Source organism: Nicotiana tabacum, chromosome 8 (genome assembly GCF_000715075.1).
Source record: "Nicotiana tabacum cultivar K326 chromosome 8, ASM71507v2, whole genome shotgun sequence".
In the NCBI taxonomy this organism is placed as follows: Eukaryota; Viridiplantae; Streptophyta; class Magnoliopsida; order Solanales; family Solanaceae; genus Nicotiana; species Nicotiana tabacum.
The window spans coordinates 77,566,680-77,638,768 of NC_134087.1; the positions used below are offsets into that span (position 1 = coordinate 77,566,680).

A 72,089-nucleotide genomic window follows, 5' to 3' on the forward strand; every position below is an offset into this window, starting at 1 on the left:
ATATTTACTCATTTGCTATCCTTGCAGATTCTTTCTTAAAGAACACACTGGAGCTATCAGGGTTGAAACCAGGAAATCAGACCTTTTCAAGGTAAGGCAGAAGGAAGTTGCTCCGAGAATTTGTGTCTCGATTTCAAATGGAACAGATTGATCTATCACCGTCCGTTGATGATTAGGCTATTCAAGCTTTCACCTGAGGACTCAATGTTCGAAGCTCAGTAGCTTCGCAGTAGTTGAAGAGAATTTGCTAGAGTACCCGGCTGTTACTTGGGCCGATATGCATAATCGATATCAATGAAAAATCAGGGTCAAGGATGATCAACTTGGGGCTCCTTTCGGGTCCGTTTATCTTATCAGACCCGATGACAGAATCAAGAGGGATATTGACCGAGAATCGAGATTGAACAAGGTTCGATATCATCCATATTGTGGAGACCATAGGAACATCGGATCTGGGCAGAATCATGTACAAAATGAAAGGAGAAGTGATCGAGGGCAAAGCTCTCGAGGGCACATGAACAAGGACGGTTTCGACAAGCCTATAGGACCCAAAGAAGAACCTCGATTATCATAATACAACTTTAATGTTGATGCAACCACCATCGTGTCAGCTATCGGGCGTATCAAAGATACCAGATGACCTCGACCTCTACAAACCGATCCAGCTTGAAGAGATCCCAACCAAATGTCTGAATATCATGGCACCCATGGCCACAGAACAAAAGATTGTCGACAATTGAGAGAAGAGGTAGCCCGGTTATTCAACAACGGGCATCTTTGGGAGTTTTTGAGCAACCGAGCAAAGAATTATTTCAGAAAAAGGGATTATAGTAAACAAAACGAGCAAGAAGAACCTCAACACATCATTCATATGATCATCGGAGGGGTCGATGTTCCTCAACGGTCCAATGTTAAAGCACATCAAAGTATCAATTATGAGGTAAAAATGGACTCGAGATTACGTACCAGAAGGAACTGCAAAAGGAATCATACAGTCCCACAATGATGCACTGGTAATTTCTGTACTCATGAATAAAACTCGAGTTAAACGTGTGTTAATTGTTCTAGGTAGCTCGGCCAAATATCATTCAATCGAGGGTCGTAGAACAACTCGGCCTACAGGACTAGATCGTACCTACAGCCTGAGTGCTAAGTGGATTCAACATGGCTTGTGAAACTACTGGGGAGAAATAACATTTATAGTAAACGTAGCCGGAACCATCCAGGAGACCAAGTTTTGTATGATTGAAGGGGACATGAGGTATAATGCTCTATTCGGGAGACCATGAATCTACAACATGAGAGCTGTGCCCTCGACCCTTCACCAGGTGTTAAAATTTCCAATGCTAGAGGGAATTAAAACGATCTACGGGGAGCAGCCCGCCACAAAGGAAATGTTTGCCATCGACGAAGTAACTCCAATATCAACACCCTCATTGATAAAGGAGCCAGATTCGAAAACAAAACAGGAAGCCAAATAGCAATCACCGATACCGGCCTCGACAAACTGGACAAATAGGGGACTGACGAAGACGATGCTTACGGGATTCCTCGATCCTTCATAGTCCCCGATGACTCCGATGCTACCAAAACGGTCGAAGAGCTGGAGCAAGTCATACTAATCGAGCATCTACCCTATCGAAAGGTATACTTGGGCACGGGGTTAACTCCCGAGCTCAGAAAAAAACTCATTCAATTTCTTATTGCTAACATGGATTGTTTTGCTTGGTCCCATATCGACATGACAAGGATCCCACCGGAGATCACCACTCACAAACTAAGCCTGGACCCGAAATTCCATCCGATCAAGCAGAAAAGGAGACCACAGTCTGAGATCAAGCATGCTTTCATCACGGACGAGGTAACTAAACTCCTTAAAATAGGGTCCATCTAGAAAGTCAAATACCCGAAATGGCTAGCAAACGTAGTAGTAGTCCCTAAGAAGGGAAACAAATTGAGAATGTGTGTGGATTGCAAGGATTTAAATAATGCATGGCCCAAAGACTCTTTCCATTTTCCTAACATCGATCGCATGATCGATGCCACGACTGGCCACAAGATTCTCAATTTCCTCGATGCCTACTCCGAGTACAACCAAATACGAATGAACCTGGATGATCAAGAAAACACCTCCTTCATCACTAAGTATGGCATATACTGTTATAACTTAGTGTCATTTGGGTTAAAAAATGTTGGTGCCACATACCAACGCCTAGTAAATCGGATGTTCAAAGAACAAATAGGGAAATCTATGGAAGTTTACATTAGCGATGTGTTAGTTAAGTCTCTGCGAGCAGAGGACCATTTAAAACATTTGTAGGAAACCTTCAGTATATCGAGGAAGTATAACATAAAGCTAAATCCGGAAAAATACGCGTTCGGAGTCGGATCGGGTAAATTTCTTGGGTTTCATGGTATCCAACCGAGGAATCAAGATCAACCCCGACAAGATGAAAGCTATTGAGTATATCACAGTAGTGGACAACGTGAAGGCCGTGCAAAGACTAACCGGGCGCACAGCTGCCCAGGGGCTATTCATCTCGAGGTCTTCCGACAAGAGTCATTGATTTTTCTCGTTGCTGAAGAAGAAAAACAACTTCATATGGACCCTAGAATGCCAATGGTCTTGGAAGAACTCAAGCGATACCTATCTAGCCCGCCACTACTTCACACACCGAAGACGAAAAAATAATTATACTTGTATTTGGCAGTGTCAGAGATAGCGATAAGTGGAGTCCTAGTTCGGGAAGAACAAGGTACGTAATTTCCAATTTATTATGTTAGTCGGACCTTAGGTGAGGCCAAAACTAGATATCCTCACTTGGAAAAACTGGCGCTCGCTTTGCTAAGCGCCTCTATGAAACTAAAACCGTACTTTCAGTGCAACCCTATATGTGTTGTGACAACTTACCCACTGCGATTCATAATGCATAGCCTAAACTCTCGGGGCTACTGGCCAAATGGGCCGCAGAAATCAGCGGGTACGATATTGAATATCAACCTCGGACAACCATTAAGTCTCAAATCTTGGCAAATTTTATTGCTGACTTTACACAGGCCCTAATACCCGAGGTTCAAAAGAGAGTTATTGGTAAACTCGGGAACATCTTCGGGAATTTGGACCCTCCTTACAGACGGTGCATCGAACGCAAAGGGGTTCTGAATTGGCACCGTACTGAAACCACCCATATGCAATATAGTTAGGCAATCCATTAGAACTATGAAATTGACTAACAACGAGGCCAAATATGAGGCCATGATTATAGGTCTCGAACTAGCCAAAAGCTTAGGGGAGGAGGTGATCGAAGCTAAATGCGACTCCCTCCTTGTGGTAAATCAAGTTAACGGAACGTTCGAAGTCAGAGGAGAACAAATGAAAAGGTACCCGGATAAGCTATAGGTAACATTACATAGATTCAAGGAGTGGACTTTGTAGCATGTACCTCGAGATCAAAATAGTGAGGCTGATGCACTGCAAACTTAGGCTCTTCGGTCGAGGACAATGAGCTTAAATCGGGGGCAGTCGTACAACTCATGAGATCGGTAGTAGAATAAGGTCATACTGAAATAAACTCCACAACCCTAACTTGGGATTGGAGAAATAAATACGTAGAATATTTGAAGACCGACAAAGTACCCTCAGATCCAAAAGAGTCGAGGCCCTGCGCACAAAGGCAACTCGATTTAGCTTGTCCGAGGATGGAACCTTGTTCAGAAGAATGTTTGATGGCCCGCTAGCAATATGTCTGGGACCGGGAGATACCGAGTACGTACTTAGGGCAGTCCACGAAGGCACCTGCGGGAACCACTCAAGTGCTGAATCATTGGTTCGAAAGGCAATCAGAGTCGGCTATTACTGGATCAATATGGAAAAAGATGCAAAGGAATTCATACAAAATGTGATAAATTCCAAAGACATGCTCCGATGATTCATCAACCCGGGGAACTGCTGTATTCGGTCTTGTTGCCATGGCCATTGATGAAGTGGAGAATGGACATTGTGAGCCCTCTTCCATGGACACCAGGTAAGTCTCAATTTGTCTTATTTATGACTGACTATTTTTCTAAGTGGGTTGAAGCCCATGCATACGAGAAGGTCAGGGAGAAGGAAGTTATCGACTTTATTTGGGACCACATCATATGTCAGTACGGAATGCCATCATAAATTGTATGTGACAACGGGAATATGTTTATCGGCAGCAAAGTGACCAAGTTTCTCGAGGATCATAAGATCAAAAGAATCTTGTCCACACCTTATCACCCTAGTGGGAACGGACAAGCCAAAAAGGCCAACAAAATCATAATCCAGAACCTGAAGAAAAGGTTGACCTATGCCAAGGGAAAATGGAAGGAAATTCTGCCCGAAGTTCTTTGGGCATACCACACGACCTTGAAATCCAGTACCGGGACTACCCCGTTCTCATTGGTTTATGGCGTCGAAGCTCTAATACCGGTCAAAGTCGGGGAACCAAGTATCAGATTCTGATATGCAACAAAGAAATCAAATGACGAGGCCATGAATACGAGCCTGGAACTATTGGATAAAAGGCGTAAAGCCGCCCTTGTCCGATTGGACGCCCAAAAGCAATGGATTGAGAGGTATTATAATTGAAAGGCCAACCTTCGATACTTCAACGTCGGGGACTTAGTAATAAGAAAGTCACACTGAACACCTGGAATCTGAATGATAGGAGGTTAGGTCCAAACTGGAAAGGACCGTACCAGATTCTCGAGGTCACCGTAAAAGGATCTTATAAACTCAGAATGATGAACGAAGAACAACTATCGAGAAATTGGAATGTAACTCACCTAAAATGATATTACTGCTAAGGTACGACCCCATTCATTTCCGTCTATTTTTCACTAACACTTGCAGGTGATCGACAAGAAGTAGCATGAAGTTTTAGGTCTGAAAGCACGCGTTGCCCTCTTTTTTCCTTAGACCGATTTTGTCCCAAATGGGTTTTCCAGCAAGGTTTTTAACGAGGCAACAATGGATTGTGCTAACTTAGAATCAAAGTCTAATCATGAAACGGTGTCGAAGGTCATGATTATAATATCTGAGGTTCCTCTAAAATCAACCTCGAATATTGGGGGCATTACCATCTTATGTTGACTTTAGCAAGGAAATTACTTCGTAATGGAAGGGGTCTCGATAGGTAGGATTTGTTGTAAGGGTCAAACGATCAAATGAACCGTGCCCACGTAGATTGCTTAAGTCCTGGCATAAAACATGTACACAGTCATCTTATGTTTTAAAATTTTCCTCTTTACATCCCTTAAAGAATTTCATACTTTCAATCTCTTTAAGGAAACGAGCTCAAGGTCCAATTATAACTAGAGTTCGGATGATCATTCCCTCACTCGGGGACAGTCGTCCGAAAACAAACTCGAATAGATCGATCTATTAAACATCAGGGACATAAGACCTATTAGGCTACCCTCAAATTTTAAAGGCCACGACCATACCCACTCGGGGACTGTTATCTTAGGCAAGCCTGGATAACTCAGTAAAGCAAGCTCACTAGGCGACACCCGAACTAAAAGGCTACGGCCATATTAACACAGCTAGGAGACGTCCGAGAACCGTAATAAAAAATAGGCCTTCAAAACTTTCATAACTGGTTCTAAAGGCTACCCTCGGCAAACTATAATATGAGTTACTTACTTTGGGGGGAAAGTTCTCGATAACACCGAACCCCCAAGATGCCTCAAAAACAGAATAATGTAAAGGCAGGGTTTATTCGGACTTTCACAACCTAAGTTATTTTATGCTAAGACATTCCGACCTTTGTGAATAAAAGTAATGAAGCAAAGGAAAAATTTGAAAGCCGAGAGGGAAAGAAAGCCTTATATATATTTACCCAATAATCTTTTTACAAAGGCTAGAATGATCTAATACAAAAATTTACAATGGCTGAAACGGCCTCAAAAACATGCAAAAGAAAGCAAAAAGATAAAAACATATAAAGGCCTAAGTGTCCTGGTCTTCATCGGAGGCATCATCTTCATCATCGGGGTCTTCCCCGCCTTCAGACTCACATAAGCTCTCGGAATCCTCCTCGGGAAAGGCCAGTCTTTGAGCCTTGGTTTCTTCTGCTTTGGTATTCTCGATTTTAGCCAGTATATCGAAGCTCTGGTCATGAACTCCCTCGAGGGCTTCCCTTCGAGCTTGTCGAATTGCCTCGGCGTCAACCTTGTACTGGCCCACTTTAGCGTTAACCTCGATCTTGGACACAACTGCCTCTGATTGGGCGCCTCGAGTTCCTTGGCCAAATTCTCTTTATCAGAAATAGCCTAGACCAATTGGGATTGAATCTCCTCAATTTTCTTGACCTGTACCGAGGTCTTCTCTTTTGCAGCTTGGAGCTGGGTCTCAGTTGATTCCAGTTCTGCTTGGACGGCTTCCTTTTTTTAGGCTAAGATGTCCATATTTCTCTTGAACTCCTCAGCCTCGGCTTGTATTGTATCTACTTGTGCCTTGAGCTGCCCGATTTTTTCAAGTCTCTCTAGGACCTACAGGATCAGATCGTTAGCCACTATGTCCATTTTGTCTTCACTATCGTGAAGAACTCGAATTACCTACCCGGCCATCACGGTATGCTCCCTCTGTGCTTTTTCTAACTCGGCCTTAAGTTTCTTATTGAGAAGCTTGTAGGTGTCCCTCTTCTCAGTAAGGTCCCGAACCGCGGACTCGTAATGAGTTAGTTCCACCCGATATCGTAGGAAAGTCTCATGGTGCAGCACCGAAGCTTGCAAGCATAAAGGAAGATGTAACGGTTATTTACAACTTTAAATTTAAAATGCATAAGAAGAGAGACACACAAAGTTACCCAATGTAATGCTTGTTGAGCTTCATTGAATAGGAGGGGGTTTCCACCTTGTCCATCACTACCTGATCTTCTTCGGTCACCAAACACCGAAGGTAGCTAGCGATCTCCACGGGGGCAAAGAAAACCCAGACCTCCTCCGGGATAGAAAAAACTATTGACCGCCTTCGGTCAGGGTCGACACTCAAGGCCGGAACCAGTCCACTAACTTTGGGCTCGAGGAAGATTCATTGGCTCCCGACGAGGGTACTTTTTTAGCACCACTAAGTCCCAAAGCCCAGTAGCATCCTCTGAGGCAGTAGACTCTAACCCGTCTAAAAAGGTGTGGATATCTATCGCCCCCTGAGGCCCCTCGTAAGAACGACCTTCTAGCATGCTGGCCTCTTGGATCATGGCATCTGAGAACTGCAGGGACCCAGTAATGCTAATCACCCCGAGTGCATCATTCAGGGCACTTTCCTCTTCTCGAGGAGTATTGATAACTAGGGATTCTAGTCTAGTTTATGCTTATTTTTGCTTGAGTTTTGGACTAAAATGTGTACAAGTATTCCCCAAAAGCTAACTTGCTGTGCTTGTTTGCAGTGTTTGGTCAAAAAGGGACAAGGTTGTCATAACAAGCTCAAAAAAGGAGTGAAACCTATACAAGTGCAAAACCAAGTCAAAGCAGCGCACCAACAGAAAATCCACCGCAGACGCAGAAGACCCACGTCGATCGCGGTCCTTTTATCGTGGTCCACGGTGGCAAGGATTCAGAGAGTTGTCATTTTTGGAATTCAAGCTACCGCGGTCCACGGTGATTTTATGCGGTTGTGGTGCCTCCACCATGACAGCGGTCAGTTTACTGCGGCCCGTGGAGGAGGAGTTCAGAGAACCTGCAGTTGAGCCAAATATTGAAGATCACAGTCTGCGATGGATTTTATGCGGCCGCGGTAGCCTCACCGCTACAACGGTCCATTTTCCGCTGTCAGCGGTACCTTCGTCAGGGGCATTTTTGTCTGGAAAATTTAGCTGTGTATAAATACTTTCTTTTTAGACTTTTAGGTCATCTTATGTTAGTTGAGCACGTGACCGTTGACTTTTGTCCATTTTGAGTAATTTTGTAGCTTACTTAGCATTTAATCTTAGTCTCTTATCTTGTAATTACAATTTATGGATCATTCTTCATCTCAATCTATGATTTCTTCTTCAATTATGAGTAGCTAAACCCATTAGCTAGGGTTGTGGCTCAACCTTAGTGTGGGTATTTAATGGGTCTCTTATTTTAGGGCTTAGATGTTTATGGGTGATGTATATTTGGCTTGATCTATGCTTTCTATGTTGAATTAGTGGTTGCAAACACTAATTTGTGCCTTTTTGACTTAGTCTCTTTTTGAGAAAGAGAGACTAAGTCTAGGAATTTCAGGCCAAGAAGGAATTGGGGTGTATTCAAGAGATTGATCGCCCCAATTAAAGGGTTAAGCCTAGAGATAGTAATACCCGACTTGAGCCAACACTTCGTGCACAAATTGAACACCCAATTGGGCTTGAGAAAGCCAATTAGGGAAAAGTCACTCTTACTACCGAGAGGTGTAGAGTGAGTAGCTTCGTGCATTGGCTATATCACGATCCCAGCTATAACATTATTGCCCTAAGTTTGAGATCCCGTTAGATACTCACCTAGGAGAAAGTCACTTCCCTAGTGCCTCTTTAACCATTTAGAAAATCTTACAAAAACATCTTCTTAGTTTAAATCTTGTGCACCATTAGTATAAAATTAGAATTAACAAACAAACAAGAATGATTGGAAGTGCAATTAAAAGCACTACACATTGCTAGATTAGATAGGAATCCAACTCTAAATATATTTAGCTCCCTGTGGATTTGATCCCAACTTTCTCGGGTAAAAGCGGCATCGACCGCTCTTGCCACTCTGTAGTGGTGCAGGGTTGGACCCGATCACTTTTTGGCACCGTTGTCGGGGAGCTAAATGGTTTTGGCTATCTATCTAACTAGTTTTGTATTTTCTTTTTCTTTCCTTCTTTGTTACTAATTTGTGTGTGTCATAAATTCAGGTACAAAATGGCGAACAACGATAATCTTGTAAATGCTATTCCGGGGGAGGAGGTTGATGACAATATTGATGATGAGGTACCTATAGTGCCTCAAGTTCAAAGGAGAGGCCGCCAGGCCAATGATAATGTTCCAAACCCTCACCTGCCTCCTCCAAGAGTCGCTCCTCGGGTGCTTCCAAACGAAGGATATGCTAGTGCAATTGTCCCACCCCGGATCCGGGCGGGCAATTTCCAAATTACAAATGTGATGTTGACTTTGTTAGAGCAGCGAGGGTATTTCACAGGTGCTCCCCATCAGAATACATATAAACATCTCAAGGGCTTTGTGGATACGTGTTGGGGAAGCAAGCAAATAAATGTGTCAGAGGATGCACTACGGTTGAGATTATTCCCTTTCTCACTTAGAGGGAAAGCTTTGGACTGGCTCAAGAGGCTTCCCAAACATTCTATCACTACATGGGATGAGTTAGTCGATAAGTTCATAGCCAAGTTTTTCTCACCGGGACATATGGCGGCATTGAGGGATGAAATCTTAGCATTCAAATAGGAACCAAATGAGCCCCTTCATGAAATCTGGGATCGATATAGAACTATGGTCAAGGAATGCCCCAACAATGATATGACTGAGGTAATGATTCAACAGGCATTTTATCGGGGTATAAACATGACCAATCAGTATGTGGTGAACCAGTTAGCAGGGGGTAATTTCATGAAGCTACCTTATGCTGAGGCTTGTGATATTCTTGATGAGATGGCTGATACTTCTTCAGCTTGGCAAAGTCGATCTAATGTGCCATAGGGTAACCCCACTGTCATTCACTTTCACAAAGAGCTTCATGACCATGGCCAACCAATAGCAGAGTTGACTAAAACAATGAACCAGTTGGCAAAAGCTCAGTTACAACAAGTTCAAGCCCCTAGACAAGTTAATGTTATGGAGGTGTCAACATGTTGGTCAACAAGAGGCAATAAAGAAGTCAACAAGGTCAAAGTAGTCCGGATCAATATGACCAAGGTAATGGTGGTTTCAATCAAGATGAGGGTTATGATGAGCAGAATGAAGAAGTGCGGTATGTGAACAATTACCAAGGACAAAGGGGCAAAGGAAATTAGGGGAATCAAAACCAACAAGTCAATAGCAATTAGAGGAACAACAATCAAAATTGGGGCAACTAGAACAATCAGGGCTATTGGAGTGGCAACAACAACAATTGGGGAGGAAACAACAACCAAGAAGGTTGGAACAATGGCAATCAAGGGAATCGGGGGAAAGTCTTTCAAAGGCCTCCGATGTATCAACAACCAAACAACCCACCTCCATTTCCGTCCCAAGGTCCTAGCTCATCAAACAATGAGATGGGAAGGATCGAGATGATGTTTGAACAAATGATGAAGAAGAAGGCCGGGTCTGATGCCCAGTTGGCATCCCACAATACTTCAATCCGGAATTTGGAGGTTCAACTTGGCCAAATTCACAGTCTTTGAATACTCGCCCTAAGGGAGCTCTACCTAGAGATACGGTAGTAAACCCGAAGGGTGGGAACAACACCGGGCATGCAATGGTGGTGATTACTAGAAGTGGTTGAGGTGGTGATATGAATACCTCCAAGAAAAAGAAAATTGTGAGTGATAAGATTCAAGTGCAAGATGATGATGTTCCTTTAGTTGATGAGCAAGTGAGAGAAGAGAATGGAATGCGGTAGTGAGGATTGATGTTCATGATGATGAGGTGGAGACCCAAAATGATATGAACCCGTCTAGGGAACATGTAATAGACATACCAGAAATGGTAGTGCCCAAGGCTAAGGCTCCCTTGCCAAGGCCGCCTCCAACTTACCCTCAAAGTCTTGCGAAGCAAAAGAATGAGAACCAATTTAAGAAGTTCATAGAGATGATGAAAAGCTTGTCAATCAATGTTTCATTAGTGGAAGCTCTTGAACAAATGACGAGTTACGCCAAGTTCATGAAAGACTTGGTGACTAAAAAGAGATCCATGGATTGTGAGACCATCAAAATGACTCACCAAGTAAGTGCAATTGTGCACTTGATGGCTCCAAAACTTGAAGATCTTGACGCTTTCACTATTCCATGTGCCACTGGGAGTGCAGATTTTGCAAAGGCATTGTGTGACTTGGGAGCGAGCATCAATTTGATGCCTTACTCCGTCTTCAAAACTTTGGGTATTGGTCAACCACAACCTACTTCAATGAGGTTACAAATGGCAGATAGAACAATGAAGAGGTTGCTTGGTATTATTAATGATGTTCTTATTCGGGTGGACAAGTTCATTTTGCATGCTAACTTTGTGATTTTGGACTGCGAGGTTGATTATGAGGTTCCGATCATATTGGGAAGACCTTTCCTTGCAACTGGGAAGGCCTTAGTTGATGTGGTTAGCAGGGGAGCTCACCTTCCAGGTGGGTGATGAAAAAGTGGTCTTTCATGTGTGCAAGTCAATGAAGCAACCTAATAGTACGGAAGTGTGCTCTTTTGTGGATCTTGTCATGGAAGTGATAGTTGATGATACTAGTGCAATGATCAATGTGGAGGACCCTCTAGAAGCGGTATTGTTGAACCTTGATGTCAATGAGGATGAAGGCCGAGTGGAGTGTATCAATGCTTTGCATGGAATGGGCTCTTACTCTTATGAGCCTCGAAAGCTCTCTTTGGATCTTGAGAATAGAAAGACTCCACCAACAAAGCTCTCAATCAAGGAACCTCCCATGTTGGAGTTGAAGTCGTTGCCTCCACACCTCAGGTATGAATTCTTAGGCCCTAGTTCAACTTTGCCAGTTATTCTTTCCTCTTGTCTTACTAACATGTAGGTAGATGTCACATTGGCGGTGCTCTAAAAACGGAAGAAGGCAATTGGATGGACTCTAGCTGGGGGATAAGCCCCGCCTTTTGTATGCACAAGATTATTCCTGAAGATGATGCCAAGCCCTCCATGGAACATCAAAGGAGGTTGAATGAAGCTATGCAAGAGGTTGTCAAAAAGAAGGTGATCAAGTGGTTGGATGCAGGGGTTGTGTACCCCATCTCAGATAGTTCTTGGACTTCGCCGGTGCAATGTGTACCGAAGAATGGTGGTATGACTATGGTTACCAATGCAAAAAATGAGTTGATTCCCTCCAGGACTGTCACCGGATAGCAGGTGTGCAGGGACTACCGAAAGCTGAATAAAGTGACCTGCAAGGATCACTTTCCATTGCCTTTTCTTGACCAGATGCTAGACAAACTTGTTGGGTGGGACTTCTACTATTTCTTGGATGGGTACTTCGGGTACAACCAGATTTTGATTGCTCCGGAAGATCAGGAGAAAACAACCTTCACTTGGCTGTATGGCACCTTTGCCTTTTCTAGGATGCCATTTGTTTTGTATAATGCACTGGCTACATTCCAACGGTGTATGATGGTCATATTTACTGATATGGTGGAGGACATATTGGAGGTGTTCATGGACGACTTTAGTGTTGTGGGTGACTCATTTGATGAATGTTTGAAAAATCTTGACAAAGTGTTGGCCCGGTGTGAAGAGACCAATCTTGTGCTTAACTGGGAAAATGCCACTTTCTAGTCGAGGAGGTCATTGTCCTCGGCCATAAGATTTCAAAGCATGGTATAGAGGTGGACAAGGCTAAAATTGAAGTGATATCAAAGCTCCCTCCTCCTACTTCAATCAAGGGGGTTAGAAGTTTTCTTGGGCATGCGGGGTTCTACCGAAGATTCATCAAAGACTTTTCTAAGGTAGTGAACCCTTTGTGCAAGTTATTGGAAAAGCATGCCAAGTTCGTGTTTAATGATGAATGCATGAAGGCTTTTGAACTTCTCAAGTACAAATTGACAACCACTCCCATTTTTACCGCACCCAGTTGATGCTTACCTTTTGAGTTCATGTGTGATGCAAGTGACGTTGTGCTTGGAGCGGTCTTGGGTCAAAGAGTTAACAAGATGTTTCACCCGGTGTATTATGCAAACAAGACAATAAATGATGCTCAAGTGAACTACATGGTGATGGAAAAAAGAGTTGATAGCAATTGTATTTGCAATGGAGAAATTTAGGCCTTATCTCATGGGGTCAAGGTGATAGTTCATACTGACCATGCAACACTTCGCTACTTGATGACAAAGAAGGATTCCAAGGCGAGATTGATAAGATGGGTTCTATTGCTTTAATAGTTTGACCTTGAGATTGTTGATCGGAAAGGGACTGAAAACCAAGTGGTGGACCACTTGTCCCTCTTGGAGGAGGAGGGGAGGCCTTGTGATGGCCTTGAAATTAATGATTCATTCCCTGATGAGCAACTTCTCTCTGTATCTGTGAATAGCATGCCTTGGTTTGCGGATGTTGCCAACTTTTTTATGACCGGTATTGTTTCGTGTGAGATCTCTTCTAACCAAAGGAAGAAGCTCAAAGGGGATAGCTTGGATTACTATTGGGATAAGCCTTATTTGTTTAAAATTTGCAATGATGGTGTGATCCGAAGATGTGTTCCGGAAGAGGAGCAACTGAGTATTCTTGATGCTTGTCATTCCTCTCCTTACGGTGGTCACCATGGTAGGGCAAGGACAGCTTCAAAGGTGCTTAGTTGTGGATTCTATTGGCCTACATTATACAAGGATGCGGGTGATCTTGTGAAGAGATGTGATGAGTGCCAGAGAGCTGGCGGAATTTCAAAGAAGGATGAGATGCCTCTCACCACCATTCTTGAGGTTGACATATTTGATGCGTGTGACATTGATTTCATGGGCCCATTTGTAAGCTCTTGTGGTAACAAGTACATTCTTGTGGCCGTTGATTATGTTTCAAAGTGGGTTGAGGCCGTGGCTTTACCCAACAACGAGGCCTGGAGTGTTGTGGCTTTTCTCATGAAGAGTATCTTTACTCAGTTTGGCACTCCTAGAGCAATCATTAGTGATGGACGGTCTCATTTTTGCAATAAGGCATTTGACACTTTGCTTGCAAAGTATGGTGTCAATCACAAAGTTTCTACCACTTACCATCCTCAAGCTAATGGGCAAGTTGAGGTCTCCAACAGGGAGATTAAGAGCATATTGTCAAAGACCGTTAATGCAAATAGGACCGACTGGTCCAAGAAATTGGATGATGCTTTATGGGCTTACAAGACTGCTTACAAGACTCCGATTGGTATGTCTTTGTACCTGTTGGTGTTTGGAAAAGCTTTCCATCTACCAGTTGATTTAGAGCACAAGGCAATGTGGGCTTTGAGAAAGTTAAATCTTGAATGGGATGTTGCAGCAAATCTTCGGGTGGAGCAACTTAATGAGCTTGATGAGTTCTGGTTCTATGCCTATTCCAGCTTGTCCTTGTATAAGGACAAGATGAAGTACTTACATGACAAATATGCTCGTGGCAAGGAGTTCAAAGTAGGTGATTTTATTCTCTTGTTCAATTCCCGGTTACGACTGTTTCCGGGAAAGCTTAAATCAAAATGGAGTGGACCTTTTGAGGTGGTGCTTGTGATTCCATTTGGTGCTCTTGATTTGAAAAACAAAAATGGTGAGATCTTCAGAGTTAATGGGCACAGAGTCAAGCACTATCTTGGAAAATTTGATGACAGCCACGTGGTGGCGATGATCCATCTCAAGTGATTGATGGTAACCTACGTCGTGCCGTGACGTTAAATCAGGTGCTTCTTGGGAGGCAACCCATGTGTTTTTATTCTTGTTTTTCTTTGATTTTTCTCTTAATATAGGATTTTTTTTGGACTAACTGGTTGTGAGATGTGTATAAGGATGTTTGATGCAGGGTGGGACTAAGCTGGCAAAAATGTGTCACTCTTTGAAGTTTGGACCGCGGCTGCGCTCCACTTATCGCAGTCCGCTGTGGCCTTATCGCGGGGGCGAAATTTGATTGCGTTTAGTGGTGCTAAAAGGTCAAAAATGGAGGCTCTCTGAAGTTTCAACCGCTGTCGCGGTGTATTTCTCGCGGTTAGTGGTGGCTTACCGCTATCGCAAAGCATTTTTCGCGGTCTGCGGTGGTCTCAAAGCAGCAGCCCTTCTAAGTTTCACAATCGCAGTCTGCAGTGCATTTACCGCGGCCGTGGTAGGTAAGAATGAGTGGGTCCCAGGGCTTGTCTATAAATAGACCCTCAAGGGCCCCTTTTACACTTTTCGCCCTTCGCACTCTCAATCGACATAAACTATTGTTCACTCACGCCCTAGCTTGCACAAACACAAGAACTAAGTTGAATTTGTTTCACATCTCACTTCTGGTAATTCAAATCTATCCTTATTTTTAATTTTGGTTTTTATTTTATTTTAATTTGATAGTTATTACTTCTTCTTCCTTTTTCTTTCAATTTTAACTTAGGGTTCCATAGTGTTAATTAGATTAAGTTTTAATTAGTTAGAAATGGTGATTAACTACTTAGTGGATTGATATTGTGTTGATTAATGCTAAAATGCACAAAAAATTTGAAACCCTAGGTGTTGCGCCTAAATTTGACCTTCGCGGCGGTCATCTATCTTTTGAGAGATTTTTAAGTCTTGATAACCGCGGTTAGCGGTGGCATTTTTGCGGTCCGCGGTTCACTTACCGCGGCAGCGCTCCATTTTTCACAGTCTGCGGTGCCATTTAATCAGAGAATGGGTAGTCTGAACCCCACCTCTCCGCGGCTGCGGTTGATTTTTTGCGATCTGTGGTGCATCCTTTGTGGCCGCAGTATATTTTTTGTGGTCCGCGATCTGCTGTTTATCTTGCACTATTAACTATTTTTCTACACTGCTTATTTTAGTCTTTGCACTAACAAGTTTCTACTGATTGTACTTGCAGACAATGGTTAAATCTAGAGGAGCTGGTGACAAACAAAAGGGTAGAGCAGATTCCTCGTGGGGTAGGGAACGAGGCATGATTAAATTGACCCCAGCGGTTCGGAAAGCAATTGGGGAAACCAGAAAAATCATCAGAGCTGTAGACAGAGTTGTTTCCCATTTTGAGGGAAGTGAGTACTTGCCCTCCCGGGAGGCATCAGAGTCTGATTCAGTTCCCGAATATGTACCTGACTTCCCAGAGAGACACATATTGAGAGATGTACCTACACCTCCAGATTCCCCTACTGCTCATGCTCCAGTTCGTGTATCTTCTGAGTCGTCTGAGGGCTCAGCAGAGAGCAGTGATAGTTCAGCTTCAACCTCACCTACACCTTCATCACCTGGACAGGATGTAGATGGTGGGGTACCAGATGAAGAGGGAGGGGGTGTGCCTCAAAGTGGGGGTGTGGAAAGAACTAGAAACCCTGAGGTGTGACAAAAGCGGTTCGTCAGTGAGCTGGCTTATCACAAGTTCCGGGAGTGGTGGCCTCTAAGGTCGCTTATCATGAGCTCCAGCTCATAGAGAAGGATCTCCTGGTGCACAACCCCAACATGAAATAACAATTCAATGAACGTGTGGGGTAGGATTACTTCACCAGTAGGGTGTCAGAGGCAAACGAGCACTTAGTCAAAGAGTTTTACGTCAATACTTCCCACATCAAGAAAGATACCAAAGTGACTAAAGTGCAGAACTTGAAAGTGAAGTTTGATGGGAAGACGATAAATGAATACCTGGGCTTTAATGAGGAAGATGAAACATTGTACTTAGAGAAGGTGACACTTGATGAGGCATCATGTCCGTGGTTAGCATCATATCTGGCTCTCCCGGGCACCACCCCAGCATAGTTGACAACAGGGGTTCCTATCTTGAGGAAAACCCTAAATTTTGAGGCGAAGAGGTGGGAGACGTTCGTATGCAGCAGGCTTGATCCCACTTCCCATGAAAATACCTTGTCGGTCTCCAAGACAATATTAGTGGCAGCTATTATGGCGGGGTTTCCGATCAATATCGGGAATATCATGTCTAGGGTGATCACCAGGGTGATCAATGAGGGTGACAGATTGTATCCGTTCCCGAACTTCCTCACAATGTACTTTGAAGATCAAGAAGTGGAGAAAAGAAACTTCGATGTGAAGGTGAAACCCAAAATGGCCTTTTCATGGCACAGCCTCAAGTGTCCGGACAACCCCAAAGCCAAAGAATCCAAGGGCAAGGCTATTACTTCTACTGGCCAGTCTGAAGAGCCAGTAGTGGTAGTCACTCCTTCACTGTCTCCCACTTCCATACCAGAGCCTGCCCACGGACCATCTACTTCTACTCCTCCAGATATTCCATCCTCCTCAGCATACCCATTGACTGCCCATAGATTGAGCCAAACACTCTCCAGTATCAACAACTGGATGCAGGCAGCAACTTCTAAGTTGTCTGTACTCTCCAGTTCAGTAGCAGCTCAGTCAGTGCCCTCACAGCCACAGGTGTCAGCTTCGGTAAAGGAGACTCTCAAGGAGCTTCTGAACAACTAGAAGAAGCTCTTTGATAACCAAAAGCTAATAATGGATGCTCTTGTTAATCAAGGGGAGACACTTAAGGAGCTAAGCAAATGCACAAAGAAGTTGAAGAAGACACGAGTATAGAAAGAGTCAGTTAAAGAATTGAGGGGAGAAGTGGAGAAGATGAAGGCAGCTGACCATTTGCCTTTGGAGCTACTATTGCATGATCAGCCTCTAGTAGCTCAGACAGAGCAGGTTCCGGAGCAGGAGCTTGAGAGAGCTCCAAAGAGGAGAAGGATGATCCCCCAGGTGGATGATGTTGATATTGAGTTGGTAGAGATGGAAGGTGCTGCTTCTAGCCAGCCACAGGCCTCCGGGACAGCTGATCCAGGTGCCCATCCATAGGAGCCCATGCTACCACAGGACCTCATGCAGACGGAGGATCTATAGGGAGTTTTCTTCACTCTCTATCTTTCTTTTTTAGCTTATTTTTGGTTAGTTAGCATTGAGGACAATGCTAGTTTTCATTTGAGGGGGTGGCCCTACTTTGATTTTTGATTTGGTAGTTTGATTTGATAGTTGGACTGTAATTATGATAATATTTTCTTTCTTTATGCTTATTTTTCACTTTTGGTATGTATATAACTTTACCTTTTATTTTACTTTCTGTTATTGTTCTAGTTTGGTCTGTATATAAAGTTACTCTCATGTATATATCCATTCCTTCTTATGTATACTCATCTAAACCCCCCTTTGTACATATTCAGTTTACTTTTCGTATTTTACTTCATAGCTTCTTTTGCAATTTCCTTAATAGTATAGCTTCTTATTTTATTTAATAGCTTTTTTGTCGGTTCATAGCTTCTTATTTTTCAAGTTTCAATGATCAATAAGCCTTTGATTTTCTTAATGCCACGGTTCTTTCCAAAGGTGGAGTTTGTGTGAACCGGGTGGTTCTTCCCGATGATGGATGGCATGACAACCTTCTTAAGAGTTTGAGTTTGTTTTCTCTTTTTATTTTTATGTAAATAGTAGTTAGTAAGCAATGGTGTCTCAGGCAAAGCTTTACTTGGGCCTAACACATTTACCTTTGACCTTATGGTTAAAATAAATTGTTATGTATTGGTGATAGTTGTGACCTTGAGACTCTTGTGTTGGCTAAACAATCATCGAGTGGTTTCTCAGAACTATTTGTGTTGCTAAAATCTTAGTTAAGGTTTTTGTGGGCCCCCCGACTCTGTTTCTTTAGCAATCCTATAGCTTGTGTGGTGAGGTATTGATTTGCAAGTCCAAGTCTCGTGCCAATGAGTCTAGAACTCGCCCTGAACGTTTGTCTAGGCGAAATCCTAAGTGTAGCTCGGCTTGAGAAGTGATTATAAGCCCTCCTTGATCCCAATTGAAACTTGAAAACATCCATGGCCTACCAATAATGATATCCCTAGTCAACCATGTTGAGCTTTAGCCCTTTTTCTTTCAATAACCATGATACAAACCTTTATCCGTTCTAAAATGACCCTCTCTTGGAACCCTATTTCTCCTTAGCACAAGGCAAAAGCATAAGTTTGGGAGGAGAGACAAGGAATGCAAAAGTGATAAAAGGTACAAAATGAAGAAAAGAAAAGGCAAAAGAAAAAGAAAGAAAAGCCAAAGATTCAAAAAGAAAATGAACAAAGTAGAAGAAATGAAGGGATTCAACGAAAGCAAAAGATGAAAGGCATGGAAAGATTAGAAAGGAGAAAAAGAATTGAAATAAACAAGAAAGAGTGACAGTGTGTCTCTCTAGCCCCTAAAGAAGAAGTAAATGACTCAAAGAGTTAAGAAAACGTGTGCAAAAATGAAGCAAATTAAGTGCTTAAGGGAAGATGAAACCTTCTTAGACCAATATATCATACCCTAAACCAAAAGCCTTCATTACATTCCCACAAAAACCCTGTATGATCTTAAGTTGAGTGAACTTACATTAGTGGTGACTCTCATAAAGGGCAAGCTTATGGTACTTAGAGTCGGACTTGTGACATTCCTTTGAGAGAGATGAGTAAGTTTTCTATAATCCTCATTCTGAGTGCTACAATCTAGAAGTGAGGTTTGCTTATGGAGAGTTGAGGAGTATGAGTTTGGATTCCACAGCGACCAATGTAACAAAAAGAGTTCCTTGATGAGTTGAGTCAACTCTTGATGCTTTTGTGTCGCACTATAGCCATGGTACTAAAAGGTTGTGTATTGTTGATAATGCATTTGAGTTGAGGGTAATTGCTAGTCCCAATTGATTCTTGATGAGGTTATTTTAGGACAGCTGAATTATCCTTTCTTTTATCTTAAGGAGGTGGGAATTACTTTGTTTGCTTGAGGACACGCAAAAGCTTAAGTTTAGGGGAATTGATAACTAGGGATTCTAGTCTAGTTTATGCTTCTTTTTGCTTGAGTTTTGGACTAAAATGTGTACAAGTATTTCCCAAAAACTAACTTGTTGTGCTTGTTTGCAGTGTTTGGTCACAAAGGGACAAGGATGTCATAACTAGCTCAAAAAAAGGAGTGAAACCTGCACATGTGCAAAACCAAGTCAAAACAGTGCTACAGCGGAAAATCCACCACAGACGTAGAAGACCCACTGCGACCGCGGTCCTTTTATCGTGGTCCGCGGTGGCAAGGATTCAGAGAGTTGTCATTTTTGGAATTCAAGCTACTACGGTCTACAGTGATATTATGTGGTTGCGGTGCCTCCACCATGATAGCAGTCAGTTTACCGTGGTCCACGGAGAAGGAGTTCAGAGAACTGGCAGTTGAGCCAAATATTGAAGATCGCGGTCCGTGACGGATTTTATGCGGCCGTGGTAGCCTCACAGCTGCAGCGGTCCATTTTTCGCTGTCAGCGGTCCATTTTGACTAATTTTGTAGCTTACTTACCAATTAATCTTAGTCTCTTATCTTGTAATTACAATTTATGGATCATTCTTCGTCTCAATCTATGATTTCTTCTTCAATTATGAGTAGCTAAACCCATTAGTTAGGGTTGTGGCTCAACCCTAGTGTGGGTATTTAATGGGTCTCTTATTTTAGGGCTTAGATGTTTATGGGTGGTGTATATTTGGCCTGATCTATGCTTTTTATGTTGAATTAGTGGTTGCAAATACTAATTTGTGCCTTTTTGACTTAAGCTCTTCTTGAGAAAGAGAGACTAAGTCTAGGAATTTTAGGCCAACAAGGAATTGGGGTGTATTCAAGAGATTGATAGCCCCAATTAAAGGGCTAAGCCTAGAGATAGTAATATCCGACTTGAGCCAACATTGCTTGCACAAATTGAACACTCAATTGGGCTTGAGAAAGCCAATTAGGGAAAAGTCACTCTTACTACCGAGAGGTGTAGAGTGAGTAGCTTCGTGCATTGGCTATATCACGATCCCAGCTATAACATTATTGCCCTAAGTTTGAGATCCCGTTAGATACTCACCTAGGAGAAAGTCACTTCCCTAGTGCCTCTTTAACCATTTAGAAAATCTTACAAAAACATCTTCTTAGTTTAAATCTTGTGCACCATTAGTATAAAATTAGAAGTAACAAACAAATAAGAATGATTGGAAGTGCAATTAAAAGTACTACACATTGCTAGATTAGATAGGAATCCAACTCCAAATATATCTAGCTCCATGTGGATTCGATCCCGACCTTCTCGGGTAAAAGCTGCATCGACCCATCTTGCCACTCTCTAGTGGTGTAGGGTTGGACCCGATCAAGTATCAGCCCTGGTCTTTTTCTCGATCCCCCTAGCTTGGGGCGGCGTGGCCTTGCCCTTTCTGGTTCGGGAACACCAGCTAGACTTCCCTCACCGGCCTCCTCATGTCGAGGCAGTTCAATTTCGATACCCGCCGATTCAGAGGGCCCTTGTCTCACGATATCGGCCCGCACGTGGACCACTAGCTTGGATTTTTCTTCCTCTTCTTCGGACTCGTCCCTTAGTCGATGGACTGAGTCCGAGGGTAGAGCGTCGATGCTTCCTTTGGTCTTGCACGATCTCCTTTTTGGTTTTTTCTTTTCTGAGTTCGGAGAACTCGCGACCCTTTTTCTCTTCTTTTCGTCACCCTGCCTCGGAACAAGGGACTCATAGGGCACATCCTCATCACCGGATGGAGGCCTCATAGCAACGTCTTTGGGGAGACCTACAAAAGGAAAACATAATCAATAAGAGTCCGACAGTGCAAGATGAAAACCAAATATCATAAAATCAGAAGAGAAAACTTACCATGGTTATGGGCCTCCCACCGACCCTTCGACAGTTCATGCCATGCACGCTCGAAATATGGTCTCTATGACACGAGACCCTCGACCCATTCCTTGAGTCGAGGAACCACTTCTGGCATCCGAGCCACAGCTGCGCCATAATAACACTGATGAGAAGGGAGGGAAGGCAAGAAACGATAAACGAAGTCTTTAAGGTGAAGTTACTTACGCTTCATATTCCATCTCTCGAAAAATGGCATTTCCTCGATAGGGATCAAGTTTGAGGTCCTCACTCGAACAAATTGACCCATCCAGCCTCGGTCCCAGTCCTTATCTATACTCGATAACGGGGCCCTAGTGGCCCGACGAGCAAGTTTGATTAATCCCTCTCGATAGAGTCGGGGATCGTATAGATGCATAAGATGATCGAGGGTGAAAGAACACCCCTTTATGAAAAAGCGAATGAAGAATCACTATCCTCCAGAAAGAGGGATGGATTTGATCGAAGGTCACTTTACCTTTTGCAGAAGGAAATGATGATCGGTTCTAAGGGACCCAACGTGAAGGGGTAAGTGTAAACACTTAAAAAAACCTCCATGTGGGTGGTAATTGATTCCTTGGGCGAGGCAACCACCACTTGTTTATCGCCCCAGTTGCAATCCTCTTAACTTGGTCAAGAAGGCCTTCGGTGATCGAACATATGTATCTCGAGACCAGTTCACATCTACCCGGTACCGAGGAAGTTTTTTCAACCTTGAAATCAGTAGTGGTCCCGCACCCTCCAGGAACGAATTCATCGGGGTGTGGCTCCGCTGCAACCCCGTTGCCGGCAGGCCATGATGAAGAGGCGGCCTCCTCTTGTGGGACAGTTGATCACGCCCAACTATGCCTTATAAAAAGGACTAAGTGGTCATTGTAAATATAATCTGGTATAAAAGTCTGGAGTCGAATCCCACAGAGAACTAAGATTAGCTATAACTGTTTATTATCACCAAGAATACAAGCTCGAACAATTCCTAAGTTATAAATCAAGATTCTTATGTCTAACTAATTAACTAACAAATTGAAATATTAAATTAACAACTAAAGATTCTAAGGTTTGGAGACAAGATTAAGGAGGCTTAGAGTTATGATTTCCCCAATTGTCGGAATCCTTCCTGCTACGTCTCCTATAATTTTGCCTAAGTATTCTCTACTGATCATGAGCACTCGGCTTATCGTAATTCTCTCTCGAGCAACTACAATAATATACTAGTCATGTTCTCTCGAATTACGCTAACTCACATTTTTTCATCGCTCATTATGATCACGTCAAAGCTTCGTTATCTCTAATACCGCTTTTAAACCCTCCGTATTGATCTCTCACATACTTTAGGAGTGATGTTGTTCAACAACTACCTAAATATGTACCCTCTCTCAAGCAATATACACTAAATAGGCACAGTCAATTGATGGTCATTCAATCAACAGCAATAAACACGTAGTTGAACAAGTAGAGAAATCCAACGGCTTAATTATATAAAAACATAACAAGAATTTATCTTACAAAAGGTTCTATCAAAACTCTAGATAATAAATTAGCTATTCGTCATAGTATGCATAACTACAATACTAGAATTCATAACCAATAACGAAAATAGGAAGAAGGAAGTGAAAAACTCGTAGAAGAATTCTCCGCTTTGCTCCTAGTGTGTTCTTGCCTCCTTAGGTCGAATGCCAGGTCTAAAGTATGCCAAAAGTCCTCAAAATAGCGTTTTTACATGTATTTATACCAAGTAGGGTTGGGCCCAGATGAAACACCTTTTCCTGCGCGAAATAGGACTCTAGCTCTGTAAAATTTGCACAGGCGCACTACATGGGGCGACGCACCACACGATTTGCTTGTGGGGAACTTCAGAGAGCATGCAATTTGAGGACAACAACAATTTTCACAGTCGTGGCGCGCTACGCAGCGCCCCATGCGACGCAGTTGTGGAAATTTAGAAAAATGTAAAACATGAAAGTTGTAGCCCTTTTAAATAGCTTTCCAACGATGAGCCTAAACGGTTTTTTGAGGGAAAAGTTATGTGCATTTTACTGGACAATACGTAGTATGCCTGCTCGATTCTTCGTTTCGTTCTTAAAGTGCACTATCATCCGTTGATCCCCGAACACGATCCCAACTTAATCCTTGGGCTTTTACTTAGACTTCAAAGCTCCATAATAACTTGAATTCATTCCGTAACATCTACATAGATCGGAATCACTCCTACAACATATAAATCACACATTTAGTGCAAAACACTAGCAATTAAAATTCAAACTTAATTAAAGTACAGTAAATTAGAGCGTAATAAACGACTAAAATACGTAATTATTGCCTATTTTACGCGACTAAACTTAATTAGAGATTTTCGCCATTTTAGAGCAAAGATGAAGGAGGAGGAGTTAAAAGGGTGTGTTTAGCGGTTTGCAGAAAGTTCAAGAAATTTGGGTACAAAGGTTGGAAAGCGAAGAGATTCTTGAAGAACAAAGATGGAAGAAACTTTGGACGTAAAGTTTGAATGAATGAAAATCATGATATTTATAGTCTGCTAGTGGTAATTCAAAACCCGTACTGGCCGACAAGCAACTGACGCACATTTAATGCCTTGGTAACTGAATCGACGGGACGTTTTAGTGACTGTTTGTCGCTTACGTCATGGTCTATCGAAGCAGGGTTCGAGGTTCTTATCGTTTCTCATCATATTCTCTCCGAAAAATGAGGGGAGTATTTGTATACAGTCGAAACCAGGTTCGCCTATTGTATAACCAATCGAGACTGAAGCGTGACAGGTTGAAGTTCGATCTCGAGTTATATCGAACCGAGGTGCGAAACTGCATCATTGGGCTCATGACCCCGTGACAGAACAGAATCAAGATCAAACAAGATCGAGGAAAATTTACCGAGTCGAATAACAGAAGGCCAAAATATCCGCGATCAGTTAGAAATCACGATAAAAATCTCGGCACGTATCAAGGAGAGGCCAATTAATTAGCAAATCATGAGATCTTTTACATTGTATAGAGTTTTATCAATAGTAAGACATCCCTACTATATAAAGGGAGGTTTGATCATTTGTAACTCACATTGAAATACGTAATACAAAGCAATTTACTGTTATTTCTAGCTCTTATCACCTTGTTATTCTGTTCTTGCATAAGAAGAGGCATCTCTTGGCTCGAGGGTAATCGAACTCTAAGGCCAAGGCTGTTCAATTTGTGTGGTTTGCATTTATTTTCTTATCGTTAATTTCAATATTACTCTGTCTTTTTAATGTGTGCCAAGTTATATCACGTATCCTTAAAAACGCGTATAAATTCAACTGTTATTCATTTTTTTAGGGTAAATTTTGAAATTGTTAACTAAGATGGAAAGCATGTCAAACAGTTGAAATAAATAACATCGTTATTAAATAGGTGTATGAGTTAATGTTCATCAAATGAAATGTACCAAAGATGACTTTTAAGACAACTTGCTGTTTTGGTTAAGTAATGGGAGTACGAAGAAGAAGAAAAGGAAGAATGCCAATTGGCTAGTCAAAAGGGGGGTGGATATCATTAATTCGGTTGAAACGTCTCAAATCTGAATCAGAACAGAGCAGTGTTTTGAATGTGTTGCTGACTTTGCTGCTGACGCGGCTTCCATATATCCATTCACTTATTTGTCTCATCTTCTACTCAATTTTCCAATTTTCAATTTTATAATCCATTATTGGCATAAATAATTTCCTCTTCTGACATCTGTCTCTTCTGCTAACCATCAATAGTCGGACTGACTCCATACGAGTCAATATGGAAAAACTATATATTATTACCGCAGGAATTAGCATACTAATTTATTTTCCTAAAAGTTACAAATTTAATAAGTCCAGAAAAATGCTTAAAACCATCTTTTATGAGTAAAATATATTCAAAATGTTAAGAATAAATTAATTACGACTTTCTAGAGATTTTTAAAGTCTGATAAGAAAAGTTGTAACTTGAAGTATTTCCTTCCCAAAGAACTGCTAAGTAGATACTTCGACACTAAGGTGTCGTTTGATTACCGAGATGATAATCTACTCTCAGTATAAAATTTAAGATTACATTTATTATATGTTTAATTGTGGGTATTAATTAATATCAGAGATAAATTTTATGCCAAAATATTGCTATTCGTTATTCCATATAAAATCTGACTTTATAATCCAAGGATTATAACTCAGAATTACAATTCCTTGATATGAAGCAAACATGTTCCTAAAAAAAAGGTCGTCGGCATTCACGCTGAATTCTAAGAGTCACACCTAAAACATATGATGTCGACAACCTAATTTAAAGAAAACATTAGTGACGCTTCCACAACTTGATTTGAGCTTCTCTTTAAAGTTTTTAGGATAAATTATTATTAGTATCATTACTATTATTATTATTATTAAAAAATCACAATTGGATCCCTGAAGTCGATGATTTTCTAAGTTCATTTGACCGAAGAATTCTGCTTTCTATTAAAGTCCGATTCTTTTCCGAGAATATCTCTTCCTTCAAATCAGAAAAAAAAATTGATCGTTGATTTGATTTTCATGATTATCTGTCATTCATTTACTACAGAGTTTTGATAATCTCGAACGAGTGATTTCGTGAATCAAAGACAATGAAGGAGGAGGAAGAAGAGAGGCAGCGGAGTGGGAGTACTCACAAACGGATAGGAGAGGTGGTTGGTGGGACGGCGGCGGAGTGTGCGATGGTCTGCTGCTGTTGTCCATGTGCAGTGATGCATTTTCTGGTACTGGCAGTGTACAAAGTTCCGACGGGACTGTGCCGGAAAATGTGGCGGAAGAAGAAGCGGAAGAGGCTTTTAAGGAATAAGAAGAAAGAGGAGGATTCATGGAAGGCGATGAAGAAAAATAAGAGCGATTTGCTTGGTGTTTATAACGAGGAGGAGTTTGACGGTGAAGATGACGGAGACTACGACGGAGTACGAGAAGCCGCCGATTTTGAAACGGAGATGTGGGACCGGTTCTATGGAGCTGGGTTTTGGAGGACCCCATCTCAGAAGGAGGAGGATTAAAAATGGCATAAGCAAAATAAGTAAGGACTTGAATGCAATTATAAGAGAAAAAGGTGAAAGAAATTGAAGAAATTTTTGGCAATTGAAGATTAATGATTTCTTAGGACGGGTGGAGTAAATCTGACGAAAGTTCGCCAAAGTATGACACCATTAAGTGAGTAAAAATTCATCGAACACGATTATTCAGGTGGACACGCCATTGATTTTTCTTTTTATTATTTAGTTTAAGATCTCTTCTGTACTAGGAGATATGGTCCCACATGGACTTTACTATGTTACATTTGTACATATATTTATTTTCTTTATTTGCTTATTTTGTTGTATTTTCTTCGTAAAATGAATGTGACAGTTGAAAAGCATCATTGTTCCATCGTTTTATAATATATTATATTTATTTGTATTGTATCGGTTTTATGAATACAATGTTTAGATAGATTGTATTGTTTGTTAATGTTAAATAATATTTTGCTGTTTGGTTTGACTGTATCGTACTGTACTGTAACTGATAAGTTTACTAAAATACCCTCAATTGTTTAAATATTAAATTTATCAAAAAATATGCATAAAATAATTTTAAAAAACCAAACAGAAGGAGGCAAAACACCTTAAGAAAGCAGAACAAAGGAGCGAGACAGAACCGACCTAAACACATTTTACTTGCAAAATATATACAATCCAACTTAAAAGACTCTTAATCTATTATTTGTGCATTCAATCAAGAATTTAGTTACATCATTTTACTTTTTTCTCTCATCTCTCCCCTCTTCTCTCCAGCAAACCGTCGTTTTTCTATACTTCACAATTGATCTGCGCTTGCGGGTTGAACATTAGTAAGTTCTCTGTATTTTTTCCCTTCCTCTTTCTTCAATCCGCTGAGGATTTTGTTGCTAAAATTCCTTCAATATTGTTGAAGATTTGTTGATAAATTTTCTGTATAGCTATGTCTTACGTCTCAGGTGGGACAAAGGTTAACAAACCTCAGAATATCATCGATGGTTTCGGCTTATGCCATTAAGTATGTGACGGGTTTCACTTCCAATTCCAGCATTCGAGGACTAACAAGGGAGTTTTTTTGTGGAAAAAGGAGGATTCTGAAAAGAAAAAAAGATTAATAACTAGGACTACAGGAAATTATCTAAGGCATTAGCTTAATTCAATTTTGATTGCTCCAAAGATCTTCACATAACAAATGTTTTATCTTCACCTTATGTCTGTTTTCTGCATCAATAGGCTCCGTGCCACCACAACGAAGCATGTTGCATGTTTCAGTTATTGTGAAACTTCCGGCTGAAGCAAATATAATTGGAGTTTCTTTCCATTTAACAATAAGGCTCTCCAGTGTGCAAAAACCATGAGCAGACTTGTCGGCCATTAGACTTCACAACATACTGTCGCAGTTCAAATGTCAATATCTCAAGCAGGAAAAAATAAGTTGTTCAAGTTATTACGGAGTTTCTTTTCGTTTCCGAAAGAAAATACACTACGGTAATCCCCTATTTGACCATGTACAGCTCACCATTAAAATGAAAAAGAAAACACCTAAAGATCTTCAAGTTAAACTCTAATCCTGGATGGAAGTAACAACCATTTTTGAATGCTAATTCCTTTTTTTTATTTTAATTTTTACCCAGTTATATACAACTACAATATCATATCACTTAAATACAATTTGTATACAAATTTTATACAATATGTCTTTTGTATATTTTGTATCTGATTTATACATAGTAAAAACAATTTTCATACAACTAATTATATATTATACAACTTATCTACAAATTATCTACGTTATTTCTACTCAGTTATATACAACTACAATATCATACAACTTAAATATAATTTTTATACAATATTGTTCAACTTTCATGCAATAGTTAAATAATATATATATATATATAAACAACAGAATACAATTTTTCTACAGTTTTTCTACAATTTTACTACAATTTCGTAAATATAATGTATATCATATCTTCTTCTTCGAGTTTCAATCTGAAATTCAGCCAAAACCACGTCTAATCCTCACCAAAAACCCTCAAAATTGAGATATAAACTCCAAACCATATTCCCAATTGTTTGCAACAACATCCAATCCAAACAAATAATGATTTTTGAGAACCCAAATTCGAATTCAAAGCTTTAAAGTTTTTTAATGGCTGTCAATGGTGGAATTGCTGCTCTCTTTTCCTTTGCTTTACATTACTGAAATTAGGGATTGAGAGATAGAGAGAGACGTAGAGAGAATTCCCAATTCTTTGCAACAACACCCAATTCAAACAAATAATGTTTTTGAAAACTCAAATTCGAATTCAAAGATTCAAAACTTTTTAATGGTTGTCAATGGTGGAATCGTGGGTGAGTGCAAGATATGTGGGGGATGAAGGGTGGTATGTGGAGAGAGAAACATGGGGGAGTGGAAGATACATTAGAGTAATTTTAGGACACTAATTATTATCATTAATTCCCTTAAAATGTACATAAATGGTAATTGGTTATATAAAATGTAATTATAGTAAAACTTGAGTAGGGAGGGTAATATAGTTTCATATAGTGTATAGGAATATAAAAATTCTTTTTTATCATTGCAAAACAGAGGAAGGCAAAACACCTTAAGAAAGCAAAATAAAGGAGTGAGACAGAAGAAGGCAAAACAAATGAGCACAACTAATTAGAATTGAGTTAAAAGCAAATTAGGAGAAAAAATAAAACAGATTGCGGCAAAACACCTTTAACGTTGGCGGCAGAAGTTCTGGAAAAAAATAAAGTAGTTTATAGGTTGGAAATTTGGAGTTAAAATAGCAAAAAAAGCTAAAGGATAAAATAAAATTATGGAGTAATAAGTTAAGGCATAGTTGGAAAGAAAAATATGAAACAATCCCCCCACACCAAATCAGTTGTTTCAAAAAAGGGTACTTTTCATTGTTCCGGAACAATGGATTTAACAATACAATACAACTAATTTTAATGAAACTATCAAAACAAACATTGTTTTGGGATAACAATACAATACGATACAACGGGGAACAACCATCCAAACAAGCTGTTAATATGTGTCGAAATGTACTGATTAGCAGGTGTATTTTCCTTGTCATCTTCAGATCACCAAATGGAGTAGTTTTCCTTTTACTTATCAATTATGAACATAAGTTATTTTACTAGTGTATCAGCTTTTTGAGTCATATACTTGTTTAATAACATTGTCGTTATACTATTTAATATTCAGAACAATAACCAAACACAATGGCCCTACTAATGCAGTTGCCATTATACTTTACCACATTTATAAGTGTCCACATTCTTTATTTATAGAGTTAGTAAAGACTTCAGCACCTATATCTTTGATTCGAACTATGTGAATGAATTTTTGTTGAAAGGGAGCGCTAACCCCTTTAATGGATACCTTACGCAATATAAAATTTGATTAGTCAGGATCCTAATATGAATACCAAACACCTGGTGTTGAAACACACCCCCCCCCCCCATACACACGCACAAATTCTATAACGCACAAGCCACAAGTGTGCCAAATGATTAGTGTGACAAAATTATGAGTCTCCTCGGGAATATTTCATCAGACGAGACTAATCAGAAACAAACAAAAAGAAATGTTATATTGTACGTAATACTTATGAATTATGTCAAGTCAGTTCATGATTTCTGAATCCGGAAAGAACAAAATTTTACAAAAAAAAAAAAAAAAAAAAATCATGTTGAAATGGTGCGTTCTACTCCTAAAAAACGAATTAAAAAATTTGTCAAGTTGCATCAGAACACCCAAATCAAAGAAAAAGAAGAAAATTAATATAACAAAATTACTGCTGTCATCTCCAACCAACTGGTAATACTTTCATCCACAAATTCCCATTTTAAGTGCACTATAACGAGGATCCCAAACTCTAATCCACTTGTTGAACATGGGTCATAATGGCAGGCTCTGTCAACTAATCTTTGGCTTTGCCTAACACGTTAAGTCTAGCGCCCGATGAAGCCCAGCCAGTGAAGGATGACTGCCAAAAGCAGCACAAGTATAGCCAAGATCATGCCAGGTTTTCCTAAGAGCCAATTTTTCGTCTTCTTCGCGCCTTCCACTCCTCTTTGAATTCTATCGGCCCACTTCATCTACAATATTCGGAAAAAAGGATTTAAAATGTATAAAAGTTGATTACTCACGACATTAGAGCTACCAATGGTTAAAATAGGAGGTTATCATGAACTTAAAACAAAGAGATGAATTAAACTACTCAGTAACCAGACAATTACAAATCCCAGAAAATAATCAAGTTCAGAAAAATTTCTCAAGAACTCAAGCCTACTGTTCAAGTGGATTCTCGCCGTTACATATTCTATTTATATCATAACAAGATGCTTGAATGTTTATAGTATTAAACATCAATATGGCTAGCAAAATGTCAGAAATTTAGTTAAGATAGCCAGTGCTTGTTTCATTAAGGAATCCAACTCATAAAAGCCAAATTATGACAAAACCCCATGATCCAAAGACGTGATTTCAACACATTCTCATCTAAAGAGTTTAAGAATGTGCACCACTTCACTCATATGTGCTCCCTTTCTTAGTGATAAGATCTTTCTCCTACGACTTCCCACACCTCACTAACCATTTACTTTAGACTTGGACCAACACAAGAGAGACTTCGGCCTTTTCGTTCTAATGAGAAAAGTAAGATATTGGTTCTAATGGAAGATGCATTACACGTGCCAATCACATGAATTAGCAATGTGTCATAATAATGCAAAACCGGTCACTGGAAAAAAAAAAGGCACACCTTCAGAAGAAAAATTTCCTTTGAAGAACAATGTGTCCTAATAATGCATTAGCAATGTGGCATAATAATGCAAAACCGCTCACTGGAAAAAAAAAAAGGCACACCTTCAGAAGAAAAATTTCCTTTGAAGAACAATGTGTCATAATAATGAATTAGCAATGTGTCATAATAATGCAAAAAGGCTCAATGGAAAAAAAAGGCAGACCTTCAGAAGAAAAATTTCCTTTGAAGAACAGAGAAAAGGGGGATACAATCACACCAGCATAATTTGAGTAATTACCATTTTTTCCAAGTCATCTGGTGACAATGAAGACATTGCCTGTTGAGCTTTCTCTGCATCTTCCTGACTGAGCTTCAATCCAAATTGTTCACTCATATTAGCCATCACCTCTGGACTCATGCTTTTAATCATTGAAGAGAACATCTGTCAATTTCAGGAACCAAGTGTTAAGGAGTAAATCAACGAAGACCTAGATACATCAGCATAAAAACTGGTAGAGGCACCTAAAATGCAGACGTAGTTAAAGGCACAGCCCCTCTAAAAGCACCCACTCATAAATGGATAAATGTAAAAGGGCAGAGAAGTATAACTAACCCCCACATTTGTATTTGTTAGAAAAAGTAGACTTAAAGTTTTATCAGACAGTTCACAACAAGTGATGAAATATTCTAGATAAAGAACAAATAAGAAATGAAACAAGCAATGATTACTAACTGAACAGGATTTGAAGAAGGGTATCATGAAATTTTTTTATCATTGGAACTCATGGTGCCCTCAATGCATGTGCTTTTTCACATAATTATTTACTTATTCTCTTCAAATATGGATTGCTGAAAAAGTCAAGGTGGAATAGTATCTTAAAACAGTTACAACGAAATTAAAACAGAAAAAATTAGTGGAGAAACCAAGGTATTTACAAATTTAACTCAGGACATTTTCAGTTAGCAGTAGGAACATTAGAGAAAATATGAATGTCGGATCTTTAATGATATAGGCAATACTAATACATACCATTACCAAGAAAAAGAATAAAGCCCCTGATATGCAAATTTGCACAAGAAAAGACTAAAGTAAACACCTGTCTCATGGCTGGATCTTTCATTCGGTTTCTCATTTCTTCTTGCAGATCAGCATTTGAGCTTGATAAGCTTGATTGAAGACCATTATTTGAATTAGAAAACCCTTCAGATGAAGTGCTTGCACTTGCACTATCATCCACTTTGAAACTTTCCCTAGTGTCTCGAGGCTTTGACTGCTGATTCGGCCTAGATCCATTAGAATCTATAGTTGTTGCAGCTGATACTGGACTTTTCTCTTTTAACGTAGATGCCATTTCAAACATCTTTTGCATTTCTTCTGGAGACATCTTGCCCATCATATCAGTTGCCATTTTAAGCATGTCGGGTGTTACATTTGGAGGAACCGAACCAGGCCCAAAGTTATCTGAGGAACCTTTATTAAGAAACGAATTTTCTCCTTGAAAGGAGGAAGCCAACTGGACCATTCTTTGTAGTTCTTCCGGTGACATCTTGCCAATAACATTGGAGGCAGTCTTCACCATTTCAGGGGGTATGCCTTCGGCTTTTCCGCCACTGAAGGCAGCCAGGGTGTCTGGATCAGTGCAAGAAATAAAATTCTGGAAGGATCTACAACCATACAACAGAATTAAAAGGTGTATCATTATTGTCTGAGTTATGTTTATACTAAGAAAGACTGCCAACATTGGTGAACACAATCTTATACAAGGAGAAGAAAAAAAAGGAAATGATTGCTATAAAGAAGAAAGGACAATGTGTAGAGCATAGGATTTCTCCTAAGCAAGTGAAATTGATCATAACAAAGAATGACCTTTCAGCAGCACCAAGCAAAGGGAAGAAAGGACAATGGCAATATTAGACACTGCATCTAGACAAGATTTAGCCTATGGCATATCTTAGCAAACCAATGACCTAGATGCCTAATTATGTTTTGCAGTATGAAAATGAAATAAACAAGCTAAGCTAATCGCTGATAACTATAGTAACTCTCTAGTCTTCAACATAAGGTTCCCATAAACTCAACAACACTCATGATGCAAGATAAAAAAAAACATTCAAAAGATTAAGGACTGTGTGCATGAAAAAATTTTAAGAGAAAGATGCAATTTGAAGAACATACTACATAATCAATAGTCTAAACCTCAAAGAAAAAAGAGGGTGGGAAATTTGAGAGTACCAAATAGCATATAGTTCTGTAAGGAAGCAATTTTGCAACGTCATGGTCGTTAATATGCCATTCTTCAACTAAATGACAAGAACACAAGCAAAAGAAGTTCCACACAGACAAAAGCCGATATACGTTTAAAATATGACAGGATAAAATATATAAGGAATTGACCTCTGACATAAAAATCTGACATCAAGAAACAAACCTAATGGATTCTGGGTCATTTTTTAAAGCCTCCAAAGACTCTGAATTTGATAAGGGAGGCCCACCAAGGATTTCACTTTGACTCTTAGGAGGACTGATCGCTTCTCGTGGTTGTGATGCAACACTTTCTGCAGCTTGACCATCCGTGGTTTCAGAAGACACTGGTGGTTCTTCTTCAGTTAATTCTTCAATAACCAATCCTCCTCTACCTGCCCGAGAAAGGAGAACTCAAGTTCAATTAACATGGGAATATTTTTAAATAAAATCCAAGTACAGCTAAAATACAGATATGTGGAAATAACATACGTCTTGAAGCACCACCTTCTTTCACCAATCTTTCTTGGACTCCCCTAAATAAGCAAATAAAACTTCTTTAGCATCTGAAAGCTGATGCGCACTAGAATTTCAGCAGATCTAAAAGGAAAATGGAGGGATACCCCATGGAACGTACATTTACCAGTTATTGTAGAACGTGTAAACAAGAATACCTTAAGACATCAGCAATAGTTTCATCATCAGGTGAGACTTCATGTGCATTACTCAAGTCAGACACTGCATCCTGTTTATGGTTCAAAATAGAAATGAGAAGAGTTGACAAATATCTGACATTGTAAAGGACTGGAACAAAGAATGAACAATGAGAAAGTCATACAAGAGTAGACAAATACTCACTTCTAGCTGCCCCAGCTCTTTATAAGCTTGACCCCTACGATAAAGGGCTTTGATATTCTTGTCATCATATGCCAGAACCTGCACCAGCCATGTATTAAATAACCACCATAACAGTGCAGTTGAGAATCATATTCAAGTATGGTTCAATCTCAAAGCTGAACTAATATAAGACTTGAATTCAAGTTTTCACTTGGCATAGGTTTTAAGATGAGAGTAGAAAAAGTTTAATATTTAACGTTAATGAGTTAGACTTTCGGGCCTTTAAGTTGTTCTTTTGATATTTCCGAGAATAATTTCTTTGGCGAGAAGTGTAAAAGTGACCTTTAAATTATGAAATATATAATCACATTTTTCTTTTAAGAAGGGAACACTATTCTGGAATAGACCCGAAGAAAAGTGGAAACTCATTTCGGTATAGAATAAACAACCCTCAGCCTTGGACATCTAAAACAGAAAATCCACACATTGATATTCAAATATATAATGAGGAACACAATTGGAGCCGGATGCACATGGTCTCCCACCATGTTATGCAAGAATATAATTTTAATTAGAATCAGTGAACCTCAAAGTTAGGCAAACTTGAAGCACTATCAGAATCAGGCGAACTTAGAGCACTATCTATTACCCCCATACCTCACTACCTTCCTTTATGCAGTCATGGTATTGTCCAGTTTTTAAGTAACACGACATCATGTTCAAGGAACAAGCCAATGAGAGACTCCTGCCTTTTGCAGCAGGAATACTTGACAGATTTTTCTTTGCCTGATAATGAAAGGAAAAGAAATAATCAGAACAGAAACTTAAGTTTGTGCAGGCACAAGCAAATCAAAAAGGCAAAGGTTAGACTTACAAGAGAATATTTCTGCAGGGCCTCCTTAAACCTTCCCTGGGTGTGAAGATCATTTCCCTGCCATTTATACATAGAGATCCTCAAATAAGCTAGAAAGGGAAATAAACCAAAGCTTCCATCAAGTACCTCATACTCAGTGTTTAGCAGTTAAATCAAAAGTCACAACAGCCAATTCTATTGCAGTATCACAGAATATAACATTGCATCCAAGACACAAATCATACCAACCAGAGGTAATTATGTTACAAAAATAACTGCTTAGTAAAGATATATAATAACTGTCATAAATCCGGTTAGACCTGCAGCTTACAAGTCAGAAATTATTTATCTCATGCAGAGACAAGAGAGAAAATTTTTGCAAGGTAACTATCGAATTACATAACCATACGTGACAGGGAGTTGTATGCAATGGTATTTTTAAAAACATATTAGATAGTTCAAGCTTGTTTGATACTACAGCTAATTAAAGATGTAAAATCCAGCTCACATGCTCTAAAGAAAGTAACTCTCTTCTTATTGATCATAAGAATGAACATGAACTCATTGAGTTATTGATCTGGTATATAGGTAAATGTTTCCAGTAATTCTGTAGTCTATTATGTAATAGATTAAGCCTTGTATTTTTTCTTTTTAAAGAAAAGAGGAACAAAAACTATCACTTCTTAACCAATAATGTGTTAGATAGTCTAAAAAAATGTGTTAGATAGGATATGTTCTCTATAAAGCCCCAATTTACAGATCCGTACCAGAAAATTTCAAGATAGAACTAAGCGTGCAGCAAAAGAATTATACACATTTGAAACCAAATGATTGCATAAATGGAATTAATGTGCATTTAATCTGTGTAACACAAAATAAATTACCTGCTTTTTCAGCAACTCGGCTCCACTAATTTCATATTTAACCTGTGCATCCATTTGGGCACGCATCGCTGCTATTTCTTCAGGTGATGCATTAGCCATTTTCTTACCAATCTCAGCCATATCCTCTGGACGGGTATGCTTCAACTGTTCTGCAGCAACCTTAAAGTCATCTGGTCTCATGTTTTTCATGCCTTCCGAAGCCATTCTAATTAACTCAGGATTAGACATCATCTGTAAATGAGTAGCGTATCAGGGCCAATAAGAAAAAATTAATCTGAATTCATTTCAAAGCGGAGATTGATCCAATTCCAAAAATTCAAAAGAAAAAATGAAAGACTGACAAATGCTTGGTGATCAGGAGCAAGCATATTTCAGCCACTGAAGTCCACTAGTCCAACTAATTTCATTACCAAAAGTTTGCACTTATTCCAGTCCTTATAACTCCAATTGACCCATTCACGCAAGACACAGTAATTTATTCTTCAAACCTGTCAAACATTGTAATTTTTCGAGTTGTAATACAAGCTTTTCGATTTAGTAACACAAGCTACTACCATCAATTTTCTTTTTGTAGTTATGAGTGCCCGGGCCAACTTACACGCAGCTCGACTATTCCACCGAGTACCTGCAATCTCCAACCAGCAAAGGTACCCAGCCACTCTGCCCGTTAAGGCTTAGGCAGATGAGAAGAAATCAGCTAGTGTTTTTTGCAAGGGGATTTAAACCTGAGACCTCGTGGTTCTCCTCCCATCTACCAAACCCTTAGCTGCTACCAGCCACTAAATCAGAACTTCCAAACCAAACAAAATAATCCACAAAAACTCTTTTTTATTCCTTTTTCGAGGGATCTAAATCTGACTGACTATAATTCACCAGTAGCAAGTTATTCCTCACCTTATGCTTTTAATTAACCCATCAGCAAGGTGATGAATAAACCCTTAATGTTTTCCTCTTTTAATTTTCGTAACCCATCATTCAAAATCGTCAAATTGGCCAAAAGGGGCTAAAGTCATTCAAAGTTTAATACTATCTGAATAACAGTAACTTATTCATGCAACCAATTAGAACTCAAATTCAAATATTCCTTTTCTACAAAGAATTACGAATTCAAATTTGAGAAATTTAGCTAAAAGGGTATGGAAGATTAAAGGAACCTGCTGCTGCATCCGAGCCAAATCAGCAGGGGACATGCGACTCATCTGCTCTTGAGCCATTCTCATCAATTCTGGATCCATCATGCCGTTGAACATTCTCCCTAACCCGAAATACACCAATTGAAAATCTGATTGTTTTCTAAATTTCCTAATCAAATTTGAGGGTTGGGTAGACAAAAACTTCAAATTTATCCGAGATTTGACCCGATTCACAAAATTGTTTTATATATAACCGACCGTTGTGTTGTTAAATATATATATATGATCGTGTATGATAGTGATCCGTTCGCGGCACAGGAAGAAGAGGACAAGAGAAGCCCACCAGAAGAGAAGAGAGACGTACGAATGAAGGAATCCTCGAATTTTTATTTTTAGTAGAGGTCTAAAGGGAAAGTGAAGGCCCTCAAACTTTTATTTCTGACGAGCTACACCATTAACTAAATCTGAGGTATACCATGCCCCTCAAACTTTTATTTATGACGATCTACACCATTAACTAATTCTGAGGTAGACCATACCCCTCCATCTTTGAAAGTATATACCCTTAAGGTAAATGTTTTTTTTTCAAACAAAAAAAATTCTGTTATAACAATAAAAGAAAAACAAGAGTATTGTAGAGAAAAGTAGAGAGAATAGAATTCTTATTGATATAGGATGATTTACAATGGAATAGAACCCTCTATTTATAGGGAGAGGGTGACTTAGCCACCAAGTAATAAACCTAGAATCTCTCTAAATATAGACATTCACCATAAATAAAATTCTATTTATAACACTCCCCCTTAAATGTCTATTCAACAGATAATGTGCATCATTAGAATCTTAACTAAAATAAAACCCAGTGGAAAAAAAAAATCTAGAGAAGGAAAAAGAGTACACATATCTAACAATACGCCTTTTGGTTGCCTCATTAAAAACCTTGCAAGGAAAACCCAGTACGACAAAACCTTGTAAGGAAAAAAGAGTACAACGCGTATTAACTCCCCATAATGAGAGCATCAATTCACATCCTTGAGTCTTCACATTCCAATCTTGTGCATCATCTTCAAGAGATCGTTGGTAGAGATTTGATAAATAGATTAGCCATATTAACTTGAATGAATATGTTGCACCTTGAAACTATCATTCTTGATAGAAATGTAATGTCTTCATATAATGTCGTGGAATAGCCTTTTCAATATCTCCATAGAGGTATTCTCGCTATCATATTATCATGCTTATAGTTATAGCAAGATACATATGTGCACAAATTTGTGATAATAATCATTTCGGTATTTTTTAAGACCTTAAAAAGCAGTATCAATAATTCCTCGACTTGCGTGCACAGTCTGTATAATTTTCCTGAAGGTTTTATGTGAAAAATGGATTAAATTGTGAACTAGAGCTTTAAAACTCAACTGAGTTAACTTCGGTCAACATTTTTAGCAAACAAACCCGGATAAAAGTTTTGACCATTCCGGTAGTTCCGTATCGTAATTTGGGACTTGATCATATGCCCGAAATCGAATTAGGAGGTCCCTAGATTAAGTTATCGCTATTTAACGGAATCTAGAAATCTAAGGCTAAAGATTCTTAGGTTTTATTGGAGAGTTGACTTTTTGATATCGGGGTCGAAATCCAGTTCTGAAATTTTTCATAGCTTCGTTATGTCATTTGTGACTTGTGTGCAAAATTTGAAGTCAATTGGATTTGATTTGATAGGTTTTTGCATCGAATATAGAAGTTGAATGTTCTTAGTTTCATTAGGCTTGAATGGGGGTGTGATTCACGGTTTTAGCATTATTTGATGCGATTTGAGATTTCGACTAAGTCTGTATTATGTTTTAGGACTTGTTGGTGTATTTTGTTGAGGTCCCGAGGGCCTCGGGTGGATTTCGGAAGATTAACGGATATAAAATGGCTGCTGAATTTTCTTTTACACCATGTGAACAGTATCCCGTGAATAGTAGTGTACAGTACCCCGTGAACAATGTGAACAGTACCCGGACAGAATGTTAAGTTCTGGAAAATGGGATGAATCCCATTTTACATTTTTACCAAATTGGAGCTCGGGAAAAGGCGATTTTCGGGAGATTTTTCATAGAAAACAACAGGGTAAGTGTTCTTAACTTAATTTTGGTTAGATTACCCGAATCTATTACTAGTTTTGGCATTTAATTGGTGATTTTAGTTGGGAAAATCTTGAAAACCCTCTTGGTTTAATTTGAAGATTTGAGGGTCGAGTTGATGTTGGATTTTAGTAAAATTGCTATGGTTGGACTCGTGGTTGGATGAGGTTTCATATTCCGTAATTTTTGTCGGGTTCCGAGACGTGGGCCCCATGGGTAAATTTTTAGTGCAATTTCAGATTTTTAATGAAAAATGTAGAATTTCATATAGAATTAATTCCTATAATTTTTATTGACTGAATCGAATTGTTTATGACTAGATTGAGAATTTCGGGCACGAATTCGCGATGCAAAGGCTTGTTAGAATTTTGAATTGGTTGCAAAGTGAGTTAAGTGTTTGGTCTAACCTTAGCTTGAGGGATTAGGAGTTGTGTCTTATTTGCTACATGTTAATTGTGAAGTACGACGTATAGACATGGTGACGAGTATCTATATGTTGGTGTCAAGCATGCCCGTGAGTCTTGTATTATAATTGTTAGGACTCTGTTGTGGTTTATTGCGTTTCATATGTTATTATCATCATTGTTCCCTTGTCAGGACGTTTGTTTGATATTATTATTCTCTTGCTGGGATGTTTGTTTGATATTGTTGTTCCCTTGCTGGGATATTTGTTTGATATTATTGTTCCCTTGTCGGGATGTTTGTTTGATATTATTGTTCCCTTGCCGGGATGTTTGTTTTGATAGCATTGTTCCCTTGCCGGGATGTTGTTGAAATATCATTGTTCCCTTGCCGGGATGTTATTGTTTTGATGTTGTTTCCCTTGCCGGGATTTGATTGTTGTACAATTGTTCCCTTACCGGGATTTTATTGTGATTTCATTTATTTCCTTGCCCTTATTTCTTGTGATTGTTGTTTGAGTGAGGAAGAGTGTTAAAGCACGAAGGGTGATGCCGTGTATAATTTTGTGAGGAAGAGTGTAAAGCACGAAGGGTGATGCCGTGTATAATTTTGTGAGGAAGAGTGTAAAGCACGAAGGGTGATGTCGTGCCGCACGATATACAATTCCATGCCGATTATATTGATTTTATGGTGAGGAAGAGTGTAAAGCACGAAGGGTGATGCCGTGTAGTTTATATTGATCCTTATGGTGAGGACGAGAGTAAAAGTACGAAGGGTGATGCCATGCACTTGTCCTTGATTTTTTCCTGATTCTAATTGAGTTATGTTGTCATGTATGTTTATTTACTGATTTTCCGTTATTACTTGATTTTATTTCGATGTTATAGATTCCCTTACCCTATTTGCCTTGTGTTTGTTGCTTGGGTGAGGAAGAGTGTAAAGCACGAAGGTTGATGCCGTGTATTATTTTGGTGAGAGAGTGTTAAAGCACGAAGGGTGATGTCGTGTATTGTTTTGGTGAGAGAGTGTTAAAACACGAAGGGTGATGCCGTGTACTTTCTGTTTGCTGTGTTTACTTGTTATTAATAATTCAAGTGTATTAACTGTTTAGATCCCTTTACTGTTGTGATCCCTTGTGTTGGAATCCATAGTGTTTACAATACCTCGCCTTATTTTTTTTAATATGTTCAATACTTCAAATTTCAAGAATTGTTACATTTTTAACTCAATTGATTTCTCAACTAAAGTTTTCTTAAACCGTTTGAGGTTGTACTTTACTTAAAAAGGAATTTCTACTATTTTTTTGATTTATTAATTTCTCGTATTAAAGGTAATGATTCCTTCGATATTGTACTTTAATTGAAAATGGTATTTTCTTTATCAAATGATTTCAAAAAAAATAACTTCATCTTTTCTTGTTGATTTCCTAATTGGGTTGGAAGTTGTACTCTACTTTATGTTAAGCAAATGAGGCTCCTTGAATATTCTTAATTGTATCGGGTTATGGAACCTATGAGCTGAGTAATATGAGAATATTGTTGTGCAATGTGAGACAGAAATATGTGGGCACAAGGTGCCGGGAAAAATATTATGATTTTATTTAATGGCACATGAGTTGTCCGTGCGGTTGTGACATAAATATGGGCACGAGGTGCCGTGAAAATATGAAAGTGGGTTGAAACCTATATTATTTATGATTATGAAATGAGGTGTCACAAGGTGACCTTTTCTCGAAAGAATTATAATCGAAAGATGCTTATCTGAAAGATATTTATTTGAAGGAAATATATTCGAAATATATTTATTGAAAAATATATTATCTTAGAGATTATTACTTGAATGATTTATAGGCGAACAATTTATATTTGAAGGATTTGATTAATTGATTGCACTTGTATTTATTATTTGTTGAGAAACATTTATGGTGTTCTTGTTGCTTGCTATTTATATCACTGGTTGATCATTGTTGTCATCATTGTTATCTGCTTCCTATTATTTTTGTACGCTATATTGCATAGATTTATTTGGTAGTCTGGTCCTAGCCTCGTCACTACTTCACCGAGGTTAGGCTAGGCATTACCAGCACATGGGGTCGGTTGTGCTGATACTACACTCTGCACTCTTTTGTGCATATTCCAATGCGGTAGACTTCGGACCGCAGTGAGATTGCTGTTTCTTGTTTATCAGGCGATCCGGGGTAGTCATGCAGTCGTCCGCAGGCCTTGGCGTCTCCTTCTATCTACTATTCCTGTTTCTTTCATGTATTTCCAGAGACTGTTGTATTTATTTCTTTCAGACTTTATTTGTAGTACTCCTAGACAGTCTGTGAAGTTGTGACACCAGTCTTAGGTGGATTTGTTATGGATTGGTATTAGCAGTATTATTAAATTTTTACAATACAGTCTTCCGCTTATTCAATTCTGTTGTTATATAATTGTTGGCTCTTAACCGTTATCGGATTAAAAATGAAAATAAGGTAGATAGTTCAGTTGGTTGGCTTGCCTAATTTTCACTAGCAGGCATCATCACGACTCCCGAGGGTGGAAAATCCGGGTCGTGACAAAATTGCACTTAGGATGTAGTACTTCAGGACCAAAAATTGTACATGCTTTAAGCAATTTAAATCCTTCAGGGATTATCGTATAAGTTAAGTCATATAAGTCATATAATAGACTTTAATTAGATGCATATCAAATTTTTTATGTCATGCTAGACATATAAAATACATGAAAGTGATTGCACACACTTATTGACTTTATACTTTCGAGTGTTTGAACAACATAGACAAAACTATATGTCTTTCATATGAAACCAATTCTACTTGAATTGTTTCTCTTCCATTTGGCTAATATTTTTGTGTCTGTATTCGACAGACTTAAGATCTTCATCTATACTTAGCGCTATCATAGATGTCGACGATGAATATTTTATATCGGTTCCAACCTCCTTATTTTCATATAGACATAACTTAGAGATCTCTTCATTCATATATTCAGGTACCTGAATCTCTCTTGAGATTTTATGAAGTGTTATGTCATGTGATCTTCTAGATCACTTGCCTCCTTTATTATGATCATTTGCTCATCTTCTTTATCAAGAAGTTTATTTGAAACTGATTTGTCTATATGCTTTAAGCGTACCATAGACTTTATCCTTCTAGGACTTAATAGGAGCATTTGCAATGAGAATATAGTTACTTTCTTTGGGTCAGCAAATGCGTCTGGAATACTTTGCAATATATTGCAAATGAATTATCTTTTTATGAATTTCAAGTTCATATTATTTTATTCGAGGATCTAGATGTACACATGATAATTCATTCCACGTAACTTTTTCTCAATTATTTATCATGTCTCCCACTCATGTTAGAAAAACTAACTTGTTTTCTCAACTTTAAGAATCCATCTTTGTGCGTTATGGTGTTATTCAAAATATACACTGCACATCAATAATAATAAGATGGAATTATTTGGTTCCTGACCCTGTACCATTTGTGAGGGGAGAGTGTAATATACTTTCGTATATAACCTATATCAAACTGATATAGATAACTTTGTTCTCATAAGCAATAGTTTAGCTATTAAGTAAATGCACTCAATAAATTATTTTGCTAAACCAACTTATCAAGATGAACTTCTTGAATAGAAAATCTGGAAATTATGCTCGAAATTAAATTATTGAGCAAGTTACCTTGCAAAACACCATGTTGTGGATTGACCAAGTTACCTCGCGGTATACATGGCAAGTGAATGAGCCCATATTTACTTTTGATATTTCCAGCATTCATGGGATTCAATCCCAATTTTAGTTGGTCAACTAATTAATGAGAACAAACAATATAAGAGAATTCGTAAAGAACTTTCTAGTTCTTTAATGTTTACCCATGTGAATTATCTTTTATTTTTCACATCATACTTAAATTAGCATGGCTAAACCAATTATGCCAACTGAATAAATTATCAATATTGATAAAGTTCAGGTTTACACCATGACGTATGCAATCATCAATAAACTCTAAGTTTATTCTGATATGAGTTTTTATATCAATAAACTTCTATTTTATTGTGGCATTTTTTTGTTTGTGTAGTACAAACTGGAGAATAAAGCGGGTAATTTTTCACATACATATTACCCCGCTACAAGTTGTAGTAATAGAAGATATTAAATCTTTAGTTTATTTATAGTCTCAATATAATCAACCGATTTCGTGTATACTTTGGAAACTGAATAAGTTTCTTTGAGACTTACAACAACACAATATCTTATTGGTAATCAATTGTGTTTCTCCAAAATAGTATAATTGGCTTTTGCAGAGTTTTTAATTAATTTTGTAGTACCACATATTCATCAACATCCATATGGTGAATATCTCTTTTAAAGAGAAAGTTATACCATTATGGTAATTGTCAAAATTATATGCAAGATTTGTTTCTGGCATCACTGTTGTTCTTTAATGATCACATTGCAAAAATATTTTGGCGTATAATAGGTACGTGGCCAGCGATCGTTCATGCCATAATAATGATATTATTTTCTTATTTCATCTCAAACCTCCCTCTAGAGGTGAGTGTGGTATATTCACTACCACTAGTACGTTCATATTCTTCCAAGAATGAATATGTATTCATAAATCAGATGTTGTCACATTCACATCATAAATGGACCATAATCATCTGTATGTACTTTACAAAATCTCACGTCAAATCGATGACAAATATTACTTTCACAGAGTGAATGACTATTTTGAGAATCTTTATTATTCTCATTGCCACAATGAGATGATTATAATTTCGTCTATTGTCACGTCCACATCCATTGATACCTTTATGATAATAATTTTATCTTCTTTTAGATGTATCATATAGTGCTATCACATTCTCTTAAGGGAATGATAATGAAGCAAATTCAATGGGACAGGGTTTCACTTCTTTGCCCACAATCATACATGAATTTGATCATGGCAAGATAGAGAAATTTTACCACTTCGAGTGGTTCTAATTTCTTACAAACTCTATTCGAGTTATAATCAAAGTTTATTGTCTTTGCTTGTATTTAAAATCAAATTATAGAATTCAAGAATTTAAATGAGAGAAATAAATTAAAATATTTACCTTAAATTCAGAATTTAATCACGAAGGAAGTTCTTGGAACAATTGACAATCATTATGCTCAATCCCAAAGCTTCTACTCAATAGGTTAGAGTCTCATGCTAATAACGTGTTATAACAATAAAAGAAAAAGACTAGTATTATAGAGAAAAATAGAAAGAAGAGAATTCTTATTGAGATGAGATGATTTACAATGGAATAGAACCCTCAATTTATAGGGAGAGGGTGACTTAGTCACCAAGTAATAAACCTAGAATCTCTCTAAATATAGACATCCACCATAAATAAAATTCTATTTATAACAAATTCTTTTATGACACTAGGAGAATATTGGGGAAGGAAAAGAGAAAGGGATTCTGCTAATACCATTAGACTTTGGTGTTTAGGATTTGTTTGATATTTGTTTTGATCTCTTTTTTTTTCTTTATTTATAAAATACGCTACTTGTTTGACAACTCTATTGCTAACAAACATTTTAAAATGACAGAATTGAGGTTTTAAGATTATAGATTATATACTTGAAAGGTAGGAATTTAATGCACTCAATTATCAAACTTCTTTTAAGAATAATTAGTGTCTCTTCACGTGCGGTGTACGTGCATCTTGTATCATTTATTAAAAATGGGTAATGCATACATATTATAAAGTATAAATTTAAATACACCAAAATTCGGTATTCTCCTATAACAATATGAACTTTTTTGAATAAATTCAAAAGGCACACTCTCCGACCAATTCTATCTTTGTTCTTCTCTAGCCATCATGCTATCAATTATATTTTGACATATCTATATTTGAAAATTTGATTGCTCCAATAGACAACATCGGAAGCACCATTCTTTGATCAACTTTATCTCCATCATATCTTCAGCCATAACAATATCAATTACGCCTTGACATAATCTCCTCGAGGTTGATTGCAATTTTGTGGAGCATTCAAACCTTGCTTTTTATCTTTCAATGGACATGTCAGGCACAAAATCTTCAAAATGATAAACTTTAATGTTATTTTAGTATTGTTGTATTAAAACTATATTATCCCAATATTTAAAAAGTATATTGCATATAATGTAAGTTCAAGAATATAATAAACGAAAAGTAATAAAATGGGGACTCATAGAACTATGTAGGTAAGTATATGTATAAATTCATCTTTTTCAAATATATATATATACATACATACAACCTTCAAACAGCTAGATCTGGATGGCTGTGCGGACTACCGCCCGCCTACCCTGATTCTGGTGTAAATGGTATCAGAGCCTAGGAATTTTCATGGTGTATATGTAATAGATATGAAATATTCAACATATATATGAAGCTTTTGGAATGGATCTCGGAGAAATAAGTACTAAAAGTACTAGACCTGAAGAGGTAGATATACCTCAAAACCTTGATTTGTTAAATAAATGGACAATTCTTAAAGTTTCTATAAAAACCATTTATGATTATGGTTGGTTTGATAAACTTTCTTCAAAACAATTGATAAAAGCGACTAAACAGTCTTTGACGTTAAATTCTTCTGAACAGACTATTCGTTTGTTAAACTAACACGATATTGACTTATATAAACATCATTATCATTACTTGCATATTAGTATGGTTCAAATTGCATTTAAACCTTTAACCTTTAAAGGGTTACCAGAGACCTTTTTGGCAGCTCTTAGAGATGCTAGAAATCTTAATTTCAGACAGTCTTTGATGGGTTCGATTGAATCTACTGTGGCCTATGGTCTAGTATATTTTAATACTCAACCCAATTTGTAACTATCTCTTTATGATATTAATATTCTTGATGCCTTGACTTTAAATGTGAAAACGCATGGTTATAATTATGTGCCTGGTTCTGAACTTATATGTTTATCTTATAGGATATATTTTAAATTATTGTCTATTTTAAATCCTCGATGTAAGTTATACGATACATCAGATCAGACCATATTAGTAGAAACCAATTTTGCAAGGTCCAAGGTCACCACTAGGAGACCTATTAGGTGGGAAAAAATTAATTTCCCAACTACTTGGACTTTAAATTCGGTTATATCCCCAAGTCAGATTACTAATGACTTGTCAAATACTGATTGTTCGCATGTTACTCAAAATCTGGATGGTAGGATTTGTATTCAATTTGATGATGAGTCTACTGTTTATAATAGACATTCGTTTTCTAATCATAGACTTTTACCTGCTATTCAACATATTTCTCCTGTCGAGCCATATGGTCCAGCTCGAAATCGTGCAGCATTGTTACACACTATCGCTACAAAGGTGAGTAATAAGTCTGTCGAAAGGGTTAAAATTAACCCACAAACAAATATTGCTCAAGACAATGACAATATTTCTGATAAGGATATTCCTTCTATATCCGAAATGAATTTTGACCCCAATGATACTTAATGATTCCACACCAAATTGATTTTAGCCCAGGTTCACAGGCAAGAAAATATATTCAAAAATTTAGTGATAAATAGAGCCAGTTTAAAACTTGATTTTTTGATACTTATAGCAAAGAAGATTTAAACATTATTTCTCAAGAATTTTACGAAAATTGTGTTTTGCATAGTTAAATTATGTATTTTGTTCCTTGGTTTATAACAACTTATTTGCCTCTTTATATAAAGGTGTTAGAAAGATTTTATAAAGATGGGAGTGGTAATATTACTAAAGCCATTTACCCTCCTCAAGCCCCCTTTATTTTACCTAATAATACTGGTATTACCTTCACTGCTTTTCAAAAATTTGTTGACGATAATGTTGCAGCTGTTTCCTAAATTTTTTACGTATAAACCCAAATAATTATTTTATTTGGATGATTTGACTGCTTTAATAAAGAAGATGAGTACTAACAAAGGACCAACCGATATTGCCTCCACTTCCGGAATCAAACCGGTTGATCAAGCAGTTCTTACTCATGTTCAAAGGCCTCCTGAGGTTCAAGATTTTAAATTCAAATCTCTTGATGACTTAGCAGACCTTCTTGATAAGAAACTTTCTGGTTTAAATATTAGACCAATTGATTTATCAAAAAAATTTGCTGATAAAATTAAGACTGTTTCTGATTACAAAACTGAAACGTGGTCAGAGCTTAATAAGCTCAAGGGTTTAATTAAACCCAATAGTAAGTATGCCGACAAACCCCGGATGTATACTTACTATTATTCCCGTCCTACTCCTCAAGATGTGTTAATAGAGGAACGCGATTGGAATCAGACTAATACGTCTTACAACGGTTCCGAAATTTATGAATGGAATCTTGATAGCTTAACTGATAGACAGTTAACTATTCTTGTACATAGAATGCTTATGTACTCAACTATCTGTAAAAGTGTTAAGAACACAGATAGAACTATTTGCAAAATAATTATTAAAGGCTTTACTGGCCAGCTTCGTGGCTGGTGGGATAACTATCTATCCGTTGAAGAAAAGGCAACGGTTATTAATGCTACCGCCATTGACGAAGGGGTTGATAATATAGGCATGACTCTAGTTAAAGGTAGAGAAGATATTGTTTATACCCTTATCCTTACAATTCTAGAACATTTTAACGGTAGATTTACCAATCAGCATGAGACCGTCCGTACTTTACTAAATGGGCTTAGATGTAGGACCCTTAGTAAATTTAGATGGTACAAAGATACTTTTATGAGTGGGGTTATGGAGCTACCCGAAAACAAGTATGAACATTGGAAAGATAAGTTTATAGACGGCCTTCCCTCCTTATTCGCTGAAAGAGTAAAAAAAGCGTTAAGAGGTAGTTACGGTGAAATTCCGTATGGAAATTATACATATGGTAAACTTATAGGAGTGTGTACACAAGAAGGATTAAACTTGTGTAATGAGCTGAAGCTTTCTAGACAGCTTAAGATTGATAAGCTTATAGAGAAATCCCAATTAGGTGACTTTTGTACCAAGTTCGATTTACCCGGAACCTCTACTCAAAGTAAGAAGAAGAAGAAAAATAGATATCATAGGTATCCTAACCCTGATAGCCCATATTAGAAAAAGAGGTCTAGATATAGATCTAAGGAAGAGCGTGATACTAGAAAAGCGCATCGAAAATCTACTCAATTTACGAAGAATAGATCAAAGAGAGATCTTGATGATATTAAGTGTTATAAGTGTGGAAAATTTGGGCATATCGCTCCAAATTGCAAGCTTCAAAAGCTAAAAGCCTTAGAACTAGACGATGGGTTACGTGACAAAGTTTATAACTTGTTATACACTTCCGGATCAGATTCTGATTATACTTGTTCTGAGACTGAGTCCGAAGTTGAGATTGATCTGATAGATTTATCTGAAAGTAGTAAAGATTTGGATAATACTTGCACCGCTTGTAAAGGTGATATTTGCACTTGCGATGATGAGTTTTATAAATTGCAATCACAATTTCAAGATTTGAATATTAAAACTATTACATCTGACAATGTAATAGAACTTTTAAAGGAAATTATGATGAAAAAATTCGTAAAAAAATTATAAATTTGACTGAAAGTTCTAGTTCTAGTGATTCAAAGCTTTTCGAAAGACCAAAAAATGAATTTGAATATTTTGCGCCATATTCTTTGTCTGAAGTTAATAAACGTCTTCATAAGACAAATACGCCAAGCAGAGATACTTCGTTTGATGATTTGAAAATCGAAATTGAAAATTTGAAAAGAGATATTAAGTCTCTTAAACAAAATCAAATGATTTGTGATCACCGGATTACTCAAATTGAGAAAAATAATTCTCTAACTGATTTTCCAACTGATTTTTCGGCTAAAGGAATTTCCGAATTTTCAAATTAAAAGGGAAAAGAAATTTCTGATAAGAATGATCCGATTAATGAAAATTCTAATATGTTTTTAGGAATGATGCAGGTTGTTACGGCTCATAAGTGGTACAATAAATGTACTATCTTGATTGATAATAGTTTCTCTCTAACTGATGTAGCAATGATTGATAGTGGAGCAGATGTAAGTTGTATTCAAGAGGGTCTTGTTCCTACTAAATATTTTCAAAAGACCACTCATTTGGTAAAATCTGCTTCTGGTCATGCTTTAGATATAGAGTATAAATTACCAAATACTCGTATTTGCCAAAATAGAGTTTGTATTCCTCATTTCTTCTTTTTGGTAAAAAACCAGTTATACCCTCCGATTATACTTGAAACCCCTTTTATTAATGTTATTTACCCTTTTAATAACATAGATGCACACGGTTTTTCTGCTACTTATCAAGATAAAGAGATAAGTTATTCTTTTGTTACAGATCCCGTAACAGAGATATTAACGCCTTAATTAATATGAAACAAAAGCATGTTGATTCATTACAATTAGAAATATTGAGCATGAATATATTCGATACTTTACAATCTGCTAAGGTTCAACAAAAGATTAAATTGATTGCTGAACAGATGGCTATTGATGTTTGCGTCGATCACCCTAGTGCCTTTTGGAACCGAAAAAGGCATATTGTAACTCTTCCTTACGAAGAAAACTTCTCTGAGGATGATATCCCCACTAAATCTCGACCGGTTTGATAAAACCCTCAAAATCTCCTTGGTCATGTTCTGCCTTTTGTGTTAATAATGCTGTGGAAAAGGAACGTGGTATTCCTAGATTAGTTATAAATTATAAACCTTTGAATAAACATCTGAAATGGATTAGATATACTATCCCCAATAAAAGAGATCTACTATCTAGATTATATGACGCCAATATATTTTCAAAATTCGATTTAAAATCTGGATATTGGCAAATTCAAATTTTTAAAGAGCATACTTATAGAACTACTTTTAATGTTCCATTTGGTCAATATGAATGGAATGTCATGCCTTTTGGTTTAAAAAATGCCCCTTCTGAATTTCAAAAAATTATGAATGATATTTTTAACCTTTATCTAGATTTTATCATCGTTTATATTGATGACATATTAGCATTTTCTAAAACATTAGAGATGCATATTAAGCATCTTGATATTTTTAAGAAAATTGTAATACAAAATGGCTTAGTTATTTCTAAACCAAAAATGAGTCTATTCCAAACCAATGTTCGATTTTTAGGCCATAATATTTGCCAAGGAAAAATTACCCTGATACAAAGATTGATTGATTTTGCTTCAAAATTTCCTGATGTTATTACTGACAGGACTCAATTACAAAGATTTTTGGGAAGTTTGAATTATATATCTCCTTTCTACAAAAGTTTATCTCGTGATCTAGCCCCTCTGTACGATAGGCTGAAAAAGGATCATAGGCAGCCTTGGACTGACCAGCATACTACGTTAGTCAAAAGTATTAAACAGCGTGTTAGGTCTCTACCTTTCTTAACTCTTGCTAATCCTACATGACAAAAAAATATTGAGACAGATGCGTCCAACATTGGCTACGGTGGGATTTTAAAGCAAGTGAATCCCAACAATAAGAGTGAATACCTAATAAGATTTCACTCTGGTAAATGGACCGAAGCCCAGAAGAAATATGCTACTGTGGATCATGAAATGTTAACTATTGTTAAATGTGTTTTAAAATTTCAAGACGATTTATATAATCAAAAGTTTTTAATAAAAACTGATGCTCAATCTGTTAAATATATGTTTGACAAAGATTTCAAACATGATGCGCCTAAACTAATATTTGCTAGATGGCAAGCTCAACTGGAGCCTTTTGATTTTGAAATTCAATACAAAAAATGAATTGATAATTCCCTTCCGGATTTTTTATCTCGGGAATACTTAGACTGATTATGAATTTCCATACGACTTTTCTCGATGAAGAATTATTAATTACTATCCTTAAAGTGATTAGATTAAATAGATACCTACAAAGTCTCATAATTGAATTGATAATTGAAGAAATCATTGATAACCTGATTAAAAATGAATTTTGTATTCATGATTATGCTGAAATTGTTAGGGATGATATGCTGGATGATTACTTCTTAGAATAAATTGACTTGTTATTTGTGCAGAATGGACCCTTCATGGGCCACCAGAGGCAGAGGTAGGGGAAGATCTTCCCCTAGTAGATCATATTCTCAAGGATCGTCATACGGATCCTCATCAAGTTCTCCGGTGATACAAGCAGGGAAAAAAGTTTAATAAACTCTAAGATATTTCATAAAGGAGATTCATCAGTAGGTCCGTCTATACATCTGGATGATATTCCAGAAGATAATCCATTATACGGTCATCTACATGCATATTTGGCCGCCAAAAAGCAAAGTAATACATTTGCTTCAATCGCCAGAGAAGAGGACAACGATGATATCAAGTCCTACGAAAAATTACCAAAGAAAGAAATAATATTTCTCCTAGAAAACTCTGAGATTCAGCGAAAGGATGAACCATGGAAGATATTCCAGAGATACCTGATTAATGGGTTATACTACCCGGGTGAATCATATAAAACCCGCGCTTATTATGAGACCATCCTCATTAGCACAGGAAGTGCAGAATTCCAGGCAGATAAGTGAGAACGTTTATAACTTCTCAAAAATTATTATCAAACAGATTATATCTGTTGAAGAATGGAGGATATCCACAATGAAAGAGAGGCAGATAAGCCTTAATAAATCACCCATGAATTTTACTTACTGGGATTATATCCAGGCATTCGATAGAGTATTATATTATAACAATGATAGACATAAACACACTTGGTTTATTAAAATATGTGCAAAGATATTTGCAGGACCTATCCCTAATTGGTTTCTGAACTGGTGGTCATATCACGGCCCCACAACAAAGATCTTGCCTGAGCCATTTCTTAAGTTATACAAAGAGTGGACAAAAATTTCTCCGTTTTTAACTGATTTATATCATACAGATCATATATGTTATTTAGAAAAAATTGATCAGATATACTTCTTCATTGAATTCTTTATTCCGTGGATTCATAAATGGACCCCCGAATTGGGGTTTACTGAAGAACATATCCCTTGCTTATACAGGGTTTTTTACAATAATTTTTGGGATAAGTTGATGAAGAATGATCCCAAAATAAAATTGTTATACGGTCAAGAATTATTGGATTCCATTAAAGTACAGATCCAGTTATACGCGACCACTCACCAGAAGAAAATATTTGATGATAGCTCAGTCAAGCATATTGCTAGGAGAATCTCCATTCAAGATGGAGATAAAACTGATTTAATAAACCAATATCTGGAAGAAGTGAAAAGAAATTTGCTTCAAACTTTAAGCCAATGTGAAAAATCAGACACATCAATGCAAAGTGAAACAAGCAACGATGATGTAGAGGAAGATTCTCAACCTATGATGACAGAAAGGATATTGTCTGATAAAAAAATCAAAGAAGTGGAAGATTTCCTACAAACGATGGACAAAGTAGAAGAAAGAAATAGTGGAAAATAGTGAAGCCGCCAAGGACTCCATAACAGGACCCCACTACAACGGTAGTGTCACGACCCTAGTTCACCAACCGTGAACATGTCATGACAGCACCTAGTCTCCGTGAACAGGTAAGCCTAACACTTGCGGAAACATAATAATTGCGGAAAAATAGAATACCATATTTAATTATCTAAAAAGGAAATTGTACTGAATGCCGCTCGGCATATACGACTCTTTTAAGCTTCTTAGCTTCTTCATTTTGTAAATCAGTTGAAGTAAATAAAAGTTTCAAAGTTCAGTTCATCATCTTCAAGGCCTTGCGTCCCGGCCTTAAAGGTATTTGTTTATTTTATTTTATTTTATTGTATAGTATTTAATTTTCATTGTTTCTCTCCACTGCCGTGACTATGTCCGGCTAAGCGGATTCATATCTATGTTGAAGAACTAATTTTTCTTGCATATTAACCATGAAGAATCCAGACTCTTTCAAAATATAAAGAAATTTTAATATACTTTCTTGGCTTGGTTCCAAGATGGTGGTATAGTCGACTCTGGTACTACTCTTATTGGCTTTGCCTTAGTGGCTACGTCTAGCCAGCTGTTACATTAAAGCTTATATGACAACATCTTTCATCAAATATTCATATTCTAGAGTTATTTATGCTACAAAAAATTTTACCACAAAAATTCTAGATAACTAAAGAGAAAATAGTTAATGTCAGTGATAAAAAGAAGAAAGGGACAACAAAAAGGTTCCAGCTAAACTTATACGTGCAATCTTTTGCTTTATAAGGAGTTGCTTAACTCTCAAACTTTTATTTTAATCAAGTCATGTTTTAGAAAAATAAATATAGCATTTGCAATATAAGGTTTTAAACACATAATTTTCTAAATTTCAAATAAAGTTTACATACTTAAAACTACATAAAATGTATTATAACACAAATACTTAAAATATTTTAGAAAAAATAATTGTCACAGAAAATAATTTTTTACTCACAAAAGAATTTAAATACAACTTGATGGAATTTAAATTTTTTACTCGAGGATATTTCAGTCTTTTTATAATATTGTTCGCCCTAAGTTGTTGAATTCGAGTTGTTGAGGTTAAAAAGTACCCCTGAAACTCTGAGTTGATGAAAATACCGAAATTCTTTCCTTATGATTCCTTTCGTGTCGTCTACCCAAAAACCCTTTCCCTTTGACCTAAGTTTATTAAATCACACCCGATTATTTATATCAATCCAACGGCTTAGCTCTTTTCTATATGGAAGCGGCTCGCTCCATTAGAATTTGCTCCATTAGATGTTAATATAGCTTTGAATAACTAACATGTGTTCTTGTTAATTTTGACGATATATTTTATTTATTAATTATCTATTATTATTATGGTTAAATTTTTATTGATAATATTGATAAACAAAAAAAAAATGTGTGAATGATATGTCAGCATCATGTTCTTCCCCAGAAAACAAAAACAACTCCATTGATCTTTTTATTCTCTTCTAATGTAACAACCTGGTCGGTTGTGTCACGACCCTAAACCCGAATCCGGTTGTGATGGCGTCTCTCGTGAGGACAAGGCCAACCGACACTTACCCAATTCAGTTTTAAGTAGTTAACAATCAGAATTTAAGTCTAAAACATGATAATAATCCAATATTTAAGTAGTCAACAGTACGAATATGTGGAAGAACAATCCAATATAACCCGATATCGGGGTGTCACTAGCCATGAGCATTTAAAAATCCGGAATACTCAGAAAAACTCTACAGAGTTTAATACAAGAACTAAAACAAGGAGAAATAAGATAGGGAAGAAACTGTCACGACCCAAACCCGGACCCGGTCGTGATGGCGCCTCTCGTGAAGAGAAGGCCAACCGACACTTCCCATTTTTCCAATTATTAACAGTTAAGCATTTAAGAAATGGTCTAATCATGATAAAATATATCCGAAGTAACAATGATAACATAAATACGCGGAAGAATACCCATACACAGCCCTAACCGGGGTGTCACTAGTCATGAGCATCTATAAAACCTAATACAAGTTTGAATGGTCTACAACTAGAACAAAAGTCTGATATGAGATAGGAATGATAAAGAGGGAGAAACACGGGTCTGCGGACGCCAAGCAGCTACCTCGTGAACTCTGAATGTCCGTCGAGAGCTCTCAATTCGCACTGGCAGGATCAACAACGCCTGAATCTGCACATAGGGGTGCAGGGAGTAAAGTGAGTACTCCAACTCAGTGAGTAACAAATGTAAATAAAGACTGAAAGCAAGAAATCACATAAAGCACAAAACATTCTATAATGAAGCAGCAAAACCAAGTAAAATCAGTAAATCAGTGAAAGATAGGTAAAATTCTTGATCTCAAATGTAGTTTCCTGAAAAACCTTTTCAATGATTAAGCAGGTAATTGACAGTCAATTAAGAAAAATAACCGCATAAAGGTTCGCACCTCGGGCATAGTATCAACAAATCCGTCCCTCGGGCAACATTTCAGAACAGTACCAGCCCCTCGGGCAATCACATAGAACAATACCAGCCCCTCGGGCTCAATCTCACATCACAATGGGTACCCGCGCTCACTGGGGGTGTGCAGACTCCTAAAGGGGCCTCTTACGGCCCAAACGCAATAACAAGTCATCTTGTGGCATCAAAACTAGGCCCTCGGCCTCATATCAATCAAACCACCTCGTGGCATATATATATATCTCAGGCCCTCGGCCTCAAATCAGTATCAGTGTTTCCTCACAACTTAGGCCCTAGGCCTTAATTAGTCAAAAATACTCACAAGCCCCTCGAGCAATAGTAAAACAGTTTTTCTCAGTCCAAACATCATTTAAAATATCATTTAAGTCTTAAAACTGAGTAAACATGGCTGAGTATGAAAACAGTGGAAAATAACATGACTGAGTTCAAGTATAAAGTCAAAACAGTGAGGAAATAGCAATGAAAATCCCCGAAGGGTTCAAATAGTTGGCATGAAGCCCAAATATGGCATTCAGCCCAAATAATGATGATAGCAAATAGTTTTCAGTCAAATACGTGGTAAAATCATCAACCGGGACGAACCAAGTCACAATCCCCAATAGTACGCGACCCCACGCTCGTCATCAAGCGTGTGTCTCACCTCAACATAGCACTACGATGTGCAATCCGGGGTTTCAAACCCTCAGAACATCATTTACAATCATTACTCACCTCGAACCGGCTAAATCTCTAGCTCGCGATGCCTTTGCCCCTCGAATCGGCCTCCACGCGTGTCAAATCTATCCAATACCAGAACGAGGCATCAAAATATGCTAAGGGAACGAAGCCCAAGTGAAAACAATCAATAAATGGCACAAATCCCGAAATTACCAAATCCGACCCCTGGGCCCACGTCTCAGAATTCAATAATTTTTACACTAATAGATTCCTTATCTCCCCACAAGTCTATACATACCAAAAACACCAAAATCCATCCACAAATGACCTTTCAAATCCCAAATGTTTCATCTCCAATTTCAAGCCCTAGTTCTTCAATTTTAGGCTTAGATTCCATGATTTTCTAGGTGAAATTCACATAATAATTGAGTTTCTAGACCAAGAATCTTACCTCCGAACATTTCCCCTTGAATCCCTCTTCAATCTCCTTCAAAAATCTCCAAAAACGAGCAACTATGGAGGAAAATAGACTCACATTCGCGGACAAGACGACCTTTTAAACATTCTGCCCAGGCCTGAAAATCCTTCTTCGCGAACATGGTCAAAGCCTCACGTTCGCAAAGCATAAAAATTCCGCTGACCAAAACTCTCCTTCGCGAAGGTGACCCTACAATCGCGAACGTGATGCTTCAGCCTCTCAAACCTACGCGAACGCGACAATGCCTCTCGCGAACGCGATGCATACTAACCCGGCTGACCCAATTCTTCTACGCGAACGCGAAACCCTTCTCGTGAACGCGATGCTTCATGTCCCAGCCCTCCGCGAACGCGAAGCCCTTCTCGCGAACGCGAAGGCCAACATTATACTGACTTCCATTGACTCTTCGCGAACGCGAGGGTTCGCTCACAAACGCGAAGAGTAGAAACATGCAACAGCTGAACCTGCAACTTCTGCAATTTTCTTAACTCCAAAATGAACCGTTCAACCCCTCGAAACTCAACTGAGGCCCCCGGGACCTCAACCAAAGGCACCAACACATCCTAAAACCTTATTCCAATCATCAAAACACCTCAAACAACATCAAATCACCCAAAACACATCGGATTCAAGCCTAAATTTCTAAAATCTTCTGAAATACGCTTTTGATAAAAAACCCAACCAAACCACGTCCGAATGACCTGAAATTTTACACACACATCCCAAATGACACAACGAAGTTACTGCAACTCTCAGAATTCCATTCCGACTCCTGTATCAAAATTTCGCCTATCAACCAGAAATCGCCAAAATCTCAACTTTGCCAATTCAAGCTTAAATCTACTCCGAACCTCCAAAACCCATTCCGGTCACACTCCTAAGTCATAAATCACCTCCCGGAGCTAACCGAACCATCAGAACTCACATCCGAGCCATCTAACACATAAGTCAACATCCGGTTGATTTTTCCAACTTAAGCTCCCTCAAAAGAGACTAAATGTCTCAATCCTTGCCAAATTCCTTACGGATTTGATCCGGCCAACCCCATATCACATAACATGGATAAACAAAGCATAAAGAAGTAGAAATGGGGAAAACAGAGCGGTAATTCATGAGACGACTGACCGGGTTGTCATAGAAGCTCTGGGCTGCGAACGCCGGCAGCTACCTAGAGAATCTTCGGATCCGCCTGAGCTGGAAAGATCAACACTCGGGAGTGGGACCAGATATGCCTGAATCTGTACACAGGGTGCATAAAGTAAAGTGAGTACTCACACTCAGTAAGTAATAATAATAAATAAGGACTGAAAGCATGAAATCACGTAAGGCACATTATAGGCTATAATGAAGCAGTAAAACAAGTAAGAACAGTGGTTCAGTAAAGATATGTAAAATCGTATAAGTTCAGTTTAAACTTCAAGAAATGCCTATTCAATAATTAAATAGGTAAATAACAGACAAATAAGACAGATAAGCACATAATGGATTGCCCCTCGGGCATAATGTCAACAATACCAGCCCCTCGGGCTATATCTCACATCACAATGGGTACCCGCACTCACTAGGAGTGTGCAAACTCCAGGAGAGGCCCTTATGGGCCAAGCACAATATCAAGCCATCTCGTGGTATCATCACTTGGTTCTCGACCTCATATCAACAAGCCACCTCGTGGTGTACATATCTCAGGCCCTCGGCCTCATGATCATAATTAGTGTTTCCTCACAAATACGCCCTCGGCCTTACTCACTCAAAATCTCACAAGCCACTCGGGCAATAATAAAACATGATTCTCTGCCCAAAATATCATTTAAAAGATCATTTAATTGTTAAAACAGAGTAAAATGGGCGAGTATGAAAACAGTAAAATGTAACATGACTGAGTACATGGATAAAATCAAAACAGTGAGAAAATATCAATAAAAACCCCCGAAGGGTTCAAATAGTTGGCACGAAGCCCAAATATGACATTCAGCCCAAAACATGACGATAACAAATAGTTTTCAGCCCAACACGTAGTAAAACAGTCATTTAGGACGGACGAAGTCACAATCCCCAACAGTGCACGACCCCATGCTCGTCATCAAGCATGTGCGTCACCTCAATATAGCACTACGATGTGCAATCCGGGGTTTCATACCCTCAGAATATCATTTACAATCAATACTCACCTCAAACCAGTCAAATCTCTAGCCCGCGATGCCTTTGCCCCTCGAATCGGCCTCCACTCGTGTTGAATCTATCCAAAATCAGAATCACGACGTCAAAATATGCTAAGGGAACGAAGCCCAAGCGAAAATAATCAATTTACAACATAAATCCCAAAATTACCAAAACCCAACCCTCGGGCCCACGTCTCAGAATTCGATAATTTTTACATCAATAGATTCCTTATCTCCCCAAGAGTTCATACATATCAAAAGTACCAAAATCCGACCACAAATGGTCCTTTAAATCCTCAATCAAAGGTCTAAGTTTCCAAGCCCTAGTTTCCCCAAACTTTGATCCTTAAATTCCATTAATTACAAGCCTAATCCGTGTAATAATACCATAGAAACGAGTTTTAGGTCCAAAATCCTTACCTCAATGAAGTTCCCTTGAAATCCATCGTCAAAATCGTCCAAAAAGCTCTAAAGCCGACTTAGAAATGGTGAAATAGCTCAAAAATCGCGAAGGACACAATTTATACCTTCTGGCCCAGGCATTTTCGCATCTGCGGCCATATACCCGCTTCTGCAGTACTGCATTTGCGGCCAAAGAACCGCTTCTGCGGTTTTCACTTATTCTGCCCCGATCCGCATTTGTGATGCACCAGCCGCACCTGCACCATCGCAGGTGCGGTCCCACTAACCGCTTCTCCAGTTTCTTGCCTCTCTAGCTCTATTCCGCTTCTGCGGCTCCCTTCCACGCATCTGCGAGATCGCACCTGCGGTCCCCAATCCGCAGGTGCAGAAATACCAGAAGCAGCAAAAATCTGCAGCTCACCAAAATTCCAAACTTCTCCGCCAACCATCCGAAATCACCCCGAGGCCCCCAGGACCTCAACCAAAGGCACAAACATATCACATAACCTTATTCAAACTTTTACCAATCTTCAAAACACCTCAAACAACATCGAATCAACCAAAACACATCGGATTCAAGCCCAAGTTTCCAAAATCTTCTGAATTACGCTTTTGATAAAAAAACCCAACCAAACCACGTCCGAATGACTTGAAATTTTGCGCACACATCCCAAATGACACAACGAAACTACTGCAACTCTCGGAATTCCATTCTGACACCTATATCAAAATCTCGCCTACCAATCGGAAATTACCAAAAATCCAATTTTGCCAATTCAGGCCTAAATCTTCTCCGGACCTCCAAAACTCATTCCGATCATGCTCCTAAGTCCCAAATCACCTCCTGAAGCTAACCGAACCATCAGAACTCACATCCGAGCCCTCTAACACATAAGTCAACATTTGGTTAACTTTTTCAACTTAAGCTTCCTCAAAAGAGACTAAGTGTCTCAAACCTTACCAAATCCTTTCCGAACCTGAGCCAACCAACACGATAACCTAAAGAACCGATAGACAAAGCAATAAGAAGCAGAAATGGGGGAAACAAAGCGGTAACTCATGAGACGACTGGCCGGGTCATCACATCCTCCCCGACTTAAACAAACGTTCGTCCTTGAACGAGTCAAGAAACATACTTGAAGCCTCAAACAGGTGAGGATATCTACTCTGCATCTCTCGCTCGATCTCCCGGTAGCCTCCTCCACGGGCTGACCTCTCCACTGCACTTTCACTGAAGCTATATCCTTTGACCTCAACTTTCGAACCTGACGCTCCAAAATAGCTATTGGCTCCACATTATAAGTCAAATCACCATCCAGCTGAACCGTGCTGAAATCCAGAACATGAGACGGATCCCCAATGTACTTCTGGAGCATAGAAACATGAAATATCAGATGTACACTCAACAAGCTGGGTGGCAAAGCAAGCTCATAAGCCACCTCCCCAATCCTTCGAAGCACCTCAAAAGGCCCAATGAATCGAGGACTCAATTTACCCTTCTTGCCAAATCTCATAACACCCTTCATGGGTGAAACCCTCAACAGAACCTTCTCACCAACCATGTAGGACACATCCCGAACCTTCCTGTCAACATAACTCTTTTGCCTCGACTGTGCGGTACGAAGTCTATCCTGAATCACCTTCACCTTTTCTAAAGCATCCTGCACCAAGTTTGTCCCCAATAGCCTAGCCTCACCCGGCTCGAACCAACCCACTAGAGATCTACATCGCCTCCCATACAAAGCCTCATATGGATCCATCTAAATACTCGGCTGGTAGATGTTGTTATAAGCAAACTCTACAAGCGGTAGAAATTGATCCCATGACCCTCCGAAATCAATGACACAAGCGCGTAACATGTCCTCCAATATATGAATAGTGCGCTCGGACTGCCCGCCTGTCTGAGGGTGAAAAGTTGTGCTCAACTCCACCTGAGTACCCAACTCTCATTGCACAAACCTCCAAAACTACGAAGTAAACTGAGTTCCCCTATCTGAAATGATGGAAACTGGGACACCATGCAGCCGAACAATCTCTCGGATATAGATCTCTACCAACCGCTCTGAAAAATAGGTAGTACACACAAGAATGAAGTGTGCGGACTTGGTCAGCTGATCCACAATAACCCAAATAGCATCAAACTTCTTCAAAGTCCATGGAAGTCCAACTACAAAGTCCATAGTGATCCGCTCCCACTTCCATTCTTGAATATCCATCCGCTGAAGCAAGCCACCCAGTCTCTAATGCTCATATTTCACCTGTTGACAATTGAGACACCAAGCTACACATCCCACAATGTCTTTCTTCATTCTCCTCCACCAATAATGCTGCCTCAAATCCTGATACATCTTTGCGACACCCGGATGAATGAAATACCACAAGCTATGGGCCTCCTCCAGAATCAACTCCCGAAGCCCATCCACATTGGGCACACATATCTGGCCTTGCATCCTCAACACCCCATCATCACCAATGGTCACATCTCTGGCATCATCATGCTGAACTCTGTCCCTAAAGACAAGCAATTACGGATCATCATACTGGTGCTCTTTGATGCGATCATTTAAGGAAGACCAAGAAACCACACAAGCCAATACCTGACTGGGCTCCAAAATATCCAACCTCACGAACCGATTGGCCAAGGCCTAAACATCAACTGCAAGAGGTCTCTCCCTAACTGGAATATATGCCAAACTCTCCATACTCATTGCCTTTCGGCTCAAAGGATCGGCCACCATATTGGCCTTTTCCGGATGGTAATATATAGTGATATCATAATCCTTTAGCAACTCCAACCATCTTCGCTACCTCAAATTAAGATCCTTCTGCTTGAACAAGTGCTGGAGACTACGATGATCAGTAAAAACCTCACAAGACACACCATACAAGTAATGCCTCCAAATCTTCAATGCGTGAACTATGACAACCAACTCCAAATCATGAACGGGGTAGTTCTTCTCATGGGGTTTCAACTAATGAGAAGCATAAGCAATAACTCTACCCTCTTATATCAAAATACACCCAATACCAACTCTCGAAGCATCACAATACACGATATATGAACCTGAAACTGATGGCAAAACTAACACTGAAGCTGTGGTTAAGGCTGTCTTGAGCTTCTGAAAGCTCTCCTCACACTCGTCCGACCATACAAATGAAGCACCTTTCTAAGTCAACTTGGTCAAGGGCGATGCGATGGATGAAAATCCCTAAACAAATCGGCAATAATAACCCGCCAAACCAAGAAAACTACGAATTTCTGTGGTTGAAGACAGTCTGGGCCAACTCTGAACTGCCTCTATCTTCGTTGGATCAACCTGAATACCCTCACTGGACACCACGTGCCCCAAGAAAGCCACTAAACCGAGCCAAAACTCACACTTGGAGAATTTTGCATAAAGCTTCTCCTCCCTCAATCTGTGCAACACAAATCTCAAATGCTCTGCGTGCTCCTCCTGACTACGCGAATACACCAGAATATCATCGATGAAGACTATGATAAATGAATCGAGATAAGGCCGGAACACGTTGTTCATCAAATGCATGAACATTCCTGGGGCATTGGTCAGCCCAAAAGACATCACCAAGAACTCATAGTGACCATATCGGGTCTTGAAAGTAGTCTTAAGAGTATCCGAGTCTCTGATCTTCAATTGGTGATAACCCGAACGGAGATCAATCTTGGGGAACACTCTCGCTCCCTGAAGCTGGTCGAATAAATCATCAATGCGAGGCAAAGGATACTTGTTCTTAATTGTTACCTTGTTCAATTGCCTATAATCAATGCACATCCTCATAGTGCCATCCTTCTTCTTCACAAATAGAACTGGCGCACCCTAAGGTGACATACTAGGCCGAATGAACCCCTTATCAAGGAGCTCCTGAAGCTGCTCCTTTAACTCCTTCAACTCCGCTGGTGCCATGCAATACGGCAGAATAGAAATAGGCTGAGTGCCCGACACCAGGTCAATACCAAAATTAATATCCCTGCCCGATGGCATGCTCGACAGGTTTGCAGGAAACACATAGGGAAAATCCCTTACAACTGGAACCGAATCAATATTGGGAGTCTCTGCACCGATATCCCTCACAAAGGCTAGATACGAAAGACAACCCTTCCCAACCATACACTAGGCCTTCAAGAATGAGATTACTCTACTGGGAACATAATAAGTCAAACCTCGCCACTCAATCCGTGGCACACCCCGTATAGCCAATGTGACTGTCTTAGCATAACAATCCAGAATAACACGACACTGAGATAGCCAATCCATGCCCAAAATGACATCAAAATCTACCATACACAATAATAAAAGATCCACACGGGTCTCCAGACCCCCAATAGTCACCACACACGACCTGTACACATGGTCTACAACAACATTATCGCCCACCGGGGTAGATACATGAACAAGTGAAGTAAGAGACTCACGGAGCGTACCCAAATAACGAGCAAAGTATGATGACACATAAGAAAAGGTGGAACCGGGATCAAATAATACAGAAGCATCTATGTGGCAGACTGAAACAATACCTGTAATAACAGCATCAGAAGCAATAGCATCGGGTCTAGCTGGAAGTGCATAGAAATAGGCCTGACCGCACCTGATCGACCTCCCCCTCTAGGGCAACCCTTAGCTGATTGACCTCCACCCCTAGCTGGCTGGGCGGGTGGTGATGAAATAACTGGCGCGAAAGCCGATAATTGACCCCTATGATGAGATGAACTCACAAGACGACGAGGGCACTGCCTCCACATATGACCCATCTCTCCACACTCATAACAACTCCCAGGTGCTGGAGAAGGGGACTGAAGGGAACCCCTAGCACCGGAATGACTAGCTGATGCACCTGGCATAGAAGAGCCCTGAACTAATGAAGCACGAGACGAACTCTGAGCTGGAAGGGCACTAAGTGATGACTAGCCCTGATGAGAACCGTGAGAACCATGACCCGATGACGCCCCACGATAACCTGGGCGAGCTGGCTGAGCATGCTTGAATGGACGACCTCTACCGTGCTGAAACTGACCTCTCAACGGAGCATCACTATAACTGCCAGATCCTCGAGGCCTCTTGGCCTCCCTCTCCTCTCGCTCCTGGCGACGAACAGACTCAATCTCACGGGCAATATCCATAACCTCCTGAAAGTAGCACTAGTCACCCTCTCCCTGGTCATGAGAATACGAAGCTGATAAGTGAGACAATCAACAAAACCTCCTAATCCTATCTCTATATGTCGGAACCAACCAAATAGCATGACGAGCTAACTCGGAGAACCTCATCTCATACTGCATCACAGTCTTCTCTCCCTGATGCAACCACTCAAACTCCCTACGTAGCTCCTCTCTGCGAGACTACGACACATATTTCTCCAGAAAGAGAATGGAGAAATGCTGCCAGGTAAGGGGTGCTGCACCAACATGCCTACGCCTCTCAAGTTTCCCACTAAGTGAAGGCAGCTCCAGAAAATTGATAAGTAGTGAAAACGACCCTGCTGGTCTCCAGAATACCCGCTGTACGAAGCATTCTCTGACACTTATCCAAGAAACCCTAGGCATCCTCGCCATCTGCACCACTGAAAGTCGGAGGCTGAAGTCTGCCAAACCTCTCTAACCTATGTTGCTCATCCTCTGGCATGGCAGGAACTACATAGTCCTGAGCAGCTGCAACGGCTGGGCTGGATGCGCCCCCGACATCTAAAGTCCCTGCACGACCTACTTAGGTGTGCGAGCAACGAGAGTCTGATTGCCTCCCATGGCATGAGAAGTAGCTGCAGTTGTAGTAACTGAGACCGCCTGAGCTAGGCCAGTGCAAACTGATAGAATCTGAGCCAAGGCCCCCTAAAGTCTCGGAATCACAATGGGCACAGCTGGTGCCTGAGCTGGTACTGCTGGATCGTCCATAACTGGGACCTGATCCTAAAGTGGGGCGGCTGGTGGATCTGTAGGTGCTGCCTTAGCTGCTGTGCGGGCCATACCTCTGCCCCTACCGCGACTATGACCGCATCCTCGACCTCTAGTAGCCACAGCTGGTGGTACTGGTAGTCGTCCATCCTGACCGATAGCGCGTGTCCGCACCATCTGTGAGAGAATAGAATAACAGAAGTTTAGTACTCGGATCAACAAATTCGCACGACAAGAATATGAAGATTTCCTAAAGGTTCTACAGCCTCTCGAGGATAAATACAAGCGTCTCCATACCGATCCGTGAGACTCTACTAAACCTGCTCATGACTCGTGAGACCTATGTAACCTACGCACTGATACCAACTTGTCACGACCCTAAACCCGAACCCGGTCGTGATGGCGCCTCTCGTGAGGACAAGGCCAGCTGACACTTACCCAATTCAGTTTTAAGTAGTTAACAATGAGAATTTAAGTCTAAAACATGATAAATAATACAACATTTAAGAAGTCAACAATACGAATATGCGGAAGAACAACCTAACACAGCCCGATACCGGGGTGTCACTAGTCATGAGCATCTAAAAATCTGGAATACTTAGAAAAATTCTACAGATTTTAATACAAAAACTAAAACAAGGAGAAATAAGATAGGGAAGAAGCTCTAGGCTGCGAACGCCAGCAGCTACCTAGAGAATCTTCGGATCTGCCTGAGCTGGAAAGATCAACACTCAGGAGCGGGACCAGATAGCCTGAATCTGCACACAGGGTGCAGGGAGTAAAGTGAATACTCCAACTCAGTGAGTAATAGTCATAAATAAGAACTGAAAGCATGAAATCACATAAGGCACATTATAGGCTATAATGAAGCAGTAAAACAAGTAAGAACAGTGGTTCAGTAAAGATATGTAAAATCATATAAGTTCAGTTTAAACTTCAAGAAATGCCTATTCAACAATTAAATAGGCAAATGACAGACAAATAAGATAGATAAGCACATAATGGATTGCCCTTCGGGCATAATATCAACAATACCAGCCCCTCGGGCTATATCTCACATCACAATGGGTACCCGCGCTCATTGGGGGTGTGCAGACTCCTGGAGGGGCCCCTTATGGCCCAAGCTCAATATCAAGCTATCTCGTGGCATCATCACTAGGCTCTCGGCCTCATATTAACAAGCCACCTCGTGGCGTACATATCTTAGGCCCTCGGCCTCATGATCATAATTAGTGTTTCCTCACAAATACGCCCTCGGCCTTACTTAGTCAAAACCTCACAAGCCACTCGGGCAATAGTAAAACATGATTCTCAGCCCAAAAATATCATTTAAAAGATCATTTAATTGTTAAAACAGAGTAAACATGGCCGAGTATGAAAACAGTGAAATGTAACATGACTGAGTTCAGGTATAAAGTCAAAACAGTGAGGATATCAATAAAAACCCCCGGAGGGTTCAAATAGTTGGCACGAAGCCCAATATGGCATTTAGCCCAAAACATGACGATAGCAAATAGTTTTCAATCCAATACGCAGTAAAGGAGTCATTCGGGACGGACTAAGTCACAATCCCCAATAGTGCACGACCCCACGCTCGTCATCAAGCGTGTGCGTCACCTCAATATAGCACTACGATGTGCAATCCAGGGTTTCATACCCTCAGAACATCATTTACAATCATTACTCACCTCAAACCGACCAAATCTCTAGCCCACAACGCCTTTGCCCCTCGAATCGGCCTCCACTCATGTCGAATCTATCCAAAATCAGAATTACGACGTCAAAATATGCTAAGAGAACGAAGCCCAAGCGAAAAAAATCAATTTACAACATAAATTCCAAAATTACCAAAACCTGACCCCTAGGCCCACGTCTCGGAATTCGATAATTTTTACATCAATAGATTCTTTATCTCCCCACGAGTTCATACATATCAAAAGTACCAAAATCCGACCACAAATGGTCCTTCAAATCCTCAATCAAAGTTCTAAGTTTCCAAGCCCTAGTTTCCCCAAACTTTGATCCTTAAATTCCATTAATTACAAGCCTAATCCGTGTAATAATACCATAGAAACGAGTTTTAGGTCCAAAATCCTTACCTCAATGAAGTTCCCTTGAAATCCATCGTCAAAATCGTCCAAAAAGCTCTAAAGCCGACTTAGAAATGGTGAAATAGCTCAAAAATCGCGAAGGACACAATTTATACCTTCTGGCCCAGGCATTTTCGCATCTGCGGCCATATACCCGCTTCTGCAGTACTGCATTTGCGGCCAAAGAACCGCTTCTGCGGTTTTCACTTATTCTGCCCCGATCCGCATTTGTGATGCACCAGCCGCACCTGCACCATCGCAGGTGCGGTCCCACTAACCGCTTCTCCAGTTTCTTGCCTCTCTAGCTCTATTCCGCTTCTGCGGCTCCCTTCCACGCATCTGCGAGATCGCACCTGCGGTCCCCAATCCGCAGGTGCAGAAATACCAGAAGCAGCAAAAATCTGCAGCTCACCAAAATTCCAAACTTCTCCGCCAACCATCCGAAATCACCTCGAGGCCCCCGGGACCTCAACCAAAGTCACAAACATATCCTATAACCTTATTCAAACTTTTACCAATCTTCAAAACACCTCAAACAACATCGAATCAACCAAAACACATCGGATTCAAGCCTAACTTTTCAAAATCTTCTAAATTACACTTTTGATAAATAAACCCAACCAAACCACGTTCGAATGACCTAAAATTTTGCACACACATCCTAAATGACACAACGAAACTACTACAACTCTTGGAATTCCATTCCGACCCCTATATCAAAATCTCGCCTACCAACAGGAAATCACCAAAAATCCAATTTTGCCAATTCAAGCCTAAATCTACTCCGGACCTCCAAAACTTATTCCGGTCAAGCTTCTAAGTCCCAAATCACCTCCCAAAGCTAACCGAACCATCAGAACTCACATCTGAGCCCTCTAACACTTAAGTCAACATCCGGTTGACTTTTCCAACTTATGCTTCCTCAAAATAGACTAAGTGTCTCAAACCTTACCAAATCCTTTCCGAACCCGAGCCAACTAACCCGAGCACCTAAAGAACCGATAGACAAAGCAATAAGAACCAGAAATGGGGAAAACGGAGCGATAACTCATGAGACGACTGGCCGGGTCGTCACAGGTTGTTTTAAGAGTAATAGCCCCAATCCCCTATTTACTACTTTTTTTGTATCTTGTTCTGCTTATGTGACTTACCGGGAGGTTCTCTTTTGGTTTTGGAGTGATTTGGAACACTTAGTTCCTAAAACGAAAGCTTAAGTTCTAGGATTTTGACCGTAGTTGGAACTGTGTGAAGATGACTCCAGAAATTGAGTTTTGTCGGTTCCGTTAGCTCCATTGGGTAATTTTGGACTTATAAGCACATCCGGATGGTATTTTGGAGGTCTATAGCTGAATTAGGCTTGAAATGGCAAAATTTGAATTTTTGGGAAGTTTGACTGAAAGTGGACTTTTTGATATCGGGGTCGGATTTTGATTCCGAAAGTTGGAGTAGGTTTGTAATGTTGAATATGACTAGTGTGCAAAATTTGGGGTCAATCAGACGTGATTTGATAGGTTTTGGCATCGGTTGTAGAAATTTGAAGTTTCAAAGTTCATTAAGTTTGAATTGGAGGGTGATTCATGATTTTAACATTGTTTGATATAATTTTAGGGCTAGACTAAGTTCGTATGGTATTATAGGACTTGTTGGTATGTTTGGATGAGGTCCGAAGGGCCTCGGGTGGATTTCGGGTGGTTAACTAAGAAAAATTGGACTTGTGAAAGTTGCGGATTTTCTGGTGTTTCCAGTTACTGGTTTCCTTCTTCGCGTTCGTGAAGAGGAACTGGAGGTAGGAAAGGAATTGTGCTTCACTTTCGCGATGGAGGTCCCGCATTTGCGAAGCTCTAAGGTAATTGATCTACGCGTTCGCGATGAAGGTCCTGCGTTCGCGTAGAGGAAGCTGGTCAACTAAGTCCCCAGGCCATTTTGCCTATGCGTTTGCGATATTGGTCCCACGTTCGCGTATGATCGACTTGAGTAAGCTTCACATTCACGATTAGGTCATCACGTTCGCGATGAGTGAAGTTTGTGCTTCACGAATGAGAGGGTTCTTCCGCATTCGCGAAGAAGGGATGGCTAGGCAGAATATAACATTTCAAAATCGAGGGTTAGACCAATTTTATCAAAACTTGAGATAGGGATCTCAGATTTGGACGAAATTTTGGGAAATTTTCAGAGGAAGCTATTGGAAAATGATTCTTGACTCATTTATGGTTATATTCCATTAATCTATAGTTGATTCTATCTTTTAATTTCAGATTTGGGTTGAGAAAATTGGGGAAAAATGGAAAAAGTTCTTCAACCAAATTTTTGAATTTTGATTGAGATTTTAACATCGGATTTGAGTAATTTTGGTACGAGTTAACTTGTGAGTGAATGAGTGTTCGTATTTTGTGACTTTTACCCGATTCTGAGATGTGGGCCCGGGCCGACGTTTTGGGGCGATTTTCTAATTTCCTGCTTAAGCCTTGATTTCATTAATTAGATTAGTTTTTTATAGTTATATTTATGGTATGTAATTTCTTTTGACTAGATTTGGTCCATTCAGATTCGGAAAATCGTAGAAAAGGCATTTTTACTGATTGATTGAGCTTGGTTCGAGGTAAGTGCTTGCCTAACCTTGTGTGGGGGAAGTCCTCTTAGGATTTGGCATTGTTGTGATACTTCTGTGTTATGTGAGCGCTGTGTACGCGAGGTGACGAGTGCGTACAAGAATTCGATTTTTACTGGGTAATAACTTGTTTCATTTTAATTGAGCTAGACCAGTATGCGTAGTTATCTTGTTTAGCCTAATTTCGCATGCCTACGTGTCTTAAATGCTTATTTGAACTCTGTGCAACATGCTTAGTTGATTTCATGTTTTTCCTTTATTTGTATAAGTTTTAACTGTAGTTTTCTTGCTGTAAATTGCTGTATTCATCGGTTTCGAGCTGTGTGTTTATTTTTGAGACTACGAGGCGGTACCTCGGGAGATCCCCCTGCACATTTACTTTTGAGACTACGAGGGGTACCTCGGGAGATCTCCTTGCATAGTTACTTTTGGGACTACGAGATGGTATCTCGAGAGATCCTCTACTATTTATTCCTATGTGTTGTGTTGCTATTTTTCTGTAGTTCCTCTTGTTAGATTTTCCAATCTCTTATTACATTGTTATATCCTTCTGCCTTATTTATTATATACTAGTAGGGACTTGACCTGACCTCATCACTACCCGACCGAGGTTAGGTTAGGCACTTACTGGGCACCATTGTGGTGTACTCATGCTACTCTTCTACACATGTTTTGTGTGCAGATCCAGGTACTTCTTATCAGCCTTATTATTAGTGAGTAGCGAGACTTTGGAGAATTCAAGGTATATCTGCCTGCGTCCGCAAACCTCAGAGTCCCCCTCCATTCCCTCCTACGTCATTTGCCTTTATGTACCTTTTTATTAGACTCTGGTGTATAGAGATATTAGTTTTCTTTTGTAGCTTGTGGCTTATGATGTTCTGAATTTTAGGAATTCTGTATATACTCTAGTGTTGGGTTACTTGTACGTGCCTGTGAGCACGTGATTTTTCCCGACGAAAAATACTCCTACAAAATCCACAAGAATATCTTTTTTCCCAATTATTTTAATTTTTATAGAATTTTTAGGAATTTCTTGTTAATTAATTGTTTTCATTTCGTGCATATTTAATATTTTAAAATCATAGAAATATCATAAAAATTGTCATAACATTTTAGGTTTATTTATATTTTAGGAATTAATTACTCTTTAATTGCTAGAATTAATACATGAAAATCAAACAAAATATTTTAGTAATTTTACATGCATTTGTTAAATTTGAACAAATTAGTTAGTTGTTAGAAAATAGGTAAGTTTAACTTGATAAATTAGACTTAAGTTAGGAGTTAATTTAGGATTTTTAATTGATTTATTTTAGAATTTTAGAATCAAAGGAAAAGAAACAAAGAAAGGAAAAAACAAGGCTATTGGTTGTATTGGACCAAGCACCTCAGTGGCACAAATTGTGCCAATCCGACCCAATCCGGCCACCCACCAGCCCAACCGTAGAACCCTCTAAATACTCCCTAAACGACGTCGTTTTGTCAATATCCAAAGACTCAATCTCAACCATTCATCTCTTTAGATCTAATGGACAAAATTTAATCCGACTTAGCATTAGAAAAACCTAAAAATTAGGGTTTTGAAGGGACGGCTCTCTCACTCTCTCATCTTCAACAAAAAATCGGAACCCTTCCCCCATGTAAAACCCTAGCTAGCCGCCGCTGATGCTCTCAAAGAAGAAACAGAGAGACAGACTTCCCCCCATGGAAAAACCCTAGAGCTATCCCCATTCCCTCTTCTCTAACAAAAAACAGACCCCTCTTCAAGAATGATTCCCCCCTTTAGACAAACGGTGGCCGCCTCCAAAATTCCCCATCTAATCTCACTCTCCTCTCAACATTCATTCCACATTTAACAGAGAGATTCCCTCGTTTTCTCACCCATTCTCATACAACTCTCAAATTCCATATCTGAGAGGAAAAAAGAAAAGAAAACTCCAAAAACTAAAGAAAAAGTTCAAAAAAAGAGAGTCAAAAGTTGTTTTCAATTTCAATTGGTTACTGCATATTTCCGGGGTTAAAAGCTTTTTGAATAAAAGAAATTACTGTTTGCTACTGGTCGATTTTGCCGTGGACTGCTGCCGTTGCTGTTGTTGTCACGTTGAGATTC

At 39.1% G+C, this 72,089-nt stretch overlaps 1 protein-coding gene and 1 long non-coding RNA gene across 2 annotated transcripts; both read right to left on the reverse strand.

The window, feature by feature from the left end:
* Positions 1 to 20,738: 20,738 nt before the first annotated feature.
* On the reverse strand, positions 20,739 to 26,969 carry LOC142162742 (uncharacterized). Its single transcript, XR_012694093.1, has 3 exons — positions 21,651 to 26,969; positions 21,444 to 21,572; positions 20,739 to 21,360 (listed from the first exon to the last, which is right to left on the reverse strand). It is a non-coding gene; the product is annotated as an uncharacterized LOC142162742 (long non-coding RNA).
* A 3,111-nt stretch (positions 26,970 to 30,080) lies between these two features.
* Positions 30,081 to 37,567, reverse strand: LOC107776083 (outer envelope protein 61). The gene is made up of 11 exons (XM_016595902.2): positions 37,229 to 37,567; positions 36,075 to 36,305; positions 35,212 to 35,268; positions 34,995 to 35,123; positions 34,359 to 34,436; positions 34,175 to 34,245; positions 33,993 to 34,036; positions 33,688 to 33,895; positions 32,356 to 32,923; positions 31,557 to 31,700; positions 30,081 to 30,611 (listed from the first exon to the last, which is right to left on the reverse strand). Exons 1-11 carry the CDS (start codon positions 37,322 to 37,324, stop codon positions 30,465 to 30,467), a joined length of 1,773 nt encoding a protein of 590 aa, XP_016451388.1. The 5' UTR covers positions 37,325 to 37,567; the 3' UTR covers positions 30,081 to 30,464.
* Between the last annotated feature and the right edge of the window lie 34,522 nt (positions 37,568 to 72,089).

What these genes read in the sequence shown, in the direction of transcription:
- LOC107776083 (XM_016595902.2), bottom strand. Translation starts at nt 37,324, where the DNA reads ATGTTCAACGGCATGATGGATCCAGAATTGATGAGAATGGCTCAAGAG. An exon ending in CCGAGTTGCTGAAAAAGCAG is followed by an intron (nt 35,269 to 36,074) that starts GTAATTTATTTT and finishes TATAAATGGCAG; the next exon opens with GGAAATGATCTTCACACCCA. An exon ending in CCCTGCAGAAATATTCTCTT is followed by an intron (nt 35,124 to 35,211) that starts GTAAGTCTAACC and finishes TTTCATTATCAG; the next exon opens with GCAAAGAAAAATCTGTCAAG.